General features: G+C 43.9%; 1 protein-coding gene across 3 annotated transcripts; it reads right to left on the bottom strand.

Moving 5' to 3' along the window:
• Positions 1–8,985: 8,985 nt before the first annotated feature.
• LOC137380210 (uncharacterized) lies at positions 8,986–57,043 on the bottom strand. Of its 3 annotated transcripts, none has more exons than XM_068052013.1 (5): positions 56,480–57,043; positions 43,663–43,823; positions 39,009–39,095; positions 24,777–24,981; positions 8,986–12,089 (listed from the first exon to the last, which is right to left on the bottom strand). In XM_068052013.1, exons 2-5 carry the CDS (start codon positions 43,735–43,737, stop codon positions 11,446–11,448), a joined length of 1,011 nt encoding a protein of 336 aa, XP_067908114.1. In that variant the 5' UTR covers positions 43,738–43,823; positions 56,480–57,043; the 3' UTR covers positions 8,986–11,445. The 3 variants fall into 3 exon arrangements, with proteins under 3 accessions (XP_067908114.1, XP_067908113.1, XP_067908115.1); XM_068052012.1 differs by lacking the exon at positions 39,009–39,095 and adding an exon at positions 33,314–33,403 and having other exon boundaries at positions 8,987–12,089; XM_068052014.1 differs by lacking the exon at positions 39,009–39,095 and having other exon boundaries at positions 8,988–12,089.
• Between the last annotated feature and the right edge of the window lie 12,201 nt (positions 57,044–69,244).

The raw sequence follows: 69,244 nt of genomic DNA, 5'->3' as shown, positions 1-69,244 counted from the left end.
AGGGATTCAAACATGGAGTTCTGGGAAAGATGGGCATGGATTTGGGACGCAACAACACATTCAAGGACTATGGAGAGAAAAGGGAGGCTGGAGGCAGGGAGGTAGTTTGCAAGGATGGTGGGGTCAAGAGTTATTTTTTTTAGGAGAGGAGCAATGATGGCAGATTTAAAGGAGTGAGCGTCAGTACCTGAAGAGAGAGAACTGTTAACAATATCAGCTAACATGGAGGCCAGGAGGTTGAGTGGTCAGCAGTTTCGTGGGAATGGGGTCAAGGGAACAGGAGGTGGGTCTCATGGAAAAGATTATCTCGGAGAGGACTAGAGGGGGGATAGGATGGAAACTAGAGAAAGACGCAAGTTTGGGACTTTTGAAGAAGTTTGACCTGGTGGGCTAATGGAAGGGAGGGAAGCGACAGAGACAGCTGATGGGTGGCTTATTGACAGAGAAGTCTATGAGCTCCCTGCACTTATTGTTGGAGGTGAGGGTGGAGGCGATCGGGGAGAGACATTTAAGAAAACAGTTTGCAGTAGAGAAAAAGAAGCCAAGGGTATCTTCGCATTCCAAGATGATCTTGGAATAGTGAGCAGTTTCAACATTTGAGAACAGAACCCGCTAGCACTTTATGTGGTCCAGCTAGACCTGGTGGTAAATGGTTAGACCAGTCATCTGCCTTATCCTATCAAGTCTGCATCCCTTGGAATTAAGGAAGTGGAGATGAGGGCCATACCAGGGAACCACCAGGGTGAGAAAGTGTAATGGTTTTATTGGGGACTATGGCATCAAAGGCAGAGGAGAGGGTGTGGTTGAACAAATCAGTCACTGCAGAAATGTTGTAACGAGCTGAGGGTGAAAGGCTATACAGCTGGGATTTTGAAAGTATGTTAAATGCATTTGAAATTGATATGTTTAGGTGATTGGAGATGGGCGGGTAGGATCATTTTAAAGATAAGTAAGTGGAAGGGTGCCTCAGAAGCACTAAAAGGTAAGGTGATGAAAGGAACCCTCCTGGACACGAACAAGGCACGTAGTATCACAGAGATGGAAGAGGCAAAAATGTCCCTCTGTGACACAGAGAGGGTTGGGGGAAAGAATCTCTGAGACATGTAAATGATGAAGATGAGTCACGAACATGTGGAATAGGACTGAGACTTTTGGCATACAGGAAAAGGGTAGTGGAGGGAGAGGGGAATCTTGAACATATGGGGAAGGATCTCAGATACAGGAAACACAAGGCAGGAGGAAAATCTTGCAGGCATGAAGTAGATGGGAGGGAATATTGGTGGGACTTGAATTGGAAGGCAGGAGGGGCAAATGGCTTGTCCTGTTGAGTTTAAATCATTTTTAAAATTGTGAAAAATCATAGGTAGCTCCGAAGTACCATATTACTCTAAGAAAAGTTAGAAAAAACCCCACAAAGAATGTGTTTGTGAAACAGAGAGAGACAGATTTTAGCAAAAGAAGAGTGAGACGAGATAAAGATGTGGAGGATGATGAATGTGTCTGGACCAATTAATGTCATCTGCTCTTTTATAGTTCTACTGCCTTGTAACTACTCCTAGATATCCATTAGCTATACTGAATATGAAGTGAGCTTAGAAAAACACTTCTACTCATCATGTTCATCACATATTTATTTACTTGCTTCACTTCAAAGAGTTCCAATGATATCCACACAGGATTTTCAGATATCAGCAGGGAACAGTGCTGGAAAATTCAATTTTACTAGGAGAGGAAGTTATTTTCTAGCTCGGGTTTGACAAAATGCAAAGGAGAGGGTCTTTCCTGTGATACCAGCATGTTTCTGTCTCCATCTTTGATCCAGTCCCATTGCTTTTCCTATTTCCTTGCCTTTTCTGATACCTTAGGGCCTGTTCCTGCTCTCTCGCACCCTCATTACCACCCTCTTCCTGTGGTGGATTTTTTTTTAAGATTCCCATTCTCAGCTTTGAAATTAAAAATTTATGATTTTTATCAAGCAAAATATTAATTTAGTTGAATTAATTAATCCCTATTTACCAAGTGCCTAACAACTTTAAAAACATTTTGTCAACATTGTTTGGAGGAGATGAACTGTGATATAAGCGTATGACAAATTTGAATCTTAGTTTTGAGAAATACCCACATATGTTAAATTTATATTGTTCTACTCACATGCCACTAAACATCACCACATCTGCCCCCACCACCCAACACACAACACAAAATCTGGTTCCTTGCAATACACAATTTCTGATTAAAAGTGTATGCAAGAAATGTACTGCTTTGTGATTCGTATTTTAAGTGATGGCAGCTAGGGATGACTGCTCTGCTGGTTTGCAATCTATTCCTGTGTAAATCCTGTTATCACCACTTGGGGCCTCCCCTGGTCTTGAGTGGCACAACACCGTACATTAGTAATAATAATAAGAGGAAGGTGTTGGTGCTTCAACACAGCATAAAATGGAGTTTTAGGAATAAGAACAGAGAATGCTCGAATTACTCAGCAGGTCAGGCAGCATCTGTGGAGAGAGAAACAGAGTTAATGTTTCAGGGGGTCAATGACGTTTCGTCAGAACATCGACCTGAAACGTTAACTCTGTTTCTCTCTCCACAGATGCTGCCTGACCTGCTGAGTATTTCCAGCATTTTCTGTTTTTATTTCAGATTTCCAGCATCTGCAGCATTTTGGTTTTGAATGGAGTTTTAGGACAAAGATTGAGGCTCACAATTCTCCATGTAATGAGATGCTGAGCAAAGCCTAGTTGTTTCTGCACAATGACAGATGAAGAGTGTCTATAGCCACTCTTGCAAGTCTCCTGGAGGCTGATAATGGAGACACCCAGGTATGCTCAACTGGGGACTAGTGCACAATGTGGAGAGATTTCAATGAGAAAATGTGAGAAAAAAGCTGTGTGTGGTGCCATTTGAAAAGGGCCTACAACTGGGCAGGCAAAACACTCACCCATTTGAGGTGGTAGCCCCATTTCAACATGCCAGTTGGGGTGCCATGTTCTTCATTGCCATTTTAGGCTGGAAATAGTCAGAGCTGTCGCCCTGCGTGCTCCAGGTATTTCCACAGGCAATAAAGTGGAAAAGGCCCAGCCACAGTAGTGTAAAATTATTTTTGTGGAGCCTAGAGGAGCAGGAGTGCTTTTCTGGGCTCATCAAAATAACCTGAACTGTTTCCACCACCACCCCTTCCACGATCACAACCCACTGCCTGTACTTACTTTGATTGGCCAGCATTAACCCAGTGAGCAGCATCAGGTTGTCCATTTGGTGCCCTGCAGCTTGCTGGTCTGGTTTAAATATGGATGTTTCATTATAATTGCATTGGCTGCCCAAAAGTCAAAAGTGACCTCAACCAAATGACAACTTTGCTAGAATCCTGCATCGATGGAGAATGGAGCGCAGATTGTGCCTGTAAGTTTTCCATACACTGAGTTCCTAATCATCGCAAGGTACTTCATTGTCTGTGAAATGCTTTGGGATATCCTGAGGTCATGAAAGGCACTAAATAATTATAAGTTCATTCTTTTCTGTATCATAAAGTGGCACTAACAAAGGGAAGAAAGATGAGTCTTCCTGAGTTGTCCTAGCACAGCTTCTAGTAGCTGGCTAAAGTGTGATTTTAGTAGGAGCAAATCAATTACCTGCCTTCTTGAGTAGCCAATAAAGCAAATGCAAAAAAATCAGTTAGAAAATAAGTGCAAAACAGGGTGAAAATCTGTGAGCGTGGTACGGCAGCACAGGACCTTGGTTTGTTAATGCAAAAGAAGCATGGAGTGATTAAAAACTGGTTTGTGTCCTCAATTATTCACACAAGTGGAAGGGAGAATTCCTCTCTATGCTATGGGCAAAAAGATTGTAATCCATTTAAAAAGGAGCTTACAATTTCATTACACAGAAACAATCTTCCCCACAGAGACTTACTGATATCTGTGAAGTAGTGTGCCACTGGGAGACAAGAAAAAGAAAATAAATAACCCAGAAATGGAGAAAAGATATACAATGTACACTCCATGCAACAAGCATTCCACAAGATCCATTCTTAATAGAGTTACATACAGCATAGAAGGAGGCCATTTGGCTCATCAAGTTCATGCCAGCTTTCTGTTGAGCAATCCAGTCAGTTCCACTCTCCTGCTTGATCTCCGTAGCCATGCAAGTTTATTTCCTTCAAGTGCCCAACAATTTCCTTTTGAAGTCATTGATTGTTTCCGCTTCCACCACCCTTGTGGGCAGTGAGTTCCAGGACATTCCCACTCGCTGTGTAAGAAAGTTCTTCCTCACATTCCACTCACATTTCTTGCCCAAAACCTTCCAGCTGTGTCCCCTAGTCCTTGTACCATCAGTTACGGGAACACTTTTTCCTCGTCTAACTTATCTAAGTCTGTTGTTACGGCCAGGTGAGACAGGGGTCCAGGGGTTTACTCTCAGCCTTTGCCTGGTTTAACCATAGCAGGATTTAATTTTAAAAACGCTCAGTGAATCCTTGTTCACTGCTTTCCAATTGTCAGATAAAGAAATCAGACAGGTTTTCTTAGATTTAAACAAGAAAGGTGGAATTTTATTAATCTTAAACTGTAATCTGGTTAACGACAGTGAGTACGCAACGCGACCACGCTAGCATGCATACGTGATAAACACATGCGCAGATAGAGACAGAAAAAGTGGAAGGAATAAAGGGAAAAAGTTTGAGGCAATATTTGGTAGTTATTTATGGTTCAATGTGGAGTTCAATGTGGAGTCTTTGGTTGCCGGTAAGTCTTGCTGTTCGTTGGGGCCCAGTGCATACTTCAATTTGTTTCGATGTAGGAGTCTTTTCTCTCTTGAGGTTTAGGCAACGGCAGTGCATCTGGAGGCTTGTGAGAAAGCGAGAGAGAGACAGCCAGGAGAGAAGCTGTCTTGTTCCAGGTTCCGTTACAATCTGCAGTCTGACCAAACTGTCTTGTGAGCACAATTCAAAACTCCAAGTTGGCCAGCAGGTTAGTCATGTGACTAACTGTTTTAACAAACTCCTGCGTTTGTGAATTTCAAAGTTCTCAGTGGGGGAGGGGTGGGGGGTTATAGTACTGTCTCTTACACCAAGATATGGATCACCATTGCCCAGCCCAATCTCTGTTAATTGAATAAGTGAGCAATTCTTTTGTCTCTCCAAGCACTGTCTCTTAGTATGCAAATGTCCTACAGCCAAGTGTCTGGTGATCTCTTTTTAAACAAGTAATTTCTTCACTCCAGCAACAGTTTAAAATTGCTGTTCATATGATGAAATTAATATGTCTCATTCTTGGCAGGTGGAGGTCTTCATGACATTGTCATAAGCTTGTACACTTCTATTAAATCTCCCCTCAATCACCTTTGCTCTGGGAGAACAACCCCAGGTCTTACAACCTAATCTTGGAATTAAAATCCCCCATCCCCCGAACCATTCTGGTAAAATCTCCTATGTACCCTTTCAAGGACCTTCACATCCTTCCTAAAGTGTGACGACCAGGACTAGACACAATAATCCAGTTGGGCCTAACCAGAGCTTTCTAAAGGTTCAGCATAATGTTCTTACTTTTGTTACTCTATGTCTCTATTTATGAAGCCCAAGATCTCATATGCTGTACGAAACACTTTCTCAATATGTCCTGCCAACTTCAAAGATCAATGCACCTGCACCTCCCAGGTCCCTCCGCTCATGCACACTTTTTACAACTGCGGCATTAAGTCTATATTGCCTCACCCCATTCCTTCTGCCAAAGTGCATCACCTCACACTTGTCTGTATTACATTCCATCTGTCACATGTCTGCCCATTCTACTGGCCTATCTATGTCCTGTTGCAGGTGGTTTGTATCACCCTCCAAGTTTGGTATCATCAGCAAATTTTGAAATTCTACTCTGTATTCCAAGATCCAATCATTTATATATAGCAAAAAAAGCAGTAGTCCTAGCACTGACACCACTATCTACCATCCTTTAGTCTGAAAAACAATCATTTACTACGACTTGCTATTTTTCCCCCCCCAAGCCATTTTTGTTTTATCCAATTGGACACTGACCCGCCGATTCCATGAGCCTCAATTTTGTTAAACAGCCTTTTATGTGGTACTTTATCAAACACTTTCTTAAAATCCATATAGACATCAACCGCACTCCCTTCATCAATCTTCTGTTAGTTCATCAAAAAATTCAATTAGTCAAGCATGATCTGCCTTTTACAAATCTGTGCTGGCTATCATTAATTAACTCAAGTGCCAGTTAATTTTTTTTTCCTGATACTGGTTTCTAAAACCTTACTCACTACTGATGTTAAATTAACTGGCCTGTACTTGCTAGAACTGTCCTTACCCTGTTTCCTGGATAAGGGTGTCACATTTGCCACTCTCTAATCTTCTGGTACCTCCCCCATATCCAGGGAAGATTGGAAGATTATGGCAAGCCCTTCCGTTATCTCCATCCCCACTTCCTTTAGCAACCTGGGATGCAAGCCATCTGAACCAGGTGACTTATCTACCTTAAGCATAGCCAGCCTTTCCAGTACCTCCTCCCTCTCAATTTTTATCCTATCCATTGCCTCTACTCTCTCCGCTTCTATTGATATTTTGTCAGATTTGTCTTCCTTAGTAAACACCAATATGAAGTACTCATTAAGTATTCTAGCCTTGCCCTGTGCCTCTAGGCATATATTACCCTTTTTGTCCCTAATAGGCTCCAGTCCACCTCTTACTACCCATTTACTACTTACATGCTGATGGAAGATTTTTGGGTTCCCTTTTATGTTGACTGCCATTCATTCCCATATTCTCTCATTGTCAGTCTTAGCATACTTGATATTGTCAACAATCACCAATGTTACTGAGAAACAGCCACACATTTTTGGATTTCAATTTTTACTGCATAAAATTTACAATTTTGCAGTGTTTCTTTTATTTAGTTGGAGCAAATTGTTGACTTCATGATTAAAGAGTGGTGCTAGAACAAAGACTTGCAAATTGCTGCAGTTTGAGAAACCCTGATCTGAACTGGTTATGTGTTTATCAGTATTTAACTGCAGCACCTCTTTAAATAAAGAAATGTCTCCCTTAGATCCAGCATTGTAAGAGTTAATCTTCACCTTTTTTTTTATCCATGCCAGTTTCAATCATGGCAGCAACCTTCACTGTATCTGTAATTTCCACCCTGCACCCCCTCCCCTTCCCTCCCCTTGCCCTCCCCAGCAGATGGTAAGGACTAGTTCTAGCTGAGTAACTGGAGGATGATTCAGTGATTAAATAGGAAATGTGCCAGTAAAAGAATTACAATCAGTGTTATTGTCACCATTAGCAGAATACACAGGAGCCACCTCCCACCAGCAAGCTAAGGAGCAGTCTGCTTTCTCAACTACTGCAATATCTTTTATTTAAGAACAGGAGAAATACATTAATACAAGAAAATTGAAAAGAAAGCTGTGGGTGCCTGATTCTGTTTAAAATAAAAGAAATAAAGACAGGCAAGAAAAATAAAAGACCAATAAAGATAAGAATGGGAACTAAAAGAAAGGAGTCAATGATAGACAAAAGAAGAGAAAAGCTGAAACAGAACAAGAAATAAGCTGGGAATTGTTTGTGAATTCCCCTCTAATCATTCAAAATAAACTATGCTTGACATTCAATCTTGATTTTTTTTTTGATGAAGTCTAATATTGATAATTTTTAATGTTTATATTTTACACTTTTTATATTCCTCTGTATTTAATCTCTTCCACTCTCTTTGTATATAAATCTGCTCTGTTACTATTTAATGCAACATAAACTGAACTTAAGACAAATTTCTTTGCATGAATGGGTGTAGATACATGAATGTCTCTGGTTTATTGCTGAATCATTTCTTCTGGGTGCCAGCATCATGTATTATCCAATGGCAGGGGTCGGACTGGCAGCATTTATGTCATCATGAACAATGTATACAGGTAACTTGCTTATTTGTGTGTGTTTGGGGCAGGGCAGGATGTGCTTGGGGGGATCCGGGCATCTGAAGACCAGACCATTCTATGAAACATTCCCTTCTCTGCTAGAGCAGCAGGGACTTCATAGTTTCCAATTTCCACTCCACTACTGAGTCCCACACAGTAAAGGAATTTGAAATATGAATTCTTAATGAAACTCCATAATCAGTAATTTATTTTCATCTTGTAGTTTTGTTTGGAGTGGTTCAATGTTACTACACTATTCTTATGGAAAGTGCATAGATATAAAGTAGTGAGTCACTGACGACATAATTTTAATTTTATTCCAGCTGATTTCCCATGGCATTACTAATGGGTAGTTTGGGATCTGCAGTGGGTTGTGATGCGTAGTATATTCTCATTCCAAGTTATACTGGGCCTGAGACTGGAGTGACCCAGGAAGCAGAGTATATTGAAGCCAAGGGAAGGGCTGAAAAGTGGGACATAGTGAGGGAGGAGCAGAGAACAAAATCATAGAATCTTACATCACAGAAATAGGCCATTGGCCCACCGTGTCTGTGCTGGCTCTTTGAACAAGCTATTCATTTTTTCCCCATAGACCTGAAAGCATTTCCTTTTCAAGTCTATATACAAATGTCTTTTGAAAATTAATACTGAATTTGCTCCACCACCATTTCTGGCAGTGCATTCAGATCATAACATCACGTTGAGCAAAATAAATCCTCCTCACTGTCTCTAGTTCTTTTACCAATTATCGTAAATCTGTGCCCTTTGGTTACCAACACACTTGCCAGTGGATACAATTTCTCCTTATCTACGCTACCAAAACCTATCGTAATTTTGAACACCTTTATTAAATCTCCCCTTAACCACCTCTGCTCTAAGGAGAACAATCCCAGCGTCTCCAGTCTCCCAACTCAAACAAAATCCCCCATCCTTGATATAATTCTGGTAAATATCCTCTGCATCCTGTTACAGCCACGTGCTGTGACGTGAGTGATTCTCATTGTTCAAATTCCACCTGACCGCAGCAAGTGTATTTGTATTAGAGCTTAGCCCCTTGGTGTTTTATCTCTCAAATTAACAGACAGTGATAGGTTTTCTTGTAGGTTTAAAAAACAGAAAGTCACTTGTTTATTGATCAATGCACCTCATCCCGAAATTGTTGCAACTGCATTCACTCACACATTTGTCCGCATACACAAACACAAGAAGAAACAGACAGGAGGGAAAGAGGAAGGTGGTTTTTAGTGGGGGGAAAAGGTTACGATAAACCAGTTGAATTCTCTTGAAAATCAAATTCTAAATGGATGCAGGCCTGAGATGATTGTAGATTTCTCTCTTGATTGACGGTTCTGTTGAAGATGGTGGGTTACTTCTAGCTCTCACGGCTGTGTTCTGTAGCTGTCAGATTTTTTTTCAGCAGCGTACTGTGCTTCCTGGCTCAGCTGGAACTCAAGCCGTTACAAGTAGCTCCACCTTCTGGGTCAGTCTCTCTCTGGCTGCCTTTTTTTAAGGTAGGAGACATTCTCCTCTCTTCCCCATGGTGATTGCACCATGGTGCAGGACATGGTTCCTTCACACCTCCTTGGTTTCAGAAGACGACACTCAATTCTTGAATGTTTTTAGGACAGGTGTAAGATGGGTTCGCTTTGAAGATTTGCCTTTTGTCTTTGCCAGACAGTTTGACTATACAAAAGGCCAATACACTTTTGTTTGGTGGCCATTTTGGACCATTGTCCACTTTTTAAAATAAGGGTTCATTTTTCAAAGACAAAGTCAATTTTTCTTAACTCTTTAGAGTTAATCCGTGATTATTGTTGTATCATCGCTCTTCCGGTGTGTGACAACCCTCTTCGAGACCTTAACACCCTTCCTGAAGTGTGGTGCCTAGAATTGGCCACGAGATTCCAGGCGAGGCCTAACCGGTAATTTATAAATGGTTTAGATGTTGCTAAAATTAAAGATGACAGAAGTTTTGACCCACAGCTTTTTTATAGGAAATACACTCAAACTGAGCAAGAACTAATGCATAAACTAGAAATACCTATGTTCCAATTTTCTCTTTCATATTAACAAGAACAATTTGAAACAAAATAGTGTCTTTTAAGTAGAACAATATCCCAAAATGCTTCACAGAGGCATAACCAAAAAGAGAACGAATCGGAATCTGTAACTTAAGTCAAACAGCATCTTACAGCAAAACCTAAGCATTGTGGATCAGAAAATGGAGCACAAAAGGAAGATAAATCAGTAGCATTAACATCACTTTCTAGTTATAAATGAGTACTCTTATGGATTTGATACAAGTGCAAAAATGTTTTGTGAAAGGAAAACTGCAAATTCTAGAAATGTGAAAGAAAAATAGAAAATGCTGGAAAAATACAGGTGGTCAGTCAGCATCTGAGAGAGAAAGATAGGGGACATGTTTTGGTGTATAAATCCTTCATCAGAACCTAATATTCTCTCTAATTTAGAAATGTCACTTGAATGAACAAATTTTACAAAAGCAAAAAAACATGCAAAATGCAGGAGCAGAAAATAAAGATTGAATTTGCTTTCTGGAATTTCTAATTTAGGAGGTACAAGAAATTTAAGTCTGAAATTGGTCTAGGATGACATCAAATTGGCAGCCCGTGTTACATCCCACCAATGCTCCTTTTTATTGAAGCCAATAAAATAAAATATAAATATAAGTTGTTCTTTCTTACTCCTTCAGGCCCTGGCAAGAGTACTTTGGACAGAACAAGAATTGGGATTTGAAATAAATGTTTATTTACTCAAAGTGCTACTGACTATTATATGCATGCACACATATGTACTGTTATATAGTATATATGTGATGTAGATCAGTGAGTTACATAAATAATCTATCACAACAATAAGTAGATGCAGGATTCTAAAGACACCATGATGAATGAAAATGTAACAAATATTTCATCATTTGACATTTGAGCTCTATGTAATTTCAAGTTGCCAGAGGGAACACAATGCTGCAGTATGCAGCAGCTTCCACAACCTGACAATGCAGTGTTAGGATGTGGGCTTACACCCACAATTCCGTATATGGTGTGTTCCCTGTTTTGATTAAAAGCTGCAAGGAGTCAGTCAATGAGCAGCTCCCCTTTTTAAAAAAAATTAGGGTCAGGGGTTTAGACCCTTATTTTCATTCAGAAGGTATGGGTTCGATCCTATCCTTGTTAAGTGTGCTTTGATGACCAAATTTTCTTGTTTACTGTCAAAGTATTTTAGGAATAACTCAGTGAATTATTAATGCCTAACAGCAGAGAAAAGGAAACGTGCATTTATAGAGCACTGCTTCATTAGCAAGCCTCTCTGAATATACTGAAAGGCTGCACACTTGACACATTTTATTGGCCTTGTTGAGGGCAGGGGAACCTCATGGAGAAGGCCAACTGACAACTAACTCTGGTTAACCAGTGACCGCCCAGTCACAGAATTTTTAGGAAGAAAATATATCAAGTTACTTGTAGTCCTCATTGTGCAGATTTCTGCAATAATTTTTCAACGTTATAGGTTTAAAAGACCCAGTTTCTTCAAAGCTTCTTTATGATCCTTTTCTGTTGGTGATTGTGGAGATTTTAACTGTTGAGCTTCCTCTGTTGCAAGAGATTGAGAGGAGGAGGAACTGTTACTGTTAGAGAAGCCTCCAGTAAGTTTCCAGAGTCCTAGTCTCTGAAGGGCATCTTGCCTTGCTGCTTTCTGTTCAGGCCCTCCAAGCAACCGGAGTGAGTTGGATTGGACTGCCAAGCCCTCAACCTGACTGCTTGGCTTCTTCTGGACAGACCCATTAAGGCGGGCTAGAACCTGGGCACGGAGCTCCTGCACGCTGACCCCTGATCTCAGGATGGTGTCAAACTTCTTAGCATGAGCAGGAAGCAAAGTAAGTGTTCTGGTTGAACTTTGTTCATCAGATGTGGTCTCTCGGGACTGGTCTGAGGCATTAGATCCTAATGCTATCGCAGTTTCAGATCCTTGATATTTCATTGGCTCCTTCTCCTTACCCTCTTCTGATGCTGCTGTTTGGTTGAATGTTGCATCAACCACAGGAACTGACTCCAACCCTCTGTTACTGATCATTTGAGCAGGTGGGCTACTGGTAATTGTATCCACATTTCCAATAATCCCAATATTGTCACAGTTACCTGCATCATCTAAAAATATTGAAAATATAAACGTCAATACTACCTTAAATATACAGAGAACATTAGCAAAGTGATCCTAGTTATTTCCAGCATGCACAATAACAATACTATCCATTTGTGGTCAATTGAAGATGAGGACATTTATCAGAAGATGATACCGTGTGAAAGAATCCAGCCATAAAGAGGGGTTTTAAGGTTAAAAGAGTTATTTTCCTATGAATGAGGGATTAAAAAATTATAAAAAAGGGTTCAATTTCCCAAAAAGGTTAAGAAAGTTCATCTCTATAATACTAAATGGACATGAGCCTCTGCATCAAAAAGCTTGCCTCATCTTAAAGCCATAAAAGGCAGCTTCTGCTAAGAGGGATTCAATGGTATATTGGCCTTCATAGTGAGAGGATTCAAGTACAGGAGCAGGGATAATAAAAGCAAAATACTGCAGATTCTGGAAATATGAAATAAAAACAAGAAATGCTGGAAATACTCAGCAGGTCTGGCAGCATCTGTGGAGAGAGAAGCAGAGTTAACGTTTCAGGTCAGTGACCCTTCATCGGAACCGGAGCAGGGATGTCTTGCTGCAATTATACAAGGTCTTGGTGAGGCCACACCTGGAACATTGTGTGAAGTTTTGGTCTCCTTATCTGAAGAAGGATGTTCTTGCTATAGAGGGAGTGCAGCAAAGGTTTACCAGACTGATTCCTGGGATGGTGGGACTGACGTATGAGGAGAGATTGAGTCAGTTAGGATTTTATTCGCTGGAGTTCAGAAGAGTGAGGGGTGATCTCATAGAAACCTATAAAATTCTAACAAGACTTGACAGGGTAGATGCAGGAAGGATATTCCTGATGGTGGGGGAGTCCAGAACCAGGGGTCATAGTCTAAGGATATGGGGTAAACCTTTCAGGGCTGAGATGAGGAGAAATTTCTTCACTCAGAGAGCCTGTGGAATTCGCTACCACAGAAAGCAGTTGAGGCCAAAACATTATATGTTTTCAAGAAGGAGTTAGATATAGCTCTTGGGTCTAAAGGGATCAAAGGGTATGGGGCGAAAGCGGGAACAGATTACTGAGTTGGATGATCAGCCATGATCATAATGAATGGCGGAGCAGGCTCGAAGGGCCGAATGCCGTTATCCTGCTCCTCTTTTCTATGTTTCTACTCCTATTGCCACGAGCCTCACAACAAGGTAAAACATTGATAACATTGCTTTGCAAACTCAGTGGATTCACTGTGGAGCATCCATGATGCTGAAATCATCGTGGATAGCATGTTTAGCGAGGTGGTCACACCACAGGCAAATGCTGCAAAGGCAGGAAGGGAATGGGTGACCACCAGGCAGAGTAGAGGAAGGCAGGTAGTGCAGGAGTCCCCTGTGGCCATTCCCCTCTCTAACAGATATACCGCTTTGGATATTGTGGAGGGAGATGGCTCAGGGGAAAGCAGCAAGAGCCAAGCTCATGGCACCATGGGTGGCTCTGCTGCACAGGAGGGAAGGAAGAAGGGTGGCAGGGCTATAGTGATAGGGGATTCAATCATAAGGGGAACAGACAGGAGTCTCTGCGGCCGCAAACGTGATTCCAGGATGGTATCTTGTCTCCCTGGTGCTAGGGTCAAGGATCCCACAGAGCGGCTGCAGGACATTCTGAAGGTGGGGGGGGGGGGGTGAATAGTTTCCTGGATCACTGGGTCTGTTTCTGGCGAAGGTGGGACCTATACAAGTTGGATGGGTTGCACCTGAACCGGAACGGGACCAACATCCTTGCTGGGAGGTTTGCTAGTGGTCTTGGGTGGGGGGGGGGGGGGGGTTTAAACTAATTTGGCAGGGGGACGGGATACAGAGTGGAGGTACAGTAGGTGGTGATGCACAGTTGAATATAATAGAAGAGAAACTGAGTCAGTCTGGAAGGCAGAGCAAATATAGACCTGTTAAGGCACAAGTGAATAATGCAAGGCTGGATTGCATCTATTTTAACGCAAGGAGTCTTACAAGTAAGGCAGATGAATTGAGGGTGTTGATTAACACATGGGAATATGATATTATTGCTATCACAGAGACATGGTTGAGGGAAGGGCAGGACTGGCAGCTCAATATTCCAGTGTATAGAATCTTCAGGCATGACAGGGGAGGGTGTAAAAGAGGAGGAGGCACTGCACTGTTGATCAAGGAGTCAATTACTGCAGTAAGGAGGGATGATATCTTAGAAGGTTCCTCAAATGAGGCCACATGGGTAGAATTTAAAAACAAAAAGGGGGCAATCACTTGTCTGGGAGTCTACTACAGGCCTCCAAACAGTCAGGGAGAGATACAGGAGCAGATATGTAGGCAAATCTCAGAGATGTGTAAAAATAATAGGGTAATAATAGCAGGGGATTTCAACTTCCCCAGTATCAACTGGGATAGACTTAGTGCAAAAGGCTTAAAGGGGGCGGAATTCTTCAATTGCATACAGGAGAGCATTTTGAGCCAGCACGTAGAAAGTGCTACAACAGAAGGGGCAGTACTGGACCTAATCTTAGGGAATGAAGCCGGACAAGTGGTAGAAGTGTCAGTGGGAGAGCATTTCGGGGATAGTGACCATAACTCTAAGATTTAAGGAAGTTACACAAAAGGACGAAGAGGGACCGGAAATAAAAGTATTGAATTAGGGGAAGGCCGATTTTAATATGATAAAACAGGATCTGGCCAAAGTGGACTGGGAACAGCTACTTGTAGAAAAGTCTACATCAGACCAGTGGGAGTCATTCAAAAAGGAAATAGTGAGAGTTCAGGGCCAACAGGTTCCCGTAAAGGTGAAGGGTAGGACCAACAAGTCCAGGGAACCCTGGATAAAAAGGGATATAGAGGATTGGATAAGGAAATAAAAGGTGGCTTATGGCAGATTCAGAGCACTGACCACAGCGGAGGCCCTAGAGGAGTATAGAAAGTGTAGGGGGGGTACTTAAAAAGGTAATTAGGAGAGCGAAGAAGGGACATGAAAAAACACTGGCGGGCAAGATAAAGGAAAATCCCAAGGCATTTTATAAGCATATTAAGGGCAAGAGGATAACCAGGGAAAGAATAGGGCCCCTTAGGGACCAGAGTGGCAGTCTGTGTGTGGAGCCGGAGAACATAGGTGAGGTTTTAAATGATTTACTTTTCGTCTGTGTTCACTATGGAGAAGGACGATGTAGGTGTAAAGATCAGGGAGGGAGAGTGTGATATACTTGAACAAATTATCATTGAAAGGGAGGAAGTATTAACTGTTTTAGTGGGTTTAAAAGTGAATAAATCCCCAGGCCCAGATGAGACATATCCCAGGCTGTTATGTGAGGCAAGGGAGGAGATAGCAGGGGCTCTGACACAAATTTTCAAATCCTCTCTGGCCACAGGAGAGGTACCAGAGGACTGGAGGACAGTAAATGTGGTACCATTATTCAAGAAGGGTAGCAGGGATAAACCAGGTAATTACAGGCCAGTGAGTCTAACATCAGTGGCAGGGAAACAATTGGAAAATATTCTGAGGGACAGGATTAATCTCCACTTGGAGAGGCAGGGATTAATCAGGGATAGTCAGCATGGCTTTGTCAGGGGGACATCGTGTCTAACAAACTTGATAGAATTTTTCGAGGAGGTGACCAGATGTGTAGATGAGGGTAAGGTAGTTGGTGTAATGTACAAGGATTTCAGTAAGGCTTTTGATAAGGTCCCGCATGGGAGATTGGCTAAGAAGGTAAGAACCCATGGATCGAGGGCAATTTGGCAAATTGGATCCAAAATTGGCTTAGTGGCAGGAGGCAGAGGGTGATGGTCGAGGGTTGTTTTTGCCAGTGGAAGCCTGTGACCAGTGGTGTACCACAGGGATCGGTGCTGGGTCCCTTGCTGTTTGTAGTGTATATTAATGATTTAGACATGAATATAGGAGGCAGGATCGGTAAGTTCGCAAATGACACGAAAATTGGTGGTGTCGTAAATAGTGAGGAGGAAAGCCTTAGACTACAAGACGATATAGATGGGCTGGTAAGATGGGCGGAACAATGGCAAATGGAATTTAATCCTGAGAAGTGTGAGGTGATGCATTTTGGGAGGATTAACAAGGCAAGGATACAATGGATGGCAGGACCCTAGGAAGTACAGAGGAACCTTGGTGTACTTGTCCATAGATCACTGAAGGCAGCAGCACAGGTAGATAAGGTGGTTAGGAAGGCATATGGGATACTTGCCTTTATTAGCCGAGGCATAGACTATAAGAGCAGGGAGGTTGTGATGGCGCTGTATAAAACGCTAGTTAGGCCACAGCTGGAGTACTGTGTACAATTTTGGTCACCACACTATAGGAAGGATGTGATTGCACTGGAGTGGGTGCAGAGGAGATTCACCAGGATGTTGCCTGGGCTGGAGCATTTCAGCTATGAAGAGAGACTGGATAGGCTAGGGTTATTTTCCTTAGATCAGAGAAGGCTGAGGGAGGAACCTGATTGAGGTATACAAAATTATGAGGGGCATTGACAGGATAGATAGGAAGAAACTTTTCCCTCAGTGGAGGGATCAATAACCAGGGGGCATAGATTTAAGGTAAGGGTCAGGAGGTTTAGAGGGGATTTGAGGACAATTTTTTTCACCCAGAGGTTGGTTGGAATCAAGAACACACTACCTGAAGGGCTGGTAGAGGCAGGAACCCTGACAACATTTAAGAAGTATTTAGATGTGCACTTGAAATGCCATAGCATACAAGGCTACAGGCCAAGTGCTGGAAAATGAGATTAGAATGCTTATTGGCTGGCACAGACACGATGGGCTGAAGGGCCTGTTTCTGTGCTGCATAACTCTATGACTCTAAGAAGGTTTTATGCTGATAGCCCTAAACCATCGTCAACTGAACTGTTGACAAAGCTAACCAAACTAAAATGTGGATTATAATCTTGAAAAACAGTTAGATGACTAATGAAAAATTGACAATCATGAGACTTGCAGCTTGGTTTTCTTAGAAATCAGAGAGGCCTGGATCTTACCCAGAAATGAACAGTTATACGACCATTCTTAGGAATCAAAGAGGACAGACCTTATCTAGAAATTAACAGCTTGATTTGGGAAATAAAGGGGGACAAACTCACTTTCAGTTGATCTAACACCTCCATAAGCAAGAAATTAGTTAAGCAACTTGAAATATTGGAAACACACATTGGATTTTTAGATTCATTGGATTCGCTCCAATGTCTGTTACGGTAAAGATACAACTATTGGAATGAGGTGATAATAATTCTCCCCTTAACTGGGACAGTGGTCTCTCACTAACTCTGTAGTCTTCTACTCGGGGATTTAAGGCAAATATTACTTTAATAATTGATGGATATTCTACTTAAATATTTTACTGGAATATTTGGATTTAAAAGTTCAATTCTCTACTCGAAACAAGATTGTACTTTCTATCTTTTCCTAGAATTATCAACATTGTGAATGACAGTATCACTAACTGAATTGTATATTCGGTTCAATACACTTTTATATAATTTAGAATTTATATTGTCTCACATAGTCTTCTATATTGCTAACTCGTGAACCTGTCTCCATACACTCTTTGGTGGGGAGGTACGTTACTGAGAAGAGATTCCCAGACCCTCATAATATCCGGATTATTATAATCTGGCTGAAGTTTGTTAAAAAGGCTATCTGGAGGAGTTAGATCAGTCCTTCAGAGCTGGTCTTTCGGGTCTGTCTTTGTCAACCTTAAGTTGAGAGTGATCATCTGAGAAGTACCCGATCTGGGATAATCCCAAAAGGGGCTGGGATTATAATCCACCACAACCATAGTTATAAAAGTACAGAACTTTTTCAAGATTTAGTGCTAAATATCAGATCATATTATCCTCTCCCACTTAATGTCTCATCTGTATCAAACTAAACGCCTACTCAAACTTGGACTATCGCTATGCTAAAGTTTAATTTTCCTCACATGCCAAGGAAGGAGACAGCCTGTTTCCTGTGTATCGTAAGAAAATAAAATTGGAAGCCAATTGCACTGTGCACATATTTTAGGCTCTTTTTGTGGTGTAATATGGGACAGGTTTCTGCTTGCAGTGACAGGGAAAAGGTACATTTACATTGGTGGGGGATTGGGGAAGGAAATTTGAAAGGAGGCAACATCCTAGCAACTACTACTGTCAATTTATAGACCAACAGTGGCAGAGGCTTGCCTGCCCTTCAGGCTTTGTCATGCCAAGTCCTAGTAAGGGGCAATCAGAGCAAAACACACTATTCATCAATCAGTAATCCTTAAATAAATTCTGAGCTCATTCCATATCAGCTCAATTCTCAATGGTTGCTGCATTTTTATAGTCAGCATTTTCATTAATGATTTCTCCAGTGTTTTATCCCTCAGTTTTTAAAATTCCTTTTAAAATTTCCCAGGTCACACAACAAGGAATCCTCAAAGTCCTTGCCTACACTGCTCTTCAACCAACTCCTAGTACTGTTTACAAGTGGCCTATGGTAAATTGTCCTTCACTTAGATGCCAAGATTACAATGTTTTCCAGATATCGATGTACAAGGCACATAAACACAAATCTTTGTTGAATTTCTAGCAACAAAATTCAAACTTCTCAAATTCATGGCCAACATTTTATTGGGGACTAAAACTGTTTAAAAAGCGGGTCCTAATTACAGTTGCCGCATTATTTTTTGTTCGTACAGTCATTTTAAAATTTATTTGTGCCTATTTTTAAATTTAAACTGGACGGGCAATGTCTTTTTGAATACTTGGCCTAGTTTTGACTGGTTTTCTGAGCAACAGGCAGACTCAGTTGCTAAGTACTTACCTTCGATGCAGAGAATTGCACTCTCTTCAAATTTTCCTCCACACAGTCCCATGCATGCCTGGCAGTTGATCTGCATTGGGCAACATTCTGTCCAATTCTTTATTCTGCCTCCATGGATGTCTCCCTCTGCAGTCAGCCTCCCAGAACTTTCACTGCAACCTATCTCCACAGCAGATCCTTACAGCTAGGAACACAGTATCTGCCCTTAACCTTTTCTGCGAAGAGCTACCTTTTTCAAGAGAAAAAGTGATGGGCCTGGTAGGATCAGGTGATCTGGCTATACTCTCTGCTGGGGAACAGTACATGGTGAGGGAGAACCTATGAGCTGAACAGAATTACTAAAAGTAAGAGACCAAAGAAAATGGCCCTGAAATGTCAGCTCAAAATCTGTGTGAATGTTAATCCCATTTGATTTGCAGCTGATGTTGCCATATGAAGTTTTCCCCACATCTTACTTGAAAAGTAGTGAGATGTGGGTTTATAGACAGTCTGCCTTCCTGTTTTCAGCTGAATAGAACAGATGGAAATGGGTTTAAAAAAACATAGGCTAGGCAGCAAAAATCTTGATTTTTGTGTATGTAGCCCAATTCTTGTCTGATTTTCTGAGCCATACAACATTTCTGTATGGTCAGTTACATGCTACAGCACCTGTCCTACCTGCCAGCATGCATTCAACCAATGCAGGAGCATTGGGAAGCATGTGATAGAAACAATCTGAGAAAGGGTGCATGTAAACAGAGGTGCACCAGCCACTGCTTGAGGCACCTCTGACAGAAAGACTGCTGATTGCCAGCACACATGCAGTGACCCTTGCACTATTTGGTCTGACTTCCTGCATTAAGGTAGTGTCTGTGCTTGACAGAAGTCAGCCCTCAGCAATTACTACTTATAAGATATAAATGTTCCACTACCACAATCATTTTCTTTAATGGCTTCTAACTGGCAATCGGAAGCATGGCTTTTTTTAAATATTTGTTCATGGGATGTGGTGTCGCTGGCTAGGCCAGCATTTATTGCCCATCCCTAATTGCCCTTGAGAAGGTGGTGGTGAGCTGCCTTCTTGAACCGCTGCAGTCCTTGAGATGTAGGTACACCAATAGTGCTGTTAGGAAGGGAGCTCCAGGATTTGACTCAGCGACAGTGAAGGAACGGCAATATAGTTCCAAGTCAGGATGGTGTGTGGCTTGGAGGGGTACTTGCAGGTAGTGTTCCCATGCATCTGCTGCTTGACCTTGACCTTCTAGGTAGTAGAGGTCGCAGGTTTGGAAGGTGCTGTCGAAGGAGCCTTGGTGAGTTGCTGCAGCGCATCTTGTAGATGGTACACACTGCTGCCACTGTGCGTCGGTGGTGGAGGGAGTGAATGTTTGTGGATAGGGTGCCAATCAAGAGGGCTGCTTTGTCCTGGATGGTGTTGAGCTTCTTTAGTATTGTTGAAATTGCACCCCTCCAGGCAAGTGGAGAATATTCCATCACACTCCTGACTTGTGCCTTGTAGATGATGAACAAGCACTGGGGAAACAGGAGATGAGTTACTCGCCACAGAATACCCCAATGTTGACCTACTTTTGTAGCCACAGCATTTATGTGGCTGGTCCAGTTCAGTTTCTGGTCAATGGTGACCTCCAGGATGTTGATAGTGGGGGATTCAGCGATGGTAATGCCATTGAATGTCAAGGGGGGATGTGAGATTTAGATGGTTTGAGATGGTCATTGCCTGGCACTTGTGTGGCGAGAATGTTACTTGCCACTTATCAGCCCAAGCCTGGATGTTGTCCAGGTCTTGCTGCATATGGACACGGGCTGCTTCAGTATCTGAGGTGTTCCGTATGGTGTTGAACCTTGTGCAATCAGCAGCGAACATCCCCACTTCTGAACCTATGATGGAAGGAAGGTCATTGATGAAGCAGCTGAAGATGGTTGGGCCTAGGACACAACCCTGAAAAACTGCAGTGCTGTTCTGGGACTGAGATGATTGATCTCCAACAACCATAACTTTCTTCCTTTGTGCTAAGTACGACTCCAAACAGCAGAGAGTTTTCCCCCTGATTCCCATTGACTCAACTTTTGCGAGGGCTCCTTGATGCCATAAATCGGTCAAATGCTGCCTTGATGTCAAGGGCAGTCCCTCACACCTCAACTCTTGAGTTCAGCTCTTTTGTCCATGTTTGAACCAAGGCTGTAATGAGTTCAGGAGTTGAGTGGCCCTGGTGAAACCCAAACTGAGCGTCACTGAGCAGGTTATTGCTGAGAAAGAGCCGCTTGATAGCACCTTCAATCACTTTACTGATGATCGAGAATAGACTGATGGGGTGGTAATTGGCCGGCTTGGACTTGTCCTGCTTTTTGAGTGCAGGACATACCTGGGCAATTTTCCATATCTTCAGGTAGATGCCAGTGTTGTAACTGTACTGGAACAGCTTGGCTAGTTCTGGAGCACAAGTCTTCAGTACTATTGCCGGAATGTTGTTGGGGCCCATAGCCTTGCAGTATCCAGTGCCTTCAGCCATTTCTTGATATCACGTGGAGTGAATTGGATTGGCTGAAGACTGGCATCTGTGATACTGGGGACCTCAGGAGGAGGCCGAGATGAATCATCCACTTGGCACTTTTGGTTCAAGTTGGATGCACATGCTTCAGCTTTGTCTTTTGCACTGATGTGCTGGGCTCATCCATTGTTGAGAATGTGGATGTTTGTGGCACCCCCTCCTCCTGTCAGGTGTTTAATTGTCCACCACCATTCACAACTGGATGTGGCAGGACTGCAGAGCTTAGATCTGATCCGTTGGTTGCGGGATCACTTAGCCCTGTCTATTGTATGCTGCTTCTACTGTTTGCCATGCAAGTTGTCCTGTGTTGTAGCTTCAGCAGGCTGACACCTGATTTTTAGGTGTGCCTGGTGTTGCTCCTGGCATGCCCTGCTGCACTCTTCATTGAACCAGGGTTGGTTCCCCGGCTTGATGATAATGGTAGAGTGGGGGGTATGCTGCGCCATGAGGTTACAGATTGTGGTTGAATACAATTCTGCTGCTGCTGCTGATGGCCCACAGAGCCTCATGGATGCTCAGTTTTGAGTTGCTAGATTTGTTCAAAATCTATCCCATTTAGCACGGTGGTCGTACCACGCAACTCGATGGTGGGTACTTTTACGACTGACCGCTCCTGTCAAAGCCCCCAATCAAAATATATGATTCTGATTGTGGTGGGAGAGACGCACTGATAATTCAGTCCCGTCGCTTCACAGATCGCCTAAAATATCATTTAAAGCTTTCCAAATTAAAGAAAGACCCAGCCAAATTGTACCATCTATTAACCCCCGAATGAGGCTAACCAAACCTGGTGTCTTTAAGTCAACAAATTAACACTTTAATTAGAAGAACTAAATTCCTAAACACTATGAAGATATAAACAACAGTTAATATAGAAAAAATTAGAGTCCTTGCAAATTTACAGTCCAATGTTGCTTGAAGTCCTCACAGAATGTTGCTTGAAGTCCTTTTCAAGCAAATTTCAACAATTAACGACTTGCAAACACTTTCAACTGAATCAATATGACTTTAGAGTTTTTGAGGGATAAAAGATTGTCACAGTCTAACTTCCCTTTCTTCAGTTCAAAACACCAGAGATCTCTGTTTTGGGGGGGCGGCAGTAGGTGATAGGCAGCAGGAGATTTCCTTGCCCATGTTTGACCTGATGCCATGAGACTTTATGGGGTCCGGAGTCAATGTTGAGGACTCCCAGGGCAACTCCCTCTTGCCTATTTACCACAGTACCGCTACCTCTGGCGGGTGTGTCCTGCCAGTGGTACAGGACATACCCAGGGATAGTGATGGTAGTCAGAGACATTGTCTGTCAGGTATGATTGCATGAGTATGATTATGTCAGGCTGTTGCTTGACTAATCTGTGGGACAGCTCTCCTAACTTTGGCACAAGCCCCCAGATGTTAGTAACAAGGAATTTGTAGGTTTGTCGTTTCCGGTGCCTAGGTCGATGCCAGGTGGTCCGTCTGGTTTCATTCCTTTTCCTAGGCTTTGTAGCAGGTTGATACAACTGAGTGGCTTGTTAGGCCATTTCGGAAGGCATTTAAAAGACAACCACATTGCTGTGGGTCTGGAGTCACTTGGAGGCCAGACCAAGTAAAGACGGCTGATTTCCTTTCCTCAAGGATGTTAGTGAACCAGATGGGTTTTTTTACAACAATTGACAATGTTTAAAGTCACCACACTCGTCTAGCTTTTTTTTAAAATTCCAGATTATTAATCCAATTCAAATCCAATTAATGAATTCATTCCTTTATGGAAACATTTTTCAGGTATCAATCTTAAATCACTGATCAAGTTTGGCTTCATGTAGACAACCTAAGAAATTAGATGCTTTTATTTTATTTGGAGATACAGCACTGAAACAGGCCCTTCAGCCCACCAAGTCTGTGCCAACCAACAACCACCCATTTATACTAACCCTACAGTAATCCCATATTCCCTACCACCTACCTACACTAGGGGCAATTTACAACAGCCAATTTACCTATTACCTGTAAGTCTTTGGCTGTGGGAGGAAACCGGAGCACCCGGTGAAAACCCACGCAGTCACAGGGAGAACTTGCAAACTCCACATAGGCAGTACCCAGAATTGAACCCAGGTCCCTGGAGCTGTGAGGCTGCAGTGCTAACCACTGCACCGCCCCCTTTTATTAGCAGCTGAAAAAGGTGTAAGTAGTCTGCAATCATTTTAACTCCTTCCATTTCCCATACTCTGTTAAATTTTGGACTTGACAATATGATCATCCTAATCAGGACATTTTCTTTTTAAAAGGCAATCCTGAGGGCAAGAAAATAATTATTCTTCAGAAGGAACCCGGATGACAATCGCAGGAGGTGTAATACCTGTCCCTTTACCTCCTCTCTCCTCACTATCCCAGGCCCCAAACACTCCTTTCAGGTGAAGCAGCGATTTACTTGTACTTCTTTCAATGTAGTATACTGTATTCGCTGCTCACAGTGTGGTCTCCTCTACATTGGGGAGACCAAGCGCAGACTGGGTGACCGCTTTGCGGAACATCTCCGCTCAGTCCGCAAGCAGGACCCTGAGCTTCCGGTTGCTTGCCATTTCAACACTCCCCCCTGCTCTCATGCTCACATCTCTGTCCTGGGATTGCTGCAGTGTTCCAGTGAACATCAACGCAAGCTCGAGGAACAGCATCTCATCTACCGATTAGGCACACTACAGCCTGCCGGTCTGAACATTGAGTTCAATAATTTCAGAGCATGACAGCCCCCCACTTTACTTTCATTTTTAGTCATTTTTAGTTATTTTTTCTTCCTTTTTTTTTTGGCATTCCTTTTTACATTTTTTACAATCTTTTTTTGTATTTATTTCAGTTCATCTTAGTTTGTTCAGTTTGCTCACCCACTGTTTTTTTCAGGTTGTTTTTCTTCAGGTTTGCACTTGCTGATGTTCAATATTCAGTATATTCACACCTAATCTGTACTAATGCTTTGTCTTTCAACACACCATTAACATATTGTTTGCCTTTGCTCCGTGACCTTTTGGTCAGCTATGTGGCCTGGTCCAATCTGCACCTTCTCCTTTGTTATCTCTTGCCCAACCCCCACCTCACTTGTTTATAATCTGTGACTTTTCTAATATTTGTCAGTTCCGAAGAAGGGTCACTGATCCGAAACGTTAACTCTGCTTCTCTTTCCACAGATGCTGCCAGACCTGCTGAGTGAATCCAGCATTTCTTGTTTTTGTTAGTTATTTAACAACAAGCTTTGGGAGAATGAAGGCATCAGAAGGGCTACAGATTTTGCAGGCACCTTTTCTTGGAACAAATTAAGCATATGTGACCAGAACATTACCAAAATCACATTGATGTGTGATTCATCGCACAACGAGAACTCACCTGGGCCTGCTGTAGCTTCTGTTTGATGAGTACTGCATACCATTCCTAGAAACTCATAAAAACCGTCATTAATGATGCTATCTTCCTTCATCACCTCCTCTTCATCATCTTCCTCTAATTCCACCTCTAATGAGTCAATGGTTTCAATCAAAAAACTAAGGCATTCTTTCTCGTCTTGAGACAAATGGCATAAGAACGCATCTTCCTGCAGATGAAGCAGAAAAAGTTACACAATTCGGCCAGCTTCTAACCTACTGATAACTCCTTGAAAAACAAAATAGAAGTGACCTCTTCCAGAGGTCAAAGACTACATGCATATCCTGGATCTAGCCAGAGGACTTGCTAACCTATTCGTTCTTGGCAACATCCTTGGATGCTTTGAGAAAGTGGTAGTGGGTCTTCTTGAACCACTGCAGTCAGTGAAAAGTGAAGGTTCTCCCCCAATACTGTTCGGTAGGGAATTCCAGGATTATGGCCCTGTAATGAAGGAATAGTGATGTATGTCCATGTCAGGATATGTATGTCACTTGGAGGGGATGTCAGGAGGTGATGGTGCTCCTATACACCTGCTGTCCTTGATCTGCTCGGTGGGGAAGGAGTTAAGTTTGGGAGATGTTTTGCTGAAGGCTTGCTGAGTTCCTGCAGTACATCTTTTAAATAGTACATACTGCAGCCATAGTATGCTTGAGGTGGAGGGGTGAATTTTAGAGGCTTTATCTAGAAACCAGCTTGCATTGTCTAATATGGTTATGCCTCTTAAAGCAATGTATATATTATCTATAATATATTGAAAGTCCTGCATATAGCACACACTTCCTGTTACAACACTTACTTTCTGTTGCTATATTTGCTTCCAGTATGGCAATTTTTGTCACACTCATCTTACACCTCTTTCCTTGCTTCTATGATACCCATACATATCATTATGCTTACCTCTCAGTCCTCCCAACATTAGGTGCTGCTGACATGGCCCATTTAAGAACACAAGATAATGAAGGAGGAATAGATGATTCAGCCCCTCGAGCCTGCTCCACCATTCAATTCAATCATGGCTGATCTTCTACCTCAACTCCACTTTCCTGTCTGCTGCCATATCCCTTGCCTCCCTGAGGGATCAAAAATCAATCTACCTCAGTTCTGAATACACTCAACGATGGAGCATCCACAGCCTCCTGGGGTAGACAATTCCAAAGATTCACAACACTCAGTGAAGAAATTTCTCCTCCTCTCAGTCCTAAATGATCGACCCCTTATTCTGAGGCTGTGCCCAGTGTTCTAGATTGCCCAGCCACGGGAAACCAACTTCCCCATTGTCTACTTTGTCAAGCCGCTTCAGAATCTTGTGTGTTTCAGTGAGATCACCTCTCATTCTTCTAACTCCAGACAGTAGAGACCCAATTTAGTCAGTCTCTCGTCATAGGACAACCCGCTCATCCCAGGAGTCAATCCAGTGAACTTTCACTGTGCTGCCTCCAAGAGAAGTATATCCTTTCTTAGGTAAGAGACCAAAACTGTGCACAGTAGTCCAGCTGTGGTCTCATCAAAACCCTATACAATTACAGCAAGACTTCCTTATTCTTGTCCACTCCCTATGCAACATGCCTTTTGCTTTCCGTCTACCTGTACCTGCATGCTAACTTTGTATTCCTTGTACAAGTACACCCAAGTTTCTCTGAACATCAACATTTGACTGTTTCACGCTTTTTAAAAAATATTCTGCTTTTCTATTCTTACTACCAAAGTGAATAACCCCACACTTCCCCATATTATACTCCAACTGCCACCTTGTTGCCCACTCACCTAACCTGTCTATATCTTTTTGTGTCTTCCTCACAGCTTACATTGCCACCTAACCATATATCGTCAGCAAACTTGGATATATCACTCACAGTCTCTTTGCCTAAGTCATGAATATAGGTTGTAAATATCTGAGGCCCCAGCATTGATCCTTGCGGCACTCCACTAGTTACAGCCTGCCAACCGCCCCATTTATCCCTGTTCTCTGCTCCTGTCCATTAACCAATCCTCTAATCATGCTAATATATTACCCCAACTCCATGAGCCCTTATCTTACGTATTCACCTTTGGTGTGGCACCTTATCAAATGCCTTTGGAAATCCAAGTAAGCTACATCTACTGGTTCCCCATTATCTACCCCACTAGTTACATAGAACATAGAACAGTACAGCACAGTACAGGCCCTTCGGCCCACGATGTTGTGCCGAACCTTTAACCTACTCTAAGATCAAAATACCTACATACCCTTCATTCTACTATCATCCATGTACCTATCCAAGAGATGCTTAAATGTCCCTAATGTATCTGCTTCTACTACCACCGCTGGCAGTGCATTCCACGCACCCACCACTCTCTGTGGAAAGAACCTACCTCTGACATCTCCCCGAAACCTTCCTCCAATCACCTTAAAATTATGCCCCCTGGTAACAGCCCTTTCCGCCCTGGGAAAAAGTCTCTGGCTATCCACTCTATCTATGCCTCTCATCATCTTGTACCCCTCTATCGAGTCACCTCTCATCCTTCTTCGCTCCAATGAGAAAAGCCCTAGCTCCCTCAACCTTTCTTCGTAAGACATGCCCTCCAGTCCAGGCAGCATCCTGGTAAATCTCCTCTGCACCCTCTCTAAAGCTTCCACATCCTTCCTATAATGAGGCGACCAGAACTGAACACAATATTCCAAGTGTGGTCTAACCAGGGCTTTATAGAGCTGCAGCATAACCTCGCGGCTCTTAAACTCAATCCCCCTGTTAATGAAAGCCAACACACCATACGCCTTCTTAACAACCCTATCAACTTGGGTGGCAACTTTGAGCGATCTATGGACATGGACCCCAAGGTCCCTCTGTTCCTCCACACTACCAAGAATCCTGTCTTTAAGCCTGTATTCTGCATTCAAATTCGACCTTCCAAAATGAATCACTTCACACTTTTCCAGGTTGAACTCCATCTGCCACTTCTCAGCCCAGCTCTGCATCCTGTCAATGTCCCGTTGCAACCTACAACAGCCTTCCACACTATCCACAACTCCAGCAATCTTCGTGTCATCGGCAAACTTGCTAACCCAGCCTTCCACTTCCTCATCCAAGTCATTTATAAAAATCACAAAGAGCAGAGGTCCCAGAACAGATCCCTGCAGAACACCACTGGTCACCGAGCTCCAGGCTGAATACTTTCCATCTACTACCACCGTCTGTCTTCTATGGGCCAGCCAATTCTGTATCCAGACAGCCAACTTTTCCTGTATCCCATGCCTCCTTACTTTCTGAATGAGCATACCATGGGGAACCTTATCAAACGCCTTGCTAAAATACATATACACCACATCCACTGCTCTTCCTTCATCAATGTGTTTTGTCACATCTTCAAAGAATTCAATAAGGCTTGTGAGTCATGACCTGCCCCTCACAAAGCCATGCTGACTATCTCTAATCAAACCATGCTTTTCCAAATAATCATAAATCCTGTCTCTCAGAATCCTCTCCAATAATTTGCCCACTACCGACGTAAGACTGACTGGTCTATAATTCCCAGGGTTATCCCTATTCCCTTTCTTGAACAAGGGAATAACATTTGCCACCCTCCAATCATCTGGTACTACTCCAGTGGACAGTGAGGACGCAAAGATCATCGCCAAAGGCGCGGCAATCTCTTCCTTCGCTTCCCGTAATATCCTTGGGTATATCCCATCTGGCCCCGGGGACTTATCTGTCCTCATATCATTCAAAATTTCCAGCACATCCTCCCTCTTAACATCAACCTGTTCGAGCATATCAGCCTGTTTCATGCTGTCCTCACAAACGACCAGGTCCCTCTCACTCGTGAATACTGAAGCAAAGTATTCATTTAGGACCTCCCCTACCTCCTCCGACTCCAGGCACAAGTTCCCTCCACTATCCCTGATCGGCCCTACCCTCACTCTGGCCATCCTCTTGTTCCTCACATAAGTGTAGAACGCCTTGGGATTTTCCTTAATCCTACCCGCCAAGACTTTTTCATGTCCCCTTCTAGCTCTCCTAAGTCCATTTTTCAGTTCCTTCCTGGCTACCTTGTAACCCTCTAAAGCCCTGTCTGATCCTTGCTTCCTCAACCTTAAGTAAGCTTTCTTCTTCCTCTTGACTAGCTGTTCCACATCTCTTGTCATCCAAGGTTCCTTCACCCTACCATCCCTTCCTTGCCTCATCGGGACAAACCTATAAAGCAGTCGCAGCAAGTGCTCCCTAAACAACCTCCACATTTCTGTCGTGCATTTCCCTGAGAACATCTGTTCCCAATTTATGCTCCCCAGTTCCTGCCTAATAGCATTGTAATTCCCTCTCCCCCAATTAAATATTTTCCCATCCCATCTGCTCCTGTCCCTCTCCTTGACTATAGTAAAGGTCAGGGAGTTGTGATCACTATCACCGAAATGCTCTCCCACCGAGAGATCTGCCACCTGGCCTGGTTCGTTGCCAAGCACCAAGTCCAACATAGCCTCCCCTCTAGTCAGCCTATCTACATATTGAGTCAGGAAACCTTCCTGGACACACCTGACAAAAACTGCTCCATCCAAACTATTTGTACTAAGGAAGTTCCAATCAATATTAGGGAAGTTGAAGTCACCCATGACAACAACCTTGTTACTTCTGCACCTTTCCAAAATCTGCCTCCCAATCTGTTCCTCCGTGTCTCTGTTGCTATTGGGGGGTCTATAGAAAACTCCCCATAAAGTGACTGCTCCTTTCCTGTTTCTGACTTCCACCCATAATGACTCAGTAGACAAACCCTCCTCGACGACCTCCCTTTCTGCAGCTGTGATACTATCCCTGATTAGCAATGCCACTCCCCCACCTCTTTTACCTCACTCCCTATTCCTTTTGAAACTTCTAAACCCCGGAACATCCAACATCCATTCCTGCCCCTGTGATATCCAAGTCTCCGTAATGGCCACAACATCGCAGCTCCAAGTACTGATCCATGCTCTAAGTTCATCACCCTTATTCCTGACACTTCTTGCGTTAAAATAGACACACTTCAACCCATCATACTGGCTACAACTTTGCCCTGTCAACTGTCTAACCTTCCTCACAGACTCTCTGCACTCTGTATCTGCATGTTCAACAGCTACCCCATCCACTGATCCGTAGCTCCAGTTCCCATCCCCCTGCCAAACTAGTTTAAACCGTCCCGAAGAGCTCTAGCAAACCTCCCGCCCAGGATATTGGTGCCCCTCCAGTTCAGATGTAACCCGTCCTTATTGTACAGGTCCCACCTTCCCCAGAAGGTATCCCAATGATCCACATTTCTGAAGCCCTCCCTCCTACACCAGTTCTGTAGCCACGTGTTCAGCTGCACTCGCTCCCTGTTTCTAACCTCACTAGCACGTGGCACCGGTATCAATGCTGAGATTACTACTCTGCTCGTCCTGCCTTTCAGCTTCCAACCTAACTCCCTATATTCGCTTTTCAGGTTCTCATCCCTTTTCCTAGCTATGTCATTGGTACCGATGTGTACCACGACTTCTGGCTGCTCCCCCTCCTCCTTAAGAATCCTGTAGACTCGATCCGAGACATCCCTGACCCTGGCACCCGGGAGGCAACATACCATCCGGGAGTCTCGTTCGCGACCACAGATCCTCAAAAAATTCTAATAACTTTGTCAAACATGCCTCCAATTTATGTAGGTGCTGGTAAACCCAGATACCAATTGTAAATTGCAGTTACATCTAAAATGTTATTTTAAAATTATCGATTAAAAATTAAATGCAATGATCAGTTCTGCCCTGAGGCCTTTCCTCACCAGACCTGTGATCTTTCACTTTGCTTAGCTACTCTTTGTGACTTTACCCACATTAGAAGTAGACCACTCCCCAAACATAGGCCTCCTCCAGTTGGAATGCACTCAGTTTTGCCCTTGGTCCTTTCGCTTTACTAACCTGCAACATCCTGCACTGTTGCTTCTCTTCCTCTTCAATCTCTAGTGCCATTTCAGTTTTTTATTAGCTACCCAATTTGCTGCTTGTCCCCCTTTCCATGTGAAACCCCCACATCTCCCAAAAATGAATACTGTTGGCTCCATTGCTTTTCAGAAGTGCCTCCGAGTTAGAAGGTTGTGGATTCAGGTCACACTCCAGAAACTTGTGCACAAAATCTAGGCCGACACTCTGGTGCACTACTGAGGAGTGCTGCACTGTCAGAGCTGCCATCAGATGAGATGTTAACCCAAGGCCTCATCTGTTGCCTTCGCTGAACACAAAGATCCCATGGCACTATTCAAAGAGCAGGGGAGTTCTCCCCGTTATCCTGGCCAATATTTATTCCTCAACCAATATCACTAAAAAACAGATTATCTGGTCATTTATCTCATTATTGTTTATGGGATTTTCCTATGTGCAAATTGACTGCCTCATTTCCTACCCTACAGCAGTGACTAAACTTCAATACTTTATTGGCTGTGAAGTGCCCTGGGATATCCTGAGGGTATGAACGATGCTATGTAAATGCAAGTCATTATTTCTTTATCGTCACCCATATTGAAAATTAACACCAACCAACTGGAATATTCACAAAGAAAGAAACTGAGTCCTCCAGAATCATAACTTTTCCTTGCCATTGACTTTACCATAATTCCAGGAACTTCCCCGCCATGTGCTCACCCTCCCCATATCTCTCGAGTCCTTCCACTTCAAGGTCAACTCTCACCCAATTGTTTCTGCTAAATCTCCAACATCCTCCTTTTACTACATTCTCATCCTTTAAGCTACAAACCACTACTAAGCTTCCCTATGAACTCACACTCCCCCTAACACTGCACCCAAAAGCTTAATTTCCTCCTGTATCAGTCCAAATTAAATATCATTTTTTCCTCAAAGCCACTCATAGGGCTGAATCTTCTGTTCCCGCCGCCGATGTTAATTGGGCCAAGAGAACGACGGCCCGCCCACACAATCTTCCATGCAGCGGCTCAGTTAAATAGCCAGGGCGGGCCACCCCCTCCCCCCCTCCGCCCCCATCCCTGATCACATGGGGGGCAGGTAGTCCGTCACCGGCAATGACGTCGGCTGCTTTGAGCCCTACCGGTAAATTAAAATATTTAAAGCGCAAGTAAATAAAAATAAAGACATTTCTTCTGCCCCTCTTCCAGCCCCCCCTCCCAATAACAGTTTAATTAATTATTTGCCCTCTCCCCCACAAAACACTTAACTTATCCACCTGACCTTCCCCCCCCAAACTGCGTAAACCTTAAACTATAACCCTTCCCAGAGTCCCCTACACCAATGATGTCACTTTGAGCCCATTTCCCCCCCCCACCTCCCCACCACCCCGCACTGAGAAACTTATCTCCTCCCCCCTCGCCCCAGTGTGGCGCCTCCTTTCCACGGACGAGGATCCAAAGGTGTGGGAGTGCCGGCCATTAGGCCAAAGATCGGAGTGGGAACTCAAGTGGCAACATAAGTATCATTAATGCATTCATTTTAATTTATTTAAATATGCAAATGGCGGTCTTGTCGCCGAGCGGCGGGGGGCCGCCATGAGGCCTCGCCGCCGCCGGTAATATCGGGCCTGGCCCTCCTGGCATCGGGGTGCGTGGCAGCCCTCCCCTGGAGGCATCTTCAGGCCCCTCCCACCACCCGCCACAGACCCCGACGCCTGGGGCAGAACTAAATCCAGCCCATAGAATTTTCTTTTGTATTCTTAAAGTACCTAAAAAAAAATTCATACCCTGCTCTTTGTATTACTGTCTTATTACAGATTCCCAAAACATTTCAAACATATCGTACTTATTACATCAGTCAGTCCAGTAAGCTGCTGGCAACAAAATGGCCGCAATGGAAAACATCTAAATGGTATTAAATACTCCCTCCCCTGGAGACACTATTCATTGTCCCCTTTGGTAACTGTGTAAGCAGGCCCAAAAATGAAAGTTAAAAAAAAAAGCCATCTTCTGGGGTCCAGGGTAACGTGCCCCCTAATTTTTCTTTTCATTGCGCCTGGCCTGTTCATTTAAGTGCACAGTACCTTAAATTTTTTTGTGCTCTCTTAAAGGGGGCAACCTGTGAACTGCCTGCAGATTGCTGCTTGGCAGCATGTCCACAGCTTACAGGGAGCCCCCTTACATCTCCTGCATGAGCTCATGGATAGTTCGAAGTTTCTTGCAGTATGAGGTGTGATGTGCCCTTAAGAGTGCAGGTATCCCATGTAAGTGAAAAACCCTTCCACTGACCTGGCAAACTCTGACAGGGTCAGCACTGGTGGGCATGATCCTGACGTAACTGCGAATGTAATCCCATTCCAATACTTCTTGACACCAGAAACCAGGGGCTGGATTTTAACAAGCCCTCGTGATCCGTGGCAGGGGGGACCTGAAGATGGCTCTGAATGAGGCCCGCCAACAACGTTGGCACCAGCAGGGCCCAGCCTAATCCTCCAGCCGGCAGTGAGGCTTCGGGCGGTGAGGCACCGGGCGGCCTCCCCACCGCTGGGCGACGGGAAACTACTGAACGTAGGTCAATCAAGTGAATGAATAAATTACAATCCGCTCACCTGCAATCTTGAGGGCCAGCCGAGATCTTCCGTGTAGCAGGCGACATTCCCGGGCCTTCCATTCCCCGTCCAGGGAAAGGAGGTGTGACACTAGTGGGGAGGGGGGAGGAGGTAAAATTTTCAGTGCAGGTACGGGTAGCGGGGGAATGGGGTCAAATACACATAATGGGTGTAGGGGATGGTGAGAAGGGTTGAAGTTCAAACTGCGTGCAGTCTTGGGGTGGTAGACCACATTTTAAAGCTAAATGTTTTTTGGGGGGGGTGTGGGAAAGGGGCATAGGAAATTTATTTATTTAATTTTAGGGGGGATAGTTCTTGAAAATGTAAATATGCCAGCAGGGCTGGCTGCTCTTTAAAAATGGCACCAGTGCCTGCGCACAGGCCACTGACGCCATTGCCTGGGATAGACAGCCCGCCCCCTCCACAAGATTTTGGGGCCGGCCCGGCTCGAGATTGCAGCGGCTCTTTGGCATGAGGCCTGTGCGGGCAGGCTGCCATTTTTTGATTGGCAGAGGGCTCTTAAAATCCAGCTCCAGGTGTGGCTTAACATAGCCTTCATTTACCACAACAATAACTTGTATTTCTATAAAGCCTGTAGCCTAAGAAAATATCTCAAGGAGATCACAGGAGCATTATAAAGCAAAATTTGACACAGAGCCATACAAGAAGATATTAAGTCAGATAACCAAAAGTTTGGACAAAGAGGTAGGTTTTAAGGAGCATCTTCAAGGAGGAAAAAGAAGTTAAGAGGCAGTGAGGTTTAGGGAGGGAATTCCAGAGCTTAGGGCCTAGGCAGCTGAAGGCACGGCCACCAATGGTGGAGCAAATAAAATCAGGGATGCTCAAGAGGCCACAATTAAAGGAGAGTAGTTATCTCTCCTTGTGAGACCGGAAGAGGTTACAGAGATAGGGAGCGGGGTCTTACATAGATAGGGGGAGGAATTTCAAAGATGGGGTGGGGGGGGGGGGTGCGGAGAATTACAGAGATAGGAAGGGGTGAGACCATGGAGGGATTTGAAAACAAGGGTAAGAATTTTAAAATCGAAGTGTTGCTTAACCAGGAGCCAATGTAGGTCAATAAGCACAGGGTGAGCAGGACCTGGTGCGAGTAAGGACATGGGCAGCAGAATTTTGGATGACCTCAAGCTTACGGTGGGTAGAATGGTCAGGAGTGCTTTGGAATAGTCAAGTTTCAAGGTTAGAAAGCATCGATGAGGGGCTCAGTAGCAGATGAGCTGAGACAGGTGTGGAATCATGCGATGTTACAGAGGTGGAAATACCGTAGTCTTAGTGATCGTGCAGATATATGACAGTTTTAGACATTTTATTATTGTTGAAATCCAAACAGTTTTAATGAGGTTATACCCTTTTCTTTTTTCTCTCTCTTCTGACATGTGCCTTGAATATTTGTTTAAACATGAGTGGTTATTGCGTGTTATTGGAAGAAATGGTTGGAATGACTTACTGAACTTGACAGTGTGAAAGACCCCTGTTGTGTACTATTACACAGTTGCACAGCTATGCCGGGAGATGTATGCAGTATCTTCTTCTGATCAGAAAAGTTGCTCAGACAGGCATGGAGTAAATGTCACAATGATTTATGAAAATTTCTTTTGTGCATTGTTAGAGGCAGCGTCATATGTTGTATGATTTAAATGTTGCAATATTCATCTAATTCCCACAAAACATTCCTAAAGCCCAGCATGTACCCCTTAAAAATCAAGTTTTTAATATACTTCCCTCACTTGCAGTTGCTTCCATCTTGGGGAATTTGTTGGGAAGGTGAATTTCCTGGAACAACAGGAGAAAATAAAACCTCTCTGAAATTTGTGTTCGTCACTGGGAATATTCAGGCTGCAGCAGAATTCTGGGGGAGGGCAAACGTGTAAAGCTGGGGGTTCCTCACATTCTGAGGAGTAGCATTATAACAACTCATCATCAGTAGACAAAGCTAACCTGTCTCACAATGATTGACAACAACAACTTGCATTTATATATCACCTTTAGTAGAAAAAAATCCCAAAATGCTTCAGAGAGGCCCGAGTAAAAAAAAACACAGGTATTGTCAAAGGCCTGGTCAAAGAGGTGGAGGGATTAGGGAGGCGTCTTAGGAAGAGAGGTGGAGGGGTCAGTGAGGGTCTTACAGAGGAGAGAGGGAGGAGAGGGGGAGGGGAGGGTCCCTACAGGAGGCGAGAGGGAGGGGTCAGGGTGTGGCCTTTCAGAAGAGGGAGGGGTCTTACAGGAGGAGTGGACGAGGGGTCAGAGAGGGAATTCTAGAGCATGAGGAATAGGCAGCTGAAAGCATAGCTGACAATGGTGGGCCAAAGGATGGAGGTGGGGGGTTATACAAGGACTAATCTTAGCTCATATTCCCAAGTTGTGACTGAACAATCCAATGCCTGGTGAATTCTACTTCATAGTGATAGGAAGAACCAACATCAAAGGATCAAAAAGTAATGTTGATTTTTGACTTTTTAATCAGCTGTTATAGAACGCAAAACCAAAGCAGCAAATATCTTAAGACACGAAAGAACACAGAAACCTTGTGGTATCACTCAGTCACTCAGTGTAATCATCTATTAAATTATAAACTAGCTGAACTAGCAGAGACGTACAAAACATTTGCAGGGAAATTAGTATCTTCATTGCAACAATACTTCTTGAAATCCCCATCCCATGCCATTCTATCCTTCCCATGCCATCCCTCTCATGTGATTCCTTTCATCCCTCTCATATCATCCCCATCCCATCCCTTTTTCCTCTGCCATCTCCATCGCAACCCACACTTCCCAGACCTCCTCCCATGCCATTGCCCCCCTTCCACTCTTCTCTCCGAAGCCATCCTACTTCCCCACTCTCCCTCCCAGGCCACCCCACCCATCCCCCTCCCATGCCGTACCCCCCATGCCGTCTCCTCCCTCTCCCCATGCTGCCTCCCCCATGCCGCTCCCTCCCCCCCTCCACCCAACCGATGCCATCTCCCATGCTGTCTCCATCCCCAACCCCACACCATCATCGTCAACAGCCCAGCAACCAAAGCTGGGAAGCCATGAGGGGCAAAGCCAGTAAGCGAGGCCAGGGAGCAGCGGATACGGGGAGCCAGGAAGCAATGCTGGGAAATATCAGGATGTGCGGGCCAGGAAGCAAAGCTGGGGAACAGTGGGGGCTGGAGCCCCGTAACCAAGGCCAAAATTTGCAACCTCCTCCTAATCGACCTGACTAACATTAGAGTAGCATTCTGGGCTTGCCTTACTTATGCCATTTTATATTTTATATGCCTCTGAGGTTCACTCCTTCAAATTTCCTCTTACGGTGTCAGCCCAGTAACCAAGGCACTGACCAATCAGAAAATGCAGACAGACAGAAACTATAAGAACATTACTGTCACTTCCTTTGGCTCAGATGTGATTAGGTCACTACCACACATTAGGATCCTGGACGCATTGGCACACAGGCAGCTTCTGAGCCACTTTAGCAGCTTCGTAAACTTTACAGATAGTCCTTATGCATTAGGCTGGAAAGTTTTTTCCCAGATATGGAGTGACATTACCAGTAGAAATAGCTAAGAGCAGGATTATTTATTAGACAAACCCAAAGCCCGAATGAAATGTATGTAGGTCAGTTTATAGCTGATCGGCATCCTCCATTGTGGAAAATGAGATAATCTCACTGTAACAATAACACAAGAATGGGTATGCAACCTGAATCATCACTGTGGTAAATCAATTGCTTTAAAATAATAATCTTTTCTTAAAATAATTTTATATGTAAATCTCTCATCAGGATTAGAAATGTCCACACCTCACAATGGGAGACTCCACAAGATTAATGGAAAGCTGCTACAGTAGATTAAGAATTGGCTGCATGCCCATAAACAGAAAGTTATCAATGGCTTTGGAGCTGCTTGGAGCCCAGTCCTCTGTGGTGTCCAAGCCATTGCTCTTTACTATCTCTCTTAATGATCCAGACAATATGAAGATTTGTGCGAGTAATAGGACTGTGGAAGGCACAAACAACTCCAAGCAGATCTTTTATTTATTCATTCATGGGATGTGGACGTCACTGGCTAGGCCAGCATTTATTGCCCATCCCTAATTGCCATTAAGAAGGTGGTGGTGAACTGCCTTCTTGAACCGCTGCAGTCCATGTGAGGTAGGTACACCCACAGTGCTGTTAGGAAGGGAATTCCAAGATTTTGACCCAGCAACTGTGAAGGAACGGCAATATAGTTCCAAGTCAGGATGGTGTGGGGCTTGGAGGGGAACTTGCAAGTGGTGGTATTCCAAAGCATCTGCTGCCCTTGTCCTTCTAGTTAGAAGAGGTCACGGGTTTGGAAGGTGCTTTTGAAGGAGTCTTGGTACGTTGCTGCAGTTCATCTTGTAGATGGTACACACTGCTGCCACTGTGCGTCGGTGGTGGAGAGAGTGAATGTTTGTGGATGGGCTGCTTTATCTGGATGATGTCGAGCTTTTTGAGTTTTGTTGCAGCTGCACACATCCAGGCAAGTGGATGTGTTAGGAAAATGAGCCTGCCTTTGGCAAGTGGTATTTGACTTACAGAAGTGCAGTGTTATGCATGTAGGTAGGATCAATGTTATGTACACTTAAGAAACAGAACTGGAACCTGTGACGAAGGAGACAGATCTTGATATCATTGTTCATAACTCTCTGAAGATTCCTGACCTATGCAGAGAAGCCATAGCTAAAGCAAATAGGATACTGGGCTGCATTCACAGCACTATCCATTACAAAATGAAACATGTCATTTTGTCCTTGTACAAGACATTGTTAGGCCTCATTTAGAATACTGCATCCAGTTCTGGTCCCCTCACATGGTGGGTGATATTGAGGTTTTGGAAAAGGCTCAGAGGGGGACTCGGCCATTGGCACAGCGGTGCTATCGGGTCAGCGCAGGTTGCGGGAAGAGTGATCAGTAAGCGCTCGGGTGGTGCAGAAGATCATCACCCTGCTGGAATTGCGGGGTATAAGAGGAGGAGGCAAAGCTTCCAAACACAATTGGGAGGTCACCTGAGCACGAGGCAGGCAGCAGCTGATAATGTGAGTACAACTCTCAGATTTCCGGTTCAGTGGCGATGAGGAGCGACATCCTCCACAGGAAGGGCAGAGCCCTGGGCATCAGGAGAGACGAGAGGCAGGAAGGCAACGGAGGCCATTCCCTCAGAAGAGGATCTACTGCCAAAAACAGATGAGATGACCAAGAGCCAGTGCTGGAGGAGTGCACAGTTACAAGTGAAGAAAACCATGATGAAATCACTCAGTGCTCCTAGCCACTTCTACTGCTCCACTTGTGGCCACGGGTAAGATGGAGGCAGCTGCTCACTTGTCTCTGCCTGTGGCTGAGATGCACGTGGCTGTCGTCTTCGTCGTGGAGGTGCCAGTGGAGGCATCTCCAGAGGCTGCTGCACTGAAGTCAATGCAGGGGCAGCCTCCATCACTGGTCCCTGCTGCACTGATGTTCCCTCAGTCAGAGGGGCCAATGATGATGGCGCCCCATGTGGGGTGGCACCCTCATTCTCCTTGGTGTCTCCTTCAGCCCTTGGCTGGCGCTCTGGAGGGGATCATTAATGTTTCTCAATTAATCGCACCTTTACAGCAACAGCATATGGTTAAATACAGTGCATGTAAAATATTCTAGTAGTGACCAACATGGGAAAGTACACATTCTGCATGCTCACCCTGCTCCCTGATTGCCCAATGATTAAACACAGAAAACTGAAACAAAAACAAGAAATGCTGGAATCACTCAGCAGGTCTGGCAGCATCTGTGGAAAGAGAAGCAGAGTTAACGTTTCGGGTCAGTGACCCTTCTTCGGAACTGACAAATATTAGAAAAGTCACAGATTATAAACAAGTGAGGTGGGGGTGGGGCAAGAGATAACAAAGGAGAAGGTGCAGATTGGACCAGGCCACATAGTTGTCCAAAAGGTCACGGAGAAAAGGCAAACAATATGTTAATGGTGTGTTGAAAGACAAAGCATTAGTACAGATTAGGTGTGAATACACTGAATATTGAACAGCAGCAAGTGCAAATCTGAAGAAAAACAACCTGAAAAAAACAGTGGGTAAGCAAACTGGACAAACTAAGATGAAATGAAATAAATGCAAAAAAAGATTGTAAAAAATGTAAAAAGGAAGACAAAATAACTAAAAATGAAAGTAAAATGGGGGGCTGTCATGCTCTGAAATTATTGAACTCAATGTTCAGTCCGGCAGGCTATAACGTGCCTAATCGGTAAATGAGATGCTGTTCCTCGAGCTTGCGTTGATGTTCACTGGAACACTGCAGCAATCCCAGGACAGAGATGTGAGCATGAGAGCAGGGGGGAGTGTTGAAATGGCAAGCAACCGGAAGCTCAGGGTCCTGCTTGCGGACTGAGCGGAGATGTTCCGCAAAGCGGTCACCCAGTCTGCGCTTGGTCTCCCCAGTGTAGAGGAGACCACACTGTGAGCAGCGAATACAGTATACTACATTGAAAGAAGTACAAGTAAATCGTTGCTTCACCTGAAAGGAGTGTTTGGGGCCTGGGATAGTGAGGAGAGAGGAGGTAAATGGGCAGGTATTACACCTCCTACGATTGCAGGGGAAGGTGCCCTGGGAAGGGGACGAGGTGGTGGGGGTAATGGAGGAGTGGACCAGGGTGTCACGGAGGGAACGATCACAGAAAACTGCAAGTTCTGATGAAAAGTCACACAGACTGAAACATTAACTCTGTTTTTCTCTGCGCAGATGCTACCTGACCTGCTGAGTATTTCTAGCATTTTCTGTTTTTATTTAAGCGGTGATGTATGTTCCTTGGTCTGTTTTGTACTATCTAACCTTAGCCAGAGGAACATTTTGGACATCACATTCCTCAGTGTCCCCATGCTAGGAATGTTCAGGGGTGGGGGGAAGGGGTGGGTAAATCAGCCAGTTAATCCTGTGATTCTTGTTGAAAAATGTGTTTTATTTATCTCAATATGTATATATCTCTCAAAGGAGAGGATGACAAAAGAGAACACAAAAAGGTTAGGAAAGTCAAAAAAACAATTAGGAAGTCAAAAAGAAGCTATAAAACTAAATCAAGGAACATAAAAAGAAATATTAAAGTATTCTACAGACCCACAAATAAAAAAAATAGCAGGATTGGGAAAGGGATAAGGTTAGGGATGCTAAGGATGCATACGATAAACTCACCAAGTAATGACTGCAAAATGGCAGAAATATTAAATAATTACTTTGTCTCGATATTTACCAGGGAAACTAATATGATAGACATAACATTAGTAAAAGAGATCAAAAAGAATAGAATGACATTTTAGATTGAAAAGTGGTGGATAATTGATAAACTAATCAAATTTAAATATTGAAAAATCCTTGGTCCATGGACTGCATCAGTGCATATTAAAAGTTAAGGAAGAGATAGCAGAGGCATATATTTATAAATCATTCATTAGAAAAGGAAATACTGCCAGAGGACTGGGGGACAGTTAATGTGATTCCTATAAATAAAAAGGGAGATAAAACAAGTCCAGGGAACTATAGACCAATTAGCTCAAAATGGGTGGTAGGAAAGATAACCAAATCCTTACCCAAAGATGCTATAGAAAAGCATCTAGAAATTGAAATTATAATAAAGAATAGTCAGCACATATTCCAAAAGGAAAGGTCATGCCTGGTCAACCTTGCTGAATTCTTTGAAAAAGGGTAGATAACGGTAATGCAGTAGACATAATGTAATTGGATTTCTAAAAAGCCTTTGATAAGGTACCGCATAGTAGACTCATGACTAAGGTCAGAACATGTGGAGTCAGGGGACAAGTAGCAGAATGGATAGAAAGCTGGCTGCAAAACAGAAAACAGAGAGTAGCGATTAAGGTAGTTACATAGATTGGCAAATGGTGGGAAGTAGGCATCCACAAGGATTGGAGTTGGGACCACTGTTGTTCACAACTTACATAAATGATTTGTACTCTGGAATCGGCACTACAATAGCAGATGACACCAAGTTTGAGAGAATAGTTAATAGTGAATATGATTGCGATAAAATACAGGATGACTAATAAACTTGTGGAATGGGTGTGAAATTAGCAAATTAACTTCCTATAGATAAGTGTGAGGTAGGAAGAACAAGGAGGCCACATGCTCCTTGGAAAATAATTGTCTAAATGGGGTAGAAGAACACCGGGATCTGGGAGTACAGAAACACAGATCACTAAAAAGTAGGGACACGGGTTAATGAGGCCATTAAAAAAGCAAACAAAGCACTGGGTTCATTTCTGATAGAATTGAAAAGCAGAGACATTATGTTAATCTTGTATAGAATCTTGGTTAGACCACACTTGGAGTGCTGTGAACAGTTCTGGCCTTCATATTATAAAAAGGATATAAAGGCACTGGAGAACATGTAAAGAAGATTCGCTAGAATGATACCCAAACTGAGAGGTTATATCAGGAAAGATTATATGAGGTGAGGCACTTTTCTTTAGAAAAGAGATTGAGGGGTGACCTGATTATGAAAGGGCTTGATAGGATAAATGTAGAGAAGAGGTTTCCACTTTTGGGTGAGACCAGAATTAGGGGCCATGAATATAAGATAATCACTAATAAATCTAATAGGGAATTCAGGAGAAATTTCTTATACCCATAGTATAAGTGTAAATAGCACGGAGTCCAGCTCGACGGACTACTGCTTCAACAAAGGACTTAACTCGGGGAATTTGGTGAGTGAGGGAATTCGGCGCAGTGAGGGAGGAGGTGCTGTTCTGGTCTTTTATGAACCAAGATGCGGTCTGAGTGAAGGAGCAGGAGATAGTGGGACCTGGTGAGTAGATGGTAAGTTTTCCAGAGAATAGTCTAGAAAGGACTAGTCAAGGGGGTGGAACAGTGGCAAATGGAGTTCAGTCTGGAGAAGTGTGAGGTAATGCATTCGGGAAAGTCTAACAAGGCAAGGAAATACTCAAGAAATGGTAGGATACTGAAAAGTGTAGAGGAACAGAGGGAATTTGAAGTGCATGTCTAGCGATCCCTGAAGTTGGCTGGACAGAGAGATAAGCTAGTCAAGAGGCATACGGGATACTTGCCTTTATTAGATGAGGCTTAGAATATCAGAGCTGGAACTGTATAAAACACTGGTTAGGCCACAGCTGGAGCTCTCCATGCAGTTCTGGTCACTGCACGATAGGAAAGATGTGATTGCACTGGAGAGGGTACAAAGGAGATTTACGAGGATGTTGCCAGGACTGGAGAATTTTAGTTATGAGGAAAGATTGGATAGGCTAGAGTTGTTTTCTTTGGAACAGAGGAGGCTGAGGGGAGACCTAACTGAAGTATATAAAATTAAGAGGGGTTTAGATCGAGTGAATAGGAAGGCACATTTTCCCTTCATTGAGGGGTCCATAATGAGGGGACAAAGATTTAGAGTAAGATGTAGGAGGTTTAAAGAGGGATTCAAGGAGAATTTTTTTCACTTAGAGGGCAGTGGGGATCTGGAACTCACTGCCTGAGAGGGTGGTAGAGGCAGAAACCGTCATAACATTTAAAAGTACTTGGATATGCACTTGAAGTGCCGTAACCTACAAGGCTATTGGCCAAAAGCTGGAAAGTGGGATTAGGCTAGATGGCTCCTTGTCGGTTGTGCTCTACATTTCTATGATTTCTCTGAGTGTTTAAAATGTGGAACTGGCTACCACAAGGAGTAGTTGAGGCGAACAGCACAGATGCATTCAAGGGGAAGCTAGATAAGCACACAAGAGAAAAAGGACAGAAGGATATGTTGATGGGGTTAGATGAAGAGGGGAGGGAGGAGCTTCGTGTAGAGCACAAACATTGGCATGGACTCGTTGCGCGAATGGCCTGTTCCTGTGCTGTAAATATTTTGTAATTTTGGACTTAACAGCAAGGAATGGGAAAAGGGCTCCAGGAGCCAACACTGTTCTCAAAAACATTTCCGACCCTGCCCATCCCAGATCAGAAGAAAACCCAGCAGGAGTTGGTGGGATGTACAGGTCTTGTCTCTATAATCTAGTTTGCTTGTGTCCATTGTAGCTGGGACTATAGGATTTGAAAAACAGTTCAGAAATTCATTCGAAACAAGCCTAGTCTAAAGTTTGTCCAGCTCATTCTACTTATCTAAATATTTAGTGGATTTATCTGAAGATTCATGTGTCCACAGATACAATTTGACTCTTCTCCAAAAGTGACAAAATACTTCTGGTATTTTAACACCTTGTGTTTTCCTTAAAGAAAAGTCTCACATCTAGTTCAGTTTGGGGTGATTGTGTAGAGTTTGTTCAAGTATAATAGAGCAAAGAGTTGCTTAATCTTGCTGAATAATAGCTCATTTGATTTACCTTGCTGAATGCAGCTGCCCCTCCTTCAGTGTTACCTCTTCCACTTTCCTTAGCAAAGTTAACTTCTGGGTCCATGGGTATATCCTTATTTGATGAACTCTGGTTTATTCTGTAAATGTCAATTCCATCGACTACTTTTCAGTAGAATTTTTCTTCCAAACCTTGGAGCAAAAAATACACAAGTTCATAAATCTCTGGTTTTTGGTTCTCACTAAAATTAAGGGATTTCAGTGTCAAGCAATGAAATATATTCCAAACTTTAGGGTTCAGGGTCAGCATCAATTCAGGCATAGCACAGGTCAGATGCCAGGTAAGGGTTCCTTCATTTGGCCTTTTTCAACTTAATTTCAACTTTAGATGAGTATCCCGACTGCAAAAACCAGAGGTTTACAGCAGAGACTAGGCTGTTCAGCCCAATGCATTGTGCCAGCTCTTTGCTGGAGCAATCAAAAACAAAACATACTGCCCTGCATTCTCCCCATGGTTCTGTATATTTATAGGCTTCAAATACTTATTCAATTTTTACAGCAACAACAACTTGTTGGGGTGAATGTTTATTGGGGGTAGGCGGGACTGTGGAGTTGAGGTTACAATCAGATAAGCCATGATCTTATTGCATGGTGGAGCAGGTTGGAGGGGCTGAGTGGCCTACTCCTTTTTTTTTCATTCATGAGATGTGGGCATCACTAGCTAGGACAGAATTTATTGTCCATTCCTAATTGCCCTTGAGAAGGTGGTGGTGAGCTGCCTTCTTGAACCGTTGCAGTCCATGTGGGATAAGTAGACCCACAGTGCTGTTAGGAATGGAGTTCCAGGATTTTGACCCAGTGACAGTGAAGGGACAGGGATATAGTTAAGTCACGATGGTGTGTGGCTTAGAGGGGAACTTGCAGGTGGTGCTGTTCCCATGCAACTGCTGCCCTTGACCTTCTAGGTGGTAGAGGTCGTGGTTTTGGAAGGTGCTGTCTAAGAAGCCTTGGTTCATTGCTGCAGTGCATCTTGTAGATGGTACACACTGCTGCCACTGTGTGTCGGTGGTGGAGGGAGTGAATGTTTGTGGATGGGGTGCCAATCAAGCGGGCTGCTTTGTCCTGGATGATGTCGAGCTTCTTGAGTGTTGTTGGAGCTGCACCCATCCAGGCAAGTAGACAGTATTCCATCACACTCCTGACTTGTGCCTTGTTGATAGTGGACAGGCTTTGGGGAGACAGGAGGTGAGTTACTCGACGCAGGATTCCTGGCCTCTGACCTGCTCTTGTAGCCATTGTATTTATATGGCTACTCCAGTTCAGTTTCTGGTCAATGGTAACCCCTAGGATGTTGATAGTGGGGGATTCAGTGATCGTAATACCATTGAATGTCAAGGGGTGATGGTTAAATTCTCTATTGTTTGTGATAGTCATTGCTTGACACTTGTGTGGCATGAATATTACTTGCCGCTTATCAGCCCAAGCCTGGATATTGTCCAGGTTTTGCTGCATTTCTACACAGACTGCTTCAGTATCTGGGGAGTCGCAAATGGCGCTGAACATTGTGCAATCATCAGCGAACATCCCCACTTCTGACCTTATGACTGAAGAAAGGTCATTGATGAAGCAGCTAAAGATGGTTAGGCCTAGGACACTACCCTGAGGAACTCCTGCAGTGATGTCCTGGAGCTCAGATGATATGACTCCAATCAACGGAGAGGTTTTCCCCCAATTCCCATTGACCTTAGTTTTGCGAGGGCTCCTTGATGCCATACTTGGTCAAATGCTGCCTTGATGTCAAGGGCAGTCACTCTCACCTCACCTCACCTCTGGAGTTCAGCTCTTTTGTCCATGTTTGAACCAAGGCTGTAATGAGGTCAGGAGCCGAGTGGCCCTTTCGGAACCCAAACTGAGCGTCACTGAGCAGGTTATTGCTAAGCAAGCACCGCTTGATAGCACTGTCGACGACCCCTTCCATCACTTTACTGATGACTGAGAGTAGACCGATTAGCCAGGTTGGATTTGTCCTGCACTTTGTGTTTTGTGCTCCTGCTCCTAATACGTATCTAAGTATGTTCATATGTATTTATCTAGTGCCTTTCATGTAGTAAAACATCCCAAGGCACTTCACAAGAACATTATCAAACAAAATTTGACACCAAGCCATAAAAGGAAATATAAGGAAAGGTAATCAAAAGCTTAATCAAAGAGGAAGGTTTTAAGGAGCGTCTTAAAGGAAGAAAGGTAGAAAGCCAGAGAGGTTTAGGGAGGACATTCCAGAGCTCTGTCAACTGCCAATAGTGGAGTGATTAAAATTGGGGATGCACTAGAAGCCAGATTGGAGGAGTGCAGAGATCTCTGAAGCATGTAGGCTGGAGGAGGTTACAGATATAATGGCCTCAGGCTCAACCATGTGGCTCTCACAGACTAGTCAAGAAACAGCCTGATATAGTCATACTCACAGAAACATACCTTATATCTAATGTCCTAGACACCACCATCAGCATTCCTGGGTATGTCTTGTTCCACCGGCAGGACAGACCCACCAGAAATGGCAGCACAGTGGTATACATTTGGGAGGGAGTTGCCCTGGGAGTCCTCAACAGTGACTCCAGACCCCATGAAGTCTCAAGGCATCAGGTCGAACATGGACAAGGAAACCTCCTGATGATTACCACCTACTGCCCTTCCTCCACTGAAGGATTAGTACCCCTCCATGTCAAACACCATTTGAAAGCAGCACTGAGGGTAGCAGTGGCACAGAATGTACTCTGAGTAGGGGACTTCAATACCCATCACTAAGAGTGGCTCGGTAAAACCACTACTGACTGAGCTGGCTGAGTCCTGAAGGACACATCTGCCAGACTGGGCTGGAAGCAGGTGGTTAAGGAATCAACAAGAGGAAAAAACCTACGAGATCTTGTCCTCACCAATTTACCTGTTGCAGTTGCATCTGCCATTGACAGTATTGGTAGCAGTGACCACTGCATAATGCTTGTGAAAATGAAGTCCCGTCTTCACACTGAGGATACCCCCAGATTGTGTTGTGTGGCACTACCACCATGCTAAATGGCATAGATTCAGAACCGATCTGGCAGCTCAAAACTGGGCATCCATGAGGCGCAGTGGTTCATCAGCAGCAGAACTGTATTCAACCACAATCTGTAAACTCATGGCCTGCCATATCCCTCACTCTACCACTGCCATAAAGCTTGGTTTACTGAGGAGAGCATGCCAGGAGCAGCACCAGGCATATCTAAAAATGAAGTGGAAACATGGTGAAGCTACAACATAGAACTGTTTGCGTGCCAAACAACGGATGCAGCATACAACAGACAGAGCTAAGCAATCCCACAACCAACGGATCAGATCTAAGCTCTGCAGTCCTGCCACATCCAGTCATGAAAGGTGGTGGACAATTAAACAACTAACAGGAAGCGGAAATTCCACAAATATCCCCATCCTCAATGATGGAGGAGCCCAGCACATCAGTGCAAAAGATAAGGCTGAAGCATTTGCAACCATCTTCAGCCTGAAGTGCCAAGTAGATGATCCATCTCACCTCCTCTTGAGGTACCCAGAATCACAGATGCTAGTCTTCGGCCAATTTGATTCACTCCATGTGATATCAAGAAATAGCCGAAGGCACTGGATATTGCAAAGGCTGTGGGTCCTGACAACATCCTGGCTGTGATCCTGAAGACTTTGCTGCAGAACTAGCTGCGGCCCCTAGTCAAGCTGTTCCAGTACAACTACAACACAGGCATCTATCAGACAATGTGGAAAATTGCCCAGATATGTCCTACCCACAAAAACGCAGGACAAATCCAATCCAACCAAGTACCACCCCATCAGTCTACTCTTGATCATCAGCAAAGTGATGGAAGGTGTCGTCGACATGCTATCAAGCGCCACTTACACAGCAATAACACGCTCACTGAGGCTAACTTGGAGTCATACCTAGCACAAAGGAAGATGGTTGTGGTTGTTGGAGACCAATTATCTCAGCCCCAGGACATTGCTGCAGGAGTTCCTCCGGGTAGTGTCTAGGCCAAACCATCTTCAGCTGCTTCGTCAATGACCTTCCCTCCATCATAAGGTCAGAAGAGAGGATGTTTGCTGATGATTGTATGATGTTCAGCACCATTCACAACTCCTCAGATACTGAAGCAGTCCGTGCCCATATGTAGCAAGACCTGGACAACATTCAGGCTTGGGCTGATAAGTGGCAAGTAACATTCGTGCCACACAAATGCCAGGCAATGATAATCTCCAACAAGAGCAAATCTAACCATCTCCCCTTGACAATCAATGGCATTACCATTAAAGGCTGGCTCAGGTCTGCAAATGAAACCCAACCTGAGCCCAAAAGAACCACATCCGACCCCAAGCACGACCCGGCCCGAGTCCTTTCATTTTTTTCCCGTGCCCGACCCGACCATCAGTTAACCTACCTTCCATTTTTCAATTTGTTGCTTATCTGCACAAGCTTAAAATAACTGTAACAAAACCACCTTTCTCGTCCAAATATTACATTAACAGTGGAGCTACTTACTTGAGGTTGTGATAGAGCATGTCCGACCTGGCCCGACCTGACCCGAGCCCGAATGCCAGACCTGGAAGTGCAACCTGCCCTGATCCCGACACATGTCGTCGGGTCCCATCGGGTTTGGGTCGGGTAGCCGGCCTTTAATTACCATCAACATCCTGAGGGTTACCATTGACCAGAAACTGAACTGGAGTAGCCACATAAATATTGTTGCTACAAGAGCAGGTCAGAGGCGAGGAATCCTACGGCGAGTAACTTACCTCCTGACTCCCCACAGCATGTCCACAAGTCAGGAGGGTGATGGAATACTCTCCACTTGCCTGGATGAGTGTAGCTCCAACAACACTCAGGAAGCTTGACACCATCCAGCACAAAGCAGCCCTCTTGATTGGCACTCCATACACTACATTCATTCCCTCCACCACCGACGCACAGTGGCATTTGTGTGCACCATATACAAGATGCACTGCAGCAACTCACCACGCCTCCTTCGACAGCACCTTTCAAACCTGTGATCTCTACCACCTAGAAGGACAAGGGCTGCAGACGCATGGGAATGCCACCATCTACAAGTTCCCCTCCAAGCCACACACCATCCTGACTTGCAAATATATTGCTATTCCTTCGCAGTCGCTGGATCAAAATCCTGGAACTCACTCCCGAACAGCACTGTGGGTGTACCTGCACCAGATGGACTGCAGCGGTTCAAGAAGGCTCACCACCACCTTCTCAAGGGCAATTAGAGATGGGCAACAAAATGAATAAACAGAACATGCTGCTAAACTGTACACAATGGCTGTTAATAGAATTTCTAACAGCTGATGGGATGTACCAAATAAGGTATAATACTTCACTTATTTTGGGATGACTTGTTAACAGCGAACTTGGAGCTGGGATGGGGTACTAATTATTGCTGGAAAGATTGTTATATTTCTGACAGATTGCCTTATGTGACAGAAATGAAGAAGAAAAGAAATTAGAAACTGTCCTGGTCACCTCTTCAAATTTCAGACTATTAAATATGTTGCCTTAATTAAATCATTCAAAAGAAAATTTGACAGATTCTTTCCCTAACAGGGAATAGAGGGATATAAGCTTCAGGAAGGCGAAAGATGAAAAGTTAGAATATTAAGCCTGAGCTATTAAGCCAAATGACAGGACAACTTAGACTTGGGTGTATGGGGCATAATTTTAAAATTTGCAGATGACACAAAACTTGCAAGTTCTGTGAACTGTGAGGAGGATAGTGATAAAGTTCAAGAGGACATAGATAGGCTGGTGGAATGGGCAGACAAGTGGCATATGAAATTTAATGCAGAGAAGTGTGAAGTGATTCATTTTGGTAGAAAAAATGAGGAGGCAATATAAAATAAAACCGTACAATTTTAAAGGGGGTGCAGGAGCAGAGGGACCTGGTGGTATATGTTACAAATCATTGAAGGTGGCAGGGCAGCTTGAATATTGTGTTCCGTTCTGGGCACCACACTTTAGGAAGGATGTGAAGGCATTAGAGAGGGTGAAGACAAGATTCACAAGAACATTCCAGGGATGAGGAACTTCAATTTTGAGGATAGATTGGAGAAGCTGGGATTGTTCTCCTTAGACAAGAGAAAGTTGAGAGGCTTGAACACAGTAGATATGGGGAAACTGTTTCTGTTGATGGAAGGATCGAGAACCACAGGTGAGATGGGCAAAAGAAGCAACGGTGGCATGAGGGAATTGTTTTTTTACACAGCAAGTGGCTAGGATCTGGAATGCACTGCCTTGAGAGTCTGATGGAACAGATTCAATTAAGGCTTTCAAAAGGAAATTGTGTAAGGACCTGAAGAGAAAAAATGTGCACGGCTATGGGGAAAGGATGAGGGAGTTGGACTTGGTGAGTTGCTCTTGCAGAGGGTCAGCATGGACACAACAGGTCGAATAGCCTCCTTCTGTGCTGTAACCATTCTACAATTCTATGATTCTATAACCTGCATGGTTGAAAAACATTTCCTCAATCTTATGTTCTTACAATGTGTTGTTAACTCATCTGGAATAACGCAGGATGTTGTTTGCACCCAGTGTAGGAGAACTGAATCAAGAGATACAGGTCTGGATTTTCCTTACAAAAAAAAATTCCAACCATTTTTAGGTGGGCCAAATTCACAATCGATGTATATTTTGGATCCTGTGATCTGCACCACCACCTATACTGAACCCGTCCTCTTGCACATAAATGACGGCAGGTGGGAGTGGCTAATATCTCCCTCTAATGTCACTGCCTCTAACTTGCCAACAGTAACCGTGCCAATATACAAGGGGCAGTATTAAAAGAGCATGTCCCAGAGCCAATAATATGTGGTGGAGATTATATTTTGTGACTTTTTCTGAGCACCCTCTGATTTTCGAGAAGGTGACCAAACAGGTGGATGAGGGTAAAGCCGTGGATGTGGTGTATATGGATTTCAGTAAGGCGTTTGATAAGGTTCCCCACGGTAGGCTATTGCAGAAAATACGCAAGTATGGGGTTGAAGGTGATTTAGAGCTTTGGATCAGAAATTGGCTAGCTGAAAGAAGACAGAGGGTGGTGGTTGATGGCAAATGTTCATCCTGGAGTTTAGTTACTAGTGGTGTACCGCAAGGTTCTGTTTTGGGGCCACTGCTGTTTGTCATTTTTATAAACGACCTGGATGAGGGTGTAGAAGGGTGGGTTAGTAAATTTGCGGATGACACGAAGGTCGGTGGAGTTGTGGATAGTGTCGAAGGGTGTTGTAGGGTACAGAGGGACATAGATAGGCTGCAGAGCTGGGCTGAGAGATGGCAAATGGAGTTTAATGCGGAGAAGTGTGAGGTGATTCACTTTGGAAGGAGTAACAGCAATGCAGAGTACTGGGCTAATGGGAAGATTCTTGGTAGTGTAGATGAGCAGAGAGATCTTGGTATCCAGGTACATAAATCCCTGAAAGTTGCTACCCAGGTTAATAGGGCTGTTAAGAAGGCATATGGTGTGTTAGCCTTTATTAGTAGGGGGATCGAGTTTCAGAGCCACGGGGTCATGATGCAGCTGTACAAAACTCTGGTGAGGCCGCACCTGGAGTATTGCGTGCAGTTCTGGTCACCGCATTATAGGAAGGATGTCGAAGCTTTGGAAAGGGTGCAGAGGAGATTTACTAGGATGTTGCCTGGTATGGAAGGAAGGTCTTACGAGGAAAGGCTGAGGGACTTGGGGTTGTTTTCGTTAGAGAGAAGGAGGAGGAGAGGTGACTTAATAGAGACATACAAGATAATCAGAGGGTTAGATAGGGTGGATAGTGAGAGTCTTTTTCCTCGGATGAGGATGGCAAACACGAGGGGACATAGCTTTAAGTTGAGGGGTGAAAGATATAGGACAGATGTCAGAGGTAGTTTCTTTACGCAGAGAGTAGTAGGGGCGGAACGCCCTGCCTGCAACAGTAGTAGACTCGCCAACTTTAAGGGCATTTAAGTGGTCATTGGATAGACATATGGATGTAAATGGAATAGTGTAGGTCAGATGATCGGCGCAACATCGAGGGCCGAAGGGCCTGTACTGCGCTGTAATATTCTAATTCTAATTCTAATTCTAATTCATCATAATAATGTTCTTTAAAAGCAACACAACTGAAAGGTTCAGCCTATTCCTGCCCACTGAACTGATTTCTTCCTATCTCAACTCCATTTTTTCTCCCCTTGTCCAGTCTCTCCCCACCTACATCTGCGACTCTCCTGATGCCCTCCGTCACTTTAACAATTCCCAATTTCCTGGCCCTAACTGTCTCCGCTTCACCATGGGTGTCCAATCGCTCTACACCTCCTTCCACAACCAGGACGGTCTAAGGGCTCGCCGCTTCTTCCTTGAACGGAGGCGCAACCAATCCCCAGCCACCACCACCCTCCTCCACCTGGCTGAACTTGTTCACACATTTAATAACTTTTCCTTTAACTCAACTCACTTTCTCCAAATAAAAGGCACAGTGGCGCAGTGGTTAGCACCGCAGCCTCACAGCTCCAGGGACCCGGGTTCGATTCCGGGTACTGCCTGTGTGGAGTTTGCAAGTTCTCCCTGTGTCTGCGTGGGTTTTCTCCGGGTGCTCCGGTTTCCTCCCACAAGCCAAAAGACTTGCAGGTTGATAGGTAAATTGGCCATTATAAATTGTCACTAGTATAGGTAGGTGGTAGGGAAATATAGGGACAGGTGGGGATGTTTGGTTGGAATATGGGATTAGTGTAGGATTAGTATAAATGGGTGGTTGATGTTCGGCACAGACTCGGTGGGCCAAAGGGCCTGTTTCAGTGCTGTATCTCTAATCTAATCTAAAAAAAAAATCTAAACTATGGATACCTGCATGGGTCCGAGCTATCCCACAAAAAGGCAGGCATAAGTGGAGCATTCCTTGTTCCAGTCCTAACTGGGCCCGCTCCCTCAACTCTTTTTTCACTACATTGATGACTGTATCGGTACCGTTTCCTGCTCTCTCCCGGAACTGGAAAACTTCATCAACATTGTTTCCAATTTCCACTCTCTCGCACCTTCATATGGTCCACCTTCGACGCTTCCCTTCCTCGACTTCCCTGTCTCCATTTCTGGGGATAGGCCATCAACAAATATCATTTAAGTCTACTGACTCCTGACTCCCACAGCTACCTCGACCACACCTCCTCACACCCTGCTTCCTGTAAGGATCCCATTCCATTCTCTCAGTTACTCCGTCGCATCTGTTCTGATGATGCAACCTTCCATAACGCTGCTTCTGATATGTCTTCCTTTCTCCTTAACCGAGGATTCCCTCCACCATGGTTGACAGAGCCCTCAACTGTGTCCGACCCATTTCCCGTACCTCTGCTCTCATCCACCTCCCCTCCCTCCCAGAGCCATGATAGAGTTCCCCTTGTGCTCACCTTCCACCCCAGCAGCCTCCGTATTCAACAGATCATCCTCCGTCATTTCCACCATCTCCAGTGTGATGCCACCAAGAAACACATCTTCCCCTCCCCTTTCAGCATTCTGAATGGGCCATTCGCTCCGCGACACCCTGGTCCACTGCTCTATCACCCCCAACAGCCTGTCCCCTTCCCACAGCACATTTCCATGCAAGCACAGGAGATGCAACACCTGCATTTTCATCTCCTCTCTCCTCACTGTCCAAGACCCCAAACACTCCTTCCAGGCGAAACAGCAATTTACACGTACTTCTTTCAATTTAGAATACTGTGTTTGCTACTCACAATGTGGTCGCTCTATATTGGGGGAACCAAATACAGATTGGGTGACTGCTTTGCGGAACACCTCCATTCAGTCCACAAGCATGACCCTGAGCTTCCAGTGGCTGCCATTTAATTCCCCATCCTGCTCTCATGGTGACATCACTGTCCTTGGCCTACTGCAGTTTTCCAAAGAAGCTCAACACAAGCTGGAGGAACAGCACCTCATCTTTCGATTAAGCGCTTCTGGACTCAAGATTGAGTTCAACAATTTCAGACCATAATGCCACTTCACTTTCTAATCTTTGCATGTTTTGGTCTTAATCTTGTTTTTCTCTTGTTTTTGCTTTCAGATGGCAGCTGTTCATTATTCTGCCATTCACACCTCCTCTGGACAAAGCTTTTGTCTCTTTACTTGTCCCATTATTACTCCCTTTGGCCCTGCCTCAACAACTCTTGTTATTTAATGTCTCCCGCCTTCCGCCCTGTCACAGACCTTCCCTTTTGTTCTTTTTTGACCCTCCCGTATTTGACTTACTTAAAACCTATTACATTTCTAACCTTTCCTAGTTCAGATGAAAGGTCATCAACCTGTTACATTGACCTGTTTCTCTCTCCACAGATGCTGTCATTCCTGCTGAGTATTTCCAGTATTTTCTGTTTTTATAACTGAAAGGTTCTGCTTTTGAAGTGTGTCTGAAGATTTGAAAATTTTGAGGTTAAAAAGTTAGATTTCCAGATGGGAATGCATTATGAAAATTAGGATGATGAGGATATGACAGAGAATAGACTGACGGAAAAAAGAGTGATCCATCATGAAAGATGGTTGAATGCAACCAACCGATAATCACTCCACAGGGTTAATCAACCTTGCAACTGTACTTAGCTTTGATGGGTTTCACACATTTATTTCTTGCCTAATGGCTGCAGTCTTAATCCTTCTTCTATTGACATCCTTGCCAGTATTATCCTCTTAGATCTCAAATGGAAGTCCCACATTTTCTACATTACTGAATCTAGCACCAAGAAGTTAGGTTGCCTATTCTCTGAACTTTCCAGCCATGTGGCTCCCAAAGTGACTCTTCCTACTCCCTACATCCTCATTGTTGAAATCAAGAGTAACCTTTGTTATGCCCACTCATTCTTTCCCAAGACCTCAGAACTGTACAATCTTCATCTCCTTCAGTTAATTCTTTCTCCAACAATCTCTAGGTTTTATTAAAAAAGAAAACTTAATCTTATCATTAGTTTTCAGTACTTCTTGGATTTTCCTCATATCTCCAACTCTTTTGAATGTTGGTTGTGTCCTGTACAATGTTGCCTTTCCTCCAGGTTTCTCATTTTAGGAAATGAAGTATAGATGTCATAACAAAGCTTTCAATAAATACAATACAAACACAAAACAAATCAAATAGATGGTGAAGAGGGAGATACACAATGTACCTCATTAACCGCTTATGATTTTATAGATTATGAGATTTCCCTTCTGTTTGCAATAACCCACGGTGTAACTGTACAAGGCCAACATTTTCAACGGTGGCCTGAAATCACAGAATCACAGAATAATACAGTGCAGAAGAGGCCCTTCAACACATCGAGTCTGCACCGATGCATTAAAACACCTGACCTGTCTACCTAATCCCATTTGCCAGCACTTGGCCCATAGCCTTGAATGTTACGACGTGCCAAGTGCTCATCCAGGTACTTTTTAAAGGATGTGAGGCAACCCGCCTCTACCACCCTCCCAGGCAGGGCATTCCAGACCATCACCACCCTCTGGATAATAACGTTCTTCCTCAAATCCCCCTTAAACCTCCCGCCCTTCACCTTAAACTTGTGACCCCTCGTAACTGACCCTTCAACTAAGGGGAACAGCTTCTCCCTATCCACCCTGTCCATGCCCCTCATAATCTTGTACACCTCGATCAGGTCACCCCTCAGTCTTCTCTGCTCCAGTGAAAGCAACCCAAGCCTATCCAACCTCTCGTCATAGCTTAAATGTTCCATCCCAGGCAACATCCTGGTGAATCGCCTCTGCACCCCCTCCAATGCAATCACATCCTTCCTATAATGTGGCAATCAGAATTGCACACAGTACTCCAGCTGTGGCCTTACCAAAGTTCTGTACAACTCCAACATGACCTCCCTGCTTTTGTAATCTATGCCTCGTTTGATAAAGGCAAGAGTCCCATATGTCTTTTTCACCACCTTATTAACTTGCCCTTCTGCCTTCAGAGATCTATGGACAAACACACCAAGGTCCCTTTGTTCCACGGAACTTCCCAGTGTCACATTACTCCTTCCAAAGTGTATCACCTCACACTTTTCAGCGTTAAATTCCATCTGCCACTTTTCTGCCCATTTGACCATCCTGTCTATATCTTCCTGTAACCTAAGACACTCAACCTCACTGTTAACCACTCGGCCAATCTTTGTGTCATCCGCGAACTTACTGATTCTCCCCCCACCCCCACATAGTCATCTATGTTGTTTATATAAATGACAAACAATAGGGGACACAGATCCCTGTGGTACGCCACTGGACACTGGCTTCCAGTCACTAAAACAGCCGTCTGTCATCACTCGCTGTCTCCTACAGCTAAGCCAATTTTGAATCCACCTTATCAAGTTACCTTGTATCCCATGTGCATTTGTTTTCTTGATAAGTCTCCCATGTGGGATCTTGTCAAAGGCTTTGCTGAAATCCATGTAAACTACATCAACTGCACTACCCTCATCTACACACCTGGTCACATGCTCAAAAAATTCAATCAAATTTGTTAGGCATTACCTCCCTCTGACAAAGCCATGCTGACTATTCCTAATCAAATTTTGCCTCTCCAAGTGGTGATAGATTCTCTCCTTCAGAATTTTCTCCAATAGTTTCCCTACCACTGACGTCAGACTCACTGGTCTATAGTTCCTTGACTTATCTCTACAACCTTTCTTCAATAGTGGGACCACATTAGCTGTTCTCCAGTCCTCTGGCACCTCCCCCGTGGCCAGAGAGGAATTAAAAATTAGGGTCAGAGCCCCTGCAATCCCTTGAAGACACCCGCTCTTTACAAAGACATCGTCAACCTCCAGAACCAGTCCCTACCTGTCTGCTCTGTGCTGTATATAAGTCGTTCGGCAATTCAATCCTCAGTAGAAATGCTGTTTTGTCATTGCCATGCGATCCGTAAACTCGCAGTTACAGGTACAAACATCAGAAAACAAAGGAGAGAGAGAGACTTCAAGCAGGAACCTTGCACACTCCACCCAAATTAAATGGTCTTTTGCTGCGTATTTACAGTGGGTTGGAGTATTTCCACAACTGGTTACTTTATGCAAATCAGCTTCACTTGCATTCGCCATTTAACTTTTGAACCACCGCTGCCGTGATAGGTAAAAACAATAAAAACTCAGCTTCTAATCAAATGTATTCAAAATAGACAAATCAAACACTTCTGATTAATAAACGGGCTTTTAGAATGGCAAAATCTGTTAGAATGGTTCCGCAAGTGTGTTTGGCTGAGCGCCGAGTATTATAAATGTTTCAGTCACAGCACTTCAGTGTGTAAATGTTCCCTCCTCGGTAACTTGTGGTGCGAACACTTTCCAATCTGGGCAAAAGGCAAATTAAAACAAAAATTAAACCGCTCTGGCTCAGTATCGATTCGCTACTCATCCCAGCACATCGGGAAGGTCCAGGACCTGTGGCTTGATCAGCCTGGTAAATGTAATTTAACTGCAACTCTTGGGTCTGAGGAATGGGAAATTCAACCACGGTTCCTGCTTCAGGTTGCAACATAGCTTCCCTTTACTGGATTTAGTGTATGTGTGGGGGTGGGGTGTATACTGGGTGGGTGTGTGAGAAAAAAAAGAAAAGCAATTAAAGAATGAAAAGATATGTCAAATGAAAACAAAATCAGGCTCGTCTGTGATGTCCCTCCCAGTCAAATAGCCTGCTAATACCCACTGTCTAAGCTCACATGTGTCGAATGGCCACAGAGTCAAGGAACCTGAGGTGCGCCAGTACAAATAAACTATTGGGTAAATATTTACTTTCGTTTGACCAGCTTCGGGCTACAAGAATGTCAGCCAGAGAGGATGGTGGCAGCAGCTGGAGGTAGGTCTTTTAGCATGGTTGGGGGTGCTGTGGTGCAAGGCCCTGGGGCGAGCGTGTGCGCCTAAGCCAGCAGCGACCAGTAATATCTTTGTGTAGCATGGAGGAATAAGAAAAATGTGAGTGTTTAAAAATGTTGTGGCCGTTGGTCGAGTGGCCAGCAGTAGACCCTTTCTGAACTCAATGTGGGACAACTCCTTCCAAAATGACAGTGGCCAGAGCATCAGCATCACCGGACTGACCGCTATCTGAGGCCCTTTCCCCCCTCTCTGTTAATGCCAATTTTAGAACATTAAAGTCAGCCTCTATGGGTCAGGTGAGTCAATGTCTTCAGAAGACAAGAGGTGAAGATGGAGGAAGGCAAGCATAATTATCCATCAGGATTTGAAAAAAAAACTGCAAAACAGAGAAGGCTACCTTCTCCCAGAAATTCAGGATTTTCTGAGGCTAAATTGTAGGCATTTTCTTTTGTGTCCTGGAAATTGAGGGTGAAGACATTTCTGCTGGTTTTCTGTCCCATTAAACTGGCACCAGCAGCCTTGCATCTCTCATGATTAGAGCTTTGTACCTCCTCAGCAACTCCATGGCCTCCTCACAGTGACTAAGGTCTTTAATTTCAGTGATGGATGCCCCTTGCAGACACAAACTAAATTTCTTCTGCAACAAGATTAAATGAAATAGGTGAAGTTTACCAATTAAGAAATGTCTCACAAGTGACATTGGACAGCTGATGGAAGCGATCTGCTGTTTTCACCCTGTTAACGTAAAGAAATAGGTTTCGAGGTTCTGAGTGTAAATGATTACTGTTTGCGGAGATGGGGACACATTCTGTAAGATCCCATTAATGCTCTTCTTAACTGGAATGCGGTATGAAGGATTATTTGTGTAGCAATTAATCTTTGAGGATGAGGGGCATGTTTGTGTTTAGGTTGCCATAGGAGGAAAGGGAGACTGGTCAGTGTGTTACCTTGGCTGCTTTTGTCAGGTCATTGAACTTCTTACAGCACTGTTCTGCAGTTGCAGCAATGAGAGAGGTGGCCCACTACTACCTCTTTCCACATAAGACACACTTTTTTAAAGCTTCTCCCCCATAGAGAGCTAACAGTCTCTCTTTCTCTCTCCTTTGCCCAATCTCACCCAGGAGGGATTGAAATTATGTGTTCTTATTCCAAGCAGCCCCCAGAACAGTATTTGTATTTTACAGAAAATCTGTGCCACAGACCATCGTGATTTAAATGCTGGTGGGATCAGTGTTGCAGAGCATTGGCAGGCACCAGTCAGGGGCACAAAACCAGTGTAATTGGTTTTGTGGAATTCCAGACCTTGTTCATTATTTTATCCATTTTACTTTTTCATATATTTATATTTAAAACCAAAAAAGAGAGAAATTAACAGATTGGAATAGATGAGCTGTTGCTCTATATGGTTACTACGCCATCTCCTCCCTATCGCAATGATGCTAATATCCTAAAATTATCATTTCCTCTATTTTTTTCTTTACTTGTGTCAGTATGATGTACAAACATCATTTTACTATCTCAAGAAAATATACCCAAGCACATTTTGTTCTCTCGGTTGTAAACATTTTTTATGTTTGATCTTTAATGCTTTGTGTTCACAGGAACCCATGAATAGACTAGACTTAGAATTGAGCCCCTGGCCATACCTGTGTAAATAAGATGTAGCGTCACCCTCTGGGTTTCAATTCCTAAATGATTTCCAGATGGGCAACACAAAACATTGCATTACCTCAATGTAATAAAGTAATGCAAGATAACAAACTGAAAACTTTAGCTACATATGGAAATGATAATCCCAAAGAATTAAGCTGAATGGAGAACGGGAGTATCTTCAGTATAAAATACAAGGCCTATCTGTAAAGTAATAAAAACACGCTATAAACATATCTAATAAATGAGTTCTGACGATAGGTTATAAACCTCAAACATTAACTCTTTTTCTCTCTTAAACATGCTACTTGACCAGTTGAACATTTCCAACATTTGCTGTTTTTATTTCTAACAAGTGTTAACTTGTCTCAATTGGTAGCATTCATGCACCTAAATTAGAAGATTGAGGGTTCAAGTCCCCCATTGGACTTGAGCACATAACCTAAGCTGACACCTCGAGCTGAAGTTTACCAGCCCCTCGACGCCATGAGTCGCGGCAGGGGCCCATAAAATTCTGCGGCGAGAAGCCCGCCTTGACCCCCGATGTCGAGAAGGGCCCACCACATTTTACCGGCGGCGGGAGGACCTCGGTGGGGGCCCCCCCCCCCCCCACCGCTTGGCAGTGGGGTCTTCATCTAAATATTTAAATTAACAAAAATTAGATGGAAATGAATTTACCTGCTGGCGGCGGCCGTCCCACACCACTTTTATGGCCACCGCTCGCAACTCGCGCGCCTTCGGAACTCCGTACAGGGTTCCGAGGCGAGAACCTGGTGGGGAGGGGGGAGGAATTACATTTTCAGGGTGGGAGGGGTGGGGGAGCAGGTAAAACATGTTTTATTGACTGTGGGGATAGTGGGAAGCGGTTGAGGGTCAAAGGGAACATATATCGGGGGGGGGGGAAGTTCAGGATATCAATCAAATTTTACTATGGGGAGAGAGGGCAACTTATATATAAATTACCCATTGGGGGGGGTGGGAGATGGGATTTAGAGTTGAAATAAAATGTTATGTTTATTTCCCAGAGACCGGGACCTTTAAATATTAAAATGTTACTGAAGGGCTTGAAGCCCTTTAAAAATGTGCCGGCGCCTGCGCGTTGGCACCGGACGCCATTGCCGGGGACGTGATGGACACCCCTTCTACATCATCGGGGGCGGCCGCTCCGCCTCCTCTTATTTAAATGAGCCCCCGCATTTAATATTGCGGGGGCTCGGCGGCGGCACTTCCGTGTCGGAAGACTGCTGAGTTCAAAGGCTAATAAAATTCAGCCCCTCAATGCAGTGCTGAGGAAGTGCCGCATAATAAAGGTGCCACCTTTAGATGAGACATTAAACTGAAAGCAGAAATGGGCAGGATATATAGTGAGCAGCTGATCCACTGCCATGTGTTTGACACCCCAAAGTTAAATTTTACTCCCAATATCCAAGATCGATTTTCATATTTTTTTAATGATATAGATTGCAGGGTACTGGCACATGAATATGCCGAAACAGTCATATTTTCATCCAAAATATATCAGTTGCTCAGTTCAAAAAGCGACTACAAATTGTCACGGTCCTGCAGTTTTTTTTTGGAATATGCGGTTTGCCTTTAAGACTTGCAAGGGATCAGTATTGCTTTAAGAGCCGGGAAGCCTTAGGAGTTATAGGAAGGTGCATTTTCGTTGCCTTAGAAACGGCCATTTGGAGACTGCGATTCAAAGGGTGCATTCTCGATACCATGGAAACAGCCAATGGGAGTGAACCTGATGCAATTTAGTTACAATTTAGTTTGAAAAAAAAAGAAAAAAGACAGAAGCACAAGGAGAGAGCCAACTGTGTAACAGCCCCGACAACCAATTTTATCTGCAGCGCCTGTGGAAGAGTCTGTCACTCTAGAATTGGCCTTTATAGCCACTCCAGGCGCTGCTCCACAAACCACTGACCACCTCTGGGCGTTTACCCATTGTGTCTCAAGATGAGGGGGCCAAAGAAGTTTGAACTAGCAGTTAGTAAGACAGTTTGAACACACAGACACAGATACAGAGGACACAGCTGGGATGAGCACACCTGAAAAAAAAGCTCTCTACCATTTAAAATGAAGGAAGAGGATTTTAGTCTGATTATTATTCTCTCTCAAAATTCTAAAAACATCAAGCAAAGACAGAGATCTCTGGTAATTTAAATTGGAGAAAGGGAAGTTAGACTGTGACAATCTTTTATCCCTCAAAAACTCTAAAGTCAGATTGATTCTGTTGAAAGTGTTTGCAAGTTGTTAATTGTTGAAATTCGCTGGACTTCGAACAACATTCTGCGGGAGACTTTGAACAACGTTCTGAGGGGAACTTCGAACAACATTGGACTGTAAATTTGCAAGGACTCCAATGTTTTCTATTTTTAAATGTTTATATCTTCATAGTGTTTAAGAATTTAGTTCTTTTAATTAAAGAGTTAATTTGTTGATTTAAAGACACCTGGTTTGGTTAGCCTCATTCGGGGGGTTAATAGATAATACAATTTGGTGGGTCTTTCTTTAATTTGGAAAGTTTTTAAAATGATATGTTAGCTGATCTGTGGAGGGATGGGATTGAATTATCAGTGCGTTTCTCCCACCACAATCTGAATTGTATATTTTGATTGGGGCCTTTGGACAGGAATGGTCGGTCGTATCATTTATTGGGGGCTCGTCCGGGATTTGAATCACATATTAATTGGGTTTCTGGATTTGAATCATATCTTAATTGGGACCTCACTTGCAGTTGAATCATATTTAATTCAGTGGCTCGCATCTGGGATCAGAATCAGACTAATCTGGAGTGCTTGCATTTGGAATTATAGTAATTCCTTGCCTCTGGGATAACATATTTAAATTGGGGTCTTGCCTTTGGCATCAGATTAATTGCTCCCGAGTCTGGGATCTTATCAGTTGGAAACTTGATTGTTGAGGTGTAAATCTGACACCAATTACAAAGAAATTAAAAGAATCAGGCCTCTTGTATAGTAAGGTACAGTCTATATCATTGTAATGGCATTAGTGGTTGTAGCAGAGTTTTTGGGAAAGCAGAATGTTTCTATGTGTGACTTGAAAACTTTAACTAAGAACAAATTAAAAGAATTGGCAGCGAAATTGCGGTTGGAATTGAAAGCAGGTGCCAAATAAGCAGGGATAATTGGATTAGTAGCCGAACATCTGGAATTAGTAGAAGAAGATGATGATGAGGGTAATACAGATGAAGGGCAATATGAGGAACAAGAAAGGGAATACAAGAGATATGAAGGTAATAGGTCCGAGAGTGATGCAGTGGAATTGGCTAGGATTCAGTTAGAAATGAAAAAAACTAGAGCTTCAGCAGGAAAATGAATTCAGAAAATCTGAACTTCAGAGAAGAGTGAAAGAGAAGAGAGGGAATTTGGTCTAAAAGAGATGGAACAAAGACAAAAGGGTAGTCTTGAATCCAGGGAAAATTCGGGTCAGGAAGAATCTGAGTTTAGGTCAGGACCCCGTGAGAAGTTGTTTAAATTTATACAAGCTCTTCCTAAGTTCGAGGAAAGGGACGTAGAGGCATTTTTCATATCTTTTGAAAAAAAAGCCAAACAGATGAAATGGCTGAAAGAAAGCTGGACATTGCAGGGCAGGCTGGTAGGCAGAGCTCATGAACCTTATGCCATGCTTTCTGAAGAGGCTTCTGCAGATTATGAGATGGCAAAAAAGGCTATTCTCGCTGCATATGAGTTAGTCCCTGAAGCTTACCGTCAGAAGTTTAGGAATTTACGGAGATTGACTGGGCAGACATATTTAGAATTTGAGAGGGTGAAGCAAATGAATTTTGACTGTTGGATACGGGCATTAAAGATAGAAACCCGATATGAGAACATTCGAGAATTGATTCTCTTAGAAGAGTTTAAAAACTCCATTCCTTCAGTAGTGAGAACTCATATAAATAACCTGAAAGTTTTGAAAGCTAGGCAAGCAGCAAAGGTTGCTGATGATTTTGAGCTTGTGAATAAGCCAACCTATTTTGTCCATCACCCCCATAGACCCGAGAAGGATAGAAAGTGGAAGAGTGAAAGGAAGGCAAGTAGCCGGGGACAAGAAGGAACAGCTGGGAATGCCCCAGGATCACCTCCACAGGTCTGAAAGGAAGGTGCTGAGGGTAGAAATGAGGTTCGCAAACCAAAGTGTTATCATTGCAACAAAACAGGTCATCTTCGTTCAGAGTGCTGGAAATTGCGGGGTAAATCCATAGGACTTGTTGGGGTATGCAAAGTTAGTGCAGAGGAAAAGACTCTGACTGAGAGTATAGCAGACCAAGCTATAGTGTTAACAACAGCTGTGAATGTGAAGCAAAAGTCCGAGTGTATCAGGCCTGTGTCCTCAGTACCTTGCTCTATGGCAGCGAGGCCTGGACAACGTATGTCAGCCAAGAGCGACGTCTCAATTCATTTCATCTTCGCTGCCTCCGGAGAATACTTGACATCAGGTGGCAGGACCGTATCTCCAACACAGAAGTCCTCGAGGCAGCCAACATCCCCAGCTTATACACACTACTGAGTCAGCGGCGCTTGCGATGGCTTGGCCATGTGAGCCGCATGGAAGATGGCAGGATCCCCAAAGACACATTGTACAGCGAGCTCGCCACTGGTATCAGACCCACTGGCCGTCCATGTCTCCGCTTTAAAGACGTCTGCAAACGCGACATGAAATCCTGTGACATTGATCACAAGTCGTGGGAGTCAGTTGCCAGCGTCTGCCAGAGCTGGCGGGCAGCCATAAAGGCTAAAGTGTGGCGAGTCGAAGAGACTTAGTAGTTGGCAGGAAAAAAGACAGAGGCGCAAGGGGAGAGCCAACTGTGTAACAGCCCCGACAAACAAATTTCTCTGCAGCACCTGTGGAAGAGCCTGTCACTCTAGAATTGTCCTTTATAGCTACTCCAGGCGCTGCTTCACAAACCACTGAGCACCTCCTGGCGCTTATCCATTGTCTCTCGAGATAAGGAGGCCAAAGAAGAAGAAGAATGTGAAACCAGATACTAAAACTAAGAGGAGTGTAAAGGTTAAGAATAAACTACCTGAGAGTTATAATGAATTTTTGTCAAAGGGGAGAGTAACTCCGTATCCTGTAAGTGAGGCAGGAAAACCTATCATTATACTCAGGGATATGGGAGCAACCCAAACACTTTTGCTGGGGAAAGATATGAGGTTTCCACCAGAGAGCGCCTTGAATGCTAAAGTTTTAGTGAATGGAATTGGCGGAATGTGTACACCTGTACCTTTGTATAAAGTTTGCCTAGAGAGTGACTTAATAACTGGGGTAGTAACTGCAGGTGTTGTCCACAGTTTACCAGTAAAGGGAATTGATCTACTCCTAGGAAACAATTTGGCAGGATCAAAAATATCAGTTTCTCCTATGGTTACAGAGGAACCAAGTGAAATTTAGATTTAGTTCTTTTAATTAAAGAGTTAATTTGTTGATTTAAAGACACTTGGTTTGGTTAACCTCATTTGGGGGGTTAATAGATGGTACAATTTGGTGGGTCTTTCTTTAATTTGGAAAGTTTAAAAAATGATATGTTAGCCGATCTGTGGAGCGACGGGATTGAATTATCAGTGCGTTTCTCCAACCACAATCAGAATCGTATATTTTGATTGGGGCTTTGGACAGGAGCGGTCGGTCGTAACAAAATATATTAATAAAAAGCTAGGGATTGATTTTTAGGCCCCCGACTGGGGCCGGCAATGGAGGTGGGCAGATGCTAAAAATAGCACTACTGGCTGCATGCTGGTTCCCTGGTTCCATCCCACCCTGGGCCTTTTTGGGGGGGCAGGATGGGTGAGGCGGGGGGACAGGGCTACCCGCATGCCCGCAGCAGGCAGTTAATTCAAGTAATTAAGGTCCACTTAAGGCCTATTGAAGGAGGCCAACTGGGATTTTCCAGTCGGCCTCCAGGTTCCTGCAGGCAGTGAGGGTCCTCCCTTGCCTGCCTCCATGCTACAGCAGCCACAAGCTGTCCTGTAAAGGGGCTCACCCCACCACCACCCCCCCCACTTCCCCACAGTGGTGGCCTGGATGCAAAACCCATTTTTTTTTAGTTTAAATTTTAAAAAGTTGGTAAGAGGGCACCTCCATTTCGTAGCAGCAGATGCAGAACACCACCACCTGTAAGTTCCCTTCAAGGTCACTCACCATCCTGACTTGGAACTATATTGCCATTCCTCTGCTGTCACTCAGTCAAAATCCTGAAACTCTCTCCCTAACAGCACTAAGGGTGTACCTTCACCACATAGACTGCAGTTCAAGAAGGCAGCTCACCACCACTTTCTCAAGGGCAATTAAGGATGGGCAATAAATGTTGGTCTTGCCAGCACCACTCACATCCCAATAATGAATAAAAACAACACTTCGGTCAATTGATAATCTGGTATCAGAAGGCATGTAAAGAACATTCCTGACCAATAAATTTAAATATGTGCACTCAAGGGCATGATTTACCACTCTGTAAATTTAAGACACTTTCAATTTTAACTGCACTTCTGTGGATAAACAATCTAGCTTTCACATATAACATCAAATCCTGGTCCAAAGCTACAGACAACTTGCATTATGACGCAGTTTACTGCAAAGTACTTACATTTGTAATAATTTTAAAACAGCTGTAATGTGGTAAAGAAAAGCCATTTACAATGATAGGCAATTACACGTCCATTATCTCCTCAGCATTAGTAGTTAACACCAGCTATGTATCCTCAGGAATAACATGCCTTCAATATCACACGCAAGCGGTCATTCTTCATGTGCGAGCCTCGAAAGAAACTCAGTAAGGTATTTGACACATGCAGTGGTGGGCATCACAATCGGGTCTAATTCCATCCGCACCCAATGTCATATACATATACTTTCAGTAGGTCACCGAACAGAAATCAGGAGTATCAACCTTACTAATTTTCCTTGCTCTAGCCAAACACTGGGTTCAATCACAGTACTCGGCCATCGACCCTAACTGTGATCAAGCAACTCAACACAGACCATTTATCAATCCTCAGAGCTTTCTAGTTTGTATGGTTTAGTACCACACCATTTGCTTCATTTACAACTGAACCATCCTTGTTTAATTGATTCTCTTTTATTTACCGATAGTTACATGCAAATCACTTACTAGGCTGTTTTGGGTGCATTGGGTCACAACTCAGCTGTAAACTTCAGTTCCAGTGATAATTTTTTGTCCTTGATCCTTGTTCAGCAGTTAGTATCCAATAATTTTCTGTTTCCTCTGTCTTTCACTTTTATTCTCTGCCTTTGTCTCAGAGCCGATGCCTCTCCCTTGACTTCCTCACCTTAATCTTTATGTGCATATGTATCTCTCTTACACTTCCCAGCTGTTTCTAATCCTGAGTTCTTTCTGAGTCTTTGTTCTTAATTTCCTATCTATTTACTCACCCGTGTGTGCCTCTTTTTCCTTGTCTCTATCTTGTTCTAGCTATTTTGCTTTGTCTGTCTTTTCAAGACAAGTGTGTGCTTTTTTTCACTTAGTGCCCCTCTTTTTCTTTGTCTCAAACTATCTCCTCCTTCTCATCTCATTCTATGTGTATCTCTCTTTTTATTTGTGTCTCCCTTTCTTGGTTTTGCAATCTCTCCTTGTCTCTTTTTTTCCAGCTTTGTGCACGTTTGTTTGTGTTTGTATGTGTGTGTCAGTTTTGACCTTGAATTCCTCCTATTCTTGTCTTTGCGCATCTCTCATGAACTGCCTTTCCGTCTTGCTGTGCTCGTTTCAAACAGCAGTTCCTCTTGTCGCTGGTACAATTCCTTTCTCACCTGGTGCAAATGCAATCTGCTGATAACAACGTCAATGCAAAACCTGATTTTCCTGAGAAAAAGAGAGCCTGTGCAAACATGTTAATGACAGGTTGCGGCAACAAGCCTCTACTGGTCCAGACCTTTCAGAAACAAATGGATCCAATTGAAATAAAGTCACAGCAGCCATATAGAAACTCAATTATTCACAAAAAGGCAAGGATTGATTAATCAGTTGTGTGCAACATAGAATAGAAAACGATCTTGGTGTATTTTTTGTTTTTGTTTAACTGGGGAGAAAGGAAGGGAAGGGAATTCTGAGAGAGATACAAACACACACACATACACAGGCAAGAAAAAGTGCAAAATGACAGAGAGAAAGAGAGAAGCAAGTAGTGAAAGATTGCAACGCCAAGAGAGAAAGGGAGACATTGACCAAAAAACTACAGGGAAGGGAAGGCTGAATGGAATTCTCTGAAACAGCCAGCTTTGTTAATAGGGCTCTGGAACTAAATAAAGGGCTGCACTAGTTATCCCAGGGTAAGCCACTTTTGAAATTGTTTGAACAGAAAAAGGAAAAAAAGGCCAGATAAAAGGGCTTTAAACACTTTGATATTTATTGCTGATTAGCACTTCAAGATGGCCTTTGCGTATCATTGCCAACATGGCTAATGACCTGTATGATAGATACATTTATGGGCCAATGAAGCATATAATAGCACATCATTATGGCATGGCACTTTCCAATTGCACTATACTCAGGTCAGATGTGGTCAAAGCTTCCACTTTTTTTTTATTTGTTCTTGGGATGTGAGCCTCGCTGGCAAGACCAATGTTTCTTACCCATCCCTCATTGCCCTGGAGAAGGTGGTGATGAGCTGCCATGTTGAACCGCTGCAGTCCTTCCTATACCCACAGTGCGTTTTCTTTCCTGTAGTGGTTTGATACAATCAAGAGGCTTGCTAGTCCATTTGAGGGTAGTTAAGAGTCAACTACGTTGCTGTGGATCTGGAGTCATGTGTAGGCCAGACCGGCTAGGGATGGCAGATTTCCTCCCCGAAGGACATCAGTGAATCAGATGGGTTTTTACAGCAATCCAGTAGTTTCATGGCCATTAATAATGAAACTGGCATTTTATTCCAGATTTATTAATTGATTGAATTTAAATTCCCCAGCTGCCATAATGGAGTTTGAACGCACGTATCCAGAGCATTAGTCTAGGCCTCTGCATTACTAGTCCAGTAAAACTGTCACTAAGCTCCCATCCCCCTTTTGCTCAGTTCAAAAATTAAACATGAATGGAACAGGGACAGAGAAGGAGTTTGACATCTTATACATACTGTACATGAGAATGGATCATCTCCAGACTGAGGGCTGTGTTAAGATATGTAGTTGTCATTCCAGCTTGCTTTATATTGCCTGACTGCCCATCTGAAAGAGAGGCAGAGGATAAGAAGGGGCTAACCCTAACCATAGAAGCACAGAAAAATTACAGCAGAGAAGGAGGCCATTCAGCCCATCGTGTCCGTGCCACCTGAAAAAGTAGCCACTAAATCTAATCCCACCTTCCAGCATCTGGTCCATAGCCTTGCCAGTAACAGCACTTCAGGTGCATGTCCAGGTACCTTTTAAAAGAATTGAGGGTTTCTGCCTCCACTACCATTCCTGGCAGTGAATTCCAGACACCCACCACCCTCTGAGTGAAAAAGTTTTTCCTCATGTGCCCTCTAATCCTTCTACCAATCACCTTAAATCTGTGCCCCCTGGTATTTGACCTCTCTACTAGGGGAAACAGGTCCTTCCTGTCTATTCTATCTAGGCCCCTCATAATTTTGTACACCTCAATTAAGTCACCCCTCAGCCTCCTCTGTTCTAAGGAAAACAACCCTCGTCTATCCAATCTTTCCTCAAAGCTGCAACTTTCAAGCCCTGGCAACATTCTTGTAAATCTCCTCTGTACTCTCTCCAGAGCAATGATGTCCTTTCTGTAATGTGGTGACCAGAACTGTACACAATACTCCAACCGTAGCCTAACCAGCGTTTTATACTGTTCCAGCATTACATTCCTGCTTTTGAATTCTATACCCTGGCCAATAAAGGGAAGCATTCCATATGCCTTCTTCACCACTCTATCTACCTGTCCTGCCACCTTCAGGGACCTGTGGACATGCACTCCAAGGTCTCTCACTTCTTATACCCCTCTCAATATCCTCCTGTTTATTGTGTATTCCCTCGCTTTATTTGCCCTCCCCAGATGCATTACCTCACACCTATCTGGATTGAATTCCATTTGCCACTTTTCCGCCCACTCAACCAA

Source organism: Heterodontus francisci, chromosome 19, assembly GCF_036365525.1.
Source record: "Heterodontus francisci isolate sHetFra1 chromosome 19, sHetFra1.hap1, whole genome shotgun sequence".
Lineage (NCBI taxonomy): Eukaryota > Metazoa > Chordata > Chondrichthyes > Heterodontiformes > Heterodontidae > Heterodontus > Heterodontus francisci.
The sequence above is the reverse complement of the archived record's forward strand: the minus strand, read 5'-3'. Positions and strand labels throughout refer to the sequence as shown.

What these genes read in the sequence shown, in the direction of transcription:
- LOC137380210 (XM_068052012.1), bottom strand. Translation starts at nt 43,737, where the DNA reads ATGGACCCAGAAGTTAACTTTGCTAAGGAAAGTGGAAGAGGTAACACT. An exon ending in GCTGGCCCTCAAGATTGCAG is followed by an intron (nt 24,982 to 33,313) that starts GTGAGCGGATTG and finishes CTTCATCTGCAG; the next exon opens with GAAGATGCGTTCTTATGCCA. An exon ending in AGAAGCTACAGCAGGCCCAG is followed by an intron (nt 12,090 to 24,776) that starts GTGAGTTCTCGT and finishes CAATATTTTTAG; the next exon opens with ATGATGCAGGTAACTGTGAC.